Source organism: Fundulus heteroclitus, chromosome 13 (assembly GCF_011125445.2).
Source record: "Fundulus heteroclitus isolate FHET01 chromosome 13, MU-UCD_Fhet_4.1, whole genome shotgun sequence".
NCBI classification, from domain to species: Eukaryota; Metazoa; Chordata; class Actinopteri; order Cyprinodontiformes; family Fundulidae; genus Fundulus; species Fundulus heteroclitus.
The window spans coordinates 1105919-1178007 of record NC_046373.1 but is presented as its reverse complement, the minus strand read 5'-3'; the positions used below and the strand labels follow the sequence as shown (position 1 = coordinate 1178007).

The 72089-nt window shown below is 40.5% G+C and overlaps 1 protein-coding gene across 1 annotated transcript; it reads right to left on the bottom strand.

Annotated features, from left to right (window-relative positions):
* Positions 1–38441: 38441 nt before the first annotated feature.
* Positions 38442–65462, bottom strand: nt5c1aa (5'-nucleotidase, cytosolic IAa). The gene is made up of 7 exons (XM_012875756.3): positions 64813–65462; positions 57952–57996; positions 49861–50028; positions 49641–49770; positions 45344–45466; positions 40846–41030; positions 38442–40494 (listed from the first exon to the last, which is right to left on the bottom strand). The coding sequence occupies exons 1-7, from the start codon at positions 64957–64959 to the stop codon at positions 40138–40140; spliced, it is 1155 nt and encodes a 384-aa protein (XP_012731210.2). The 5' UTR covers positions 64960–65462; the 3' UTR covers positions 38442–40137.
* Positions 65463–72089: the final 6627 nt, after the last annotated feature.

The window sequence follows — 72089 nt, the reverse complement described above, 5'->3', positions numbered from 1 at the left end:
GTGCATTGATATGCCCCCAATATTATTTTTGGTCATTGTCTGCTTACTGTACCCTCTACATTCTACATTGAAGGGGAGCATGTCATGGTGCAGCTTTGCCTGCTGCACCCTGACATTTTCTGGCACCTTCCTCCTTCCATAGAATCCAGTTTTCCACTTCACCTCCAATTACCTGCACCTGCCGTCACTAATCTACTCAGACCACTGAGCTATATAATACACTGGAGTGCTGATTTTGCCGAAAAACTGAAGTCACTGGCCGCCATCTTGCTACTCCCTACTCTCACAGAATCCCATAGGATTTGGTTGCAACAACAAGCAGTTTTCTGGCTCAGTGAAAACGTTTCATAGGTAATTCTACAGTCAGTGGATGTACTAACAGTATCAACTACTAGGATATTAGGTGCTGAAATATTTTACATGTTATTCATATTAAATATATATATATGTATATATAAGTATGTGTATATGTATATATATATATATATATATATATATATATGTATACATATATGTAAATATATGTTTTTGTATATTGTTATTTATATATTTATAAATGTTATACATATATATTTAAATTAAAAAAATGCAAAATATTTCAGCACATGACTTTCTCATTACTTGATAGTTTTAGAACATAACATAAAAGTATATGGCATTTGACATTTTAAAAGTTTTAAGCCCCCCCCCCCCCCCCATTGAACAAGAGAAAATCCTCGTTATCTGATGCTGTAGCGCACATATTCCCTAGTTTTTTGGGGGAAATAGGGAGTACCAATATGGCGGCTGGTGGCTTCAAGGCGACTCGTTCTAACAGCGGGCGATTAGCACTCCAGTGTATAATATAGCTCAGTGACTCAGACTCATTCCACCTGTCCAACCTCCTTTATAAGTCTACCTCAGTCTGTCAGTTGCCGCCGGATCGTCATCTTTCCTACCATGTCATGCCTCACGTCTACCTGCCTGCATTCCCTGCCTTGGTTTCCTGGCTTCTCTCACGTCTGCCTGATCCAGCTCCAGCCATCTCCACCCTCTCTCGCCTGCTTCAGTCTGGTACTGTCTCTGGTTTCCATCTCCACAACTCACCATTTACAATAAAGACTCTGAAACGTGGCGTTGTGTGTGGCTGAATTCGGGCTCAACTTCCTACTGCATGACAAAGTGACTATAAACATGAATAAAGAGACGCGCTCGCGCTACTGTGCTATGGACACAGTGAACTGGCTGTTATCGCTCCACCTCTCTGAGTACACACATACTCCCTGAGAGGGAGACAAGACAAACAAACTAGCAGTCTCTGACGGGAGGACAGAGTACTTGCTGAAGTACACTGCCCTGTTTTTAACATAACAGTAAAATAAACGTCACTGTTATATTGAATTAACATACCTTTCCAGAAAAAAACTTGCAACCTCCTCATCCATTTTGAATCCCCGCTCCCTCATGAATTGTCTACAGTCCACCTGGTAATGACAGCTACGTCACCGTAGACTCTTGTTTTATCCTGGTTATTACTATTATTTTTCTTTCCTTGGTCGCTTTCTCTTCCCTCTTGCTGGGCAAAGAGTATGGATCGTCCTCCATTAAAATGAAAACGGCAAATAGAATGATCTACCGTCGTCTTTGCTTGTATTATACTCCTCCTCCACTAACAGCATGTCCTCATATAGAAACAGATAGGGAAAATGCTTGTGGCTGACAAGTTTGTCCCCTTTCAGCTACTGAAATCAGAAATAGAGACGCAACGTGGGATCTCCCAGTGGGTGCACCACCATCCATGTATTTATAAACAACTAATTCTAAGTTATGAGGACGCTTTCATTTTTGATGTGATGTTATTAGACAGAATATGTATTTATAAAAGCAACACTTGATTTTTGCTAATTAAAAGCCAAATTAGTTATACACTGTGTAGTGCCATTGAGCCATGATGAGAAAATAAAATTAGATTGGATTGGAAGCAAAATTAAGCTTTTCAGGCACCAAAGACCCGCCCCTTCAGCAGGGTTCTATCGGTGCTACAAAACCTTTGCTCCCACAGGACAACCCCTCAGTTTTCTTCACCACCTCCTGCCTGGGTCATCGGAAGGAGAGCATGGCTGGGGCCAGCTACCCACACCGGCCAGCCATGGATGGGACCACATGGGCCTCGAAAGACCCACAAGCTAGCACAGGGGAGAACTCTCTCTTCGTCAGGAGGACTTGACTGGGTTTGGAGATCTGCTGACTAGAATCAGAGCTAAGTTTGCGGTCTAACTTTTGCGCAAACAGCCGCTGAAGTAAAGAATGCCAAAACCAGCCTTCTTATTCTTCTCAGCTGCTGCAGGAAGCTGATTTCAAACAACGTGGAGCGGTCGAACACAAAGAGCTAACGGACGTAGCTCATGCTAGCATCCTGTATCAGGCCATTGCCGATATGATTTAAATGTGTTTTCGTTGTTCTAACAAATGTTATCGCCACAAGGGTTTCATACATTGATGGTATATTAATGTTTATGTTATCCGGCTCATTCATTATGACAAAAAATAAGGCAGAAGCTTTTAAAGTTGGCGCAGAAAATCCGCCAGCCAAAATGCAAAAAGGTGACTTCCTGATTCCGGATATTCAGTTACGGTCATTTCAAGCATAAGTTCGTTTCGCTCCGCCATCGTTCAATAGTGCTATGAGCATTATAACCTTATTAATATGGAATATTAATGTCGATCTAAAGGCGTTTTGTTTAACTTTAGGATTAGCCGATTTTAGCGACCGATCGCTACAGCGACCCCTAGCCGCCCGGAGGTATAATCACATTAATAAAACAAGTGCCCCTAAAGGTAATGATTTTACTGAGCAAATCATTCTTTAAAATGTTATTTCCTCAAATAATGTTTTGTGTAACTCGGGATTTGCATTGTGAATGGGTTAAACCACATGCCAAGTTTTAGTTAAGCTAATTTAATTCCATTCCATGTTCCTTAAGTTAGATCTACAGTGAACCAGGATTCACTGAATTATTCTGATGATGATCAACCACTTGTTTTGTCTTTGTGTTCTTTTGCATGTGTATAGTTCCTTAGCTTAGCTTCTTTTTATCTTAAATTTTACTTAGTAGTTTAGTTAAGATTCACTAGCCTAGTAGAGAGGCTAGTCGATTTATTGTTAATTCAGATAAACAGCATTCTATAGTGATGTTCACTGGATGTTCGTTTTATTTGTGTTAATAAATTCTTGAATTTGAAGGGAAGTTGTCATTCCGTATTCTATGTGTGTGCAGGTTTTGCTGTTAAAAGATCGCCAGTGCTCGAATCATCCCTTTCAATATTGTCCTGACATCAGCTTAAGAGCTGATATCCACCGGACAATACCTAACAGACAGAGTTATTTATTAAACATTAAATAACTTTTAACAGTGTATAACTGCACAACAACTGTCCCTTTAAGTTAACAATCAAAATCCTAATTCTCTTTCTGTAGAAATAATTACATTATTTTAAAAATCAAGTGTCCAAAGGGTTATTGATTTTTATTTAGCAAATCATTCTTTAAAATGTTATTTCCTCAAATAATGTTTTATCTAACTCAGAGTTGCATTGTGAATGGGTTGAACACAGACCAAATGCTGTTCTAAAATAGTTTAGCCAATTTTTAAGATGAAATTTGGGTTCCCCAACTTATACCTTCAGTGAGCTCTAAATTCACTGAATCATTTTTATGGTGATGATCTATTTTCAGTTGTCCTTTTGTGTTCTTTTGTACCTTAGTTTCTTGAATCTAAGGCTACGTTCACACTGCAGGTCTTAATGCTCAATTCCGATTTTTTTGTGAAATCAGATTTTTTTGCGTGTCCGTTCACATTTCCAAATATATGCGACTTGTATGTGATCTCCTGTATGATCTGAATTCATACGCCTAAGTGTCCCGCATGCGCAGTAGAAGACGCGATGACGTGATACATAGCAAGCGTGCTTATTGTTTGCGGAAGTAAACATGGATCGGAATGCTGCAGCGTATCTTCTTTACGTTATTCTCCAACCGGAGCACATTACCAACGCAATCTTTTTAAGAAGATCGAAAGAGAGCCGAATTTTAGTGATGTGAGCGGCTTTACTGATACGGACTTCATTCATAATTTTCGATTGACAAAGGCAACCTTTATGTGTCTCTGAACGGATCTCTTTAGCGCTCTCACGTAAAAACACACCTCTTCGGCGGCCATAGCAGCGAGTAAACGCGTTGCCGTGGGGCTGTATTGACTTGCAACAGGTGTTTGTTACCGCACAATAGCCAACCTCTTTGGCATAGCCAGGTTCACCGTTAGTGAGGTTTGTCAAGTATCGGTGACGTACAGGTCGGATAAATGCGACCTGGCCGTACAGACACAGGTCGCATTTGAAAAGATCAGATACGTATCGGATTCAGGACCACATATCCAAGTGGCCTGGGTCGCATTTGAAAAAATCAGATCTGTGTTGTTCAGACTGTCATAAAAAGATCAGATACAGGTCGAATATGGGCAAAAAAAATGGGAATTGGGTCACTTCAGCCTGCAGTGTGAACGTAGCCTAAATCTTTCTTAGTAGTTTTAGGTAAATTTCACTAGCCTACCAGAGAATATTATTTGATTGAAATATAGAGTTATTATAGCTCAAGAACATTCTATAATGGTGTTTCCTGGATGTGCATTTATCTCTGTTAATACATTATTATACTTGAAGATAAGCTGTCACGCATTTATTGCATATGTGTGCAGAGTTTGCTGTTCGACGAATGCCAGTGCTCAAATCATCCTTTCAACTATTTTTCTTATTTCTGCTGGTCGACCTGATAATACCTAACAGACCAAGAGTTACTTGATAAACACTAAATAACTTGAAAACAAGTGTAATTGTGCAGCATCCGTCAAACAGGAATATCATCATCTGTTTACATAATTTGTTAAGGCCTATATCAGAGTCTAAATTGGAAGTTCAGACTCTGACTGGGCATTTCTAACAGAACTATGGTTTGAACTAAATCTTTCAATTGCAGCACTGGCTGAATATTTAGAGTCGATGCCCTGATAGAATTTCAACCCTACTTTAAATTTCTCCACAACGGACTCCCTGCTTGATGGTCTTCTTGATGCTGTTCATTCACCAACCTCCAACAAACCTCTGAGGTCTTCCCAGAACAATTCTATTTACACAGAGAATAAATTAGGTGACTTCTGAAGAGAATGAGAGTAAAGGAGGCTAATATAAATTACCTCATATATCCTTGTTGTTCCACTACACAAATCGTAATAAAACAATCAAGTTTATAGTTGCAATATGACAGTATTATAAATACTTTTTATCAAGGCAATGTAAAAGTTATTAAGTTTTCAATTAAAAAAATAAATAACTTAATCACATGAAAGTGCACCGAAATGGACCAAAGCTAAATCCCACCTTAAATCTGAAAGATGTTATTTGGGGGGTATGCTGTAACCAGAGAGAGATGCACCAAAAAAAAAACAATGCAGACTCTGGTAGGAGGTGAAGGAAGAGTGATGGTAGAGAGATGTCTCAGTGAGTCAAACCAAACATGACAGGATGGAGTCCGGGGCTACAACCAGAATGCCTGACTGGACTTTGACATCTTACGCCCTTTAATTAAAACAGATCAGTGATGGAGCAGGGGGGTGGAGTTAACGGAGAGGGCTGTGAGTATAGAGACAAAGAGGGGGCAAACTTAGAGTTTTAGATATCAAATAGAGCATTTACAAACAGGATTTATCACACAAAAAAATATTTTATGACCCTTAACTCTTAATGAGATCTACTGCACGTTTTTACGGACAGTGTCTATCTGTGCTTGACTGTGTCTGTTTACAAGTTTCCAACTGTTGCAATCACAGCTCTGTGAACCTTTGAGTCTATACTCAGTTGTCTAAACGCAAACCCTGTGAGAAATATGTGTGTTACTGTAATTTGGCAGCTGACGCAGACAGCCGTGGTGTCTAGCTGAGGCTTCTCGCCCCCCGTGGAGCCTTGAAGTGAGGTTGGGACTAGTTCATCACTCTCACAGGATGGGGGTGATTACTTGGCGACTGTATTCTGGGTACTGGATCTAAATATAGCAGCGCTGTTTCAGGGGGGGGCAGGGCCGGGCTGCCGGGGAGGATGGTAATGAAGGCATGTGGTCATTGATTTAGCCGGATTAACATTTATATGGAGAATGGATCGCAGTCAGAGTTGAAAAGAGGCAATATCCACAGATGAGTAAATTACAGTTTTCTGTCAATGACTAAGAAGCTTGATTTAAACATTATTAAAGGAGGCCAATCATATTCCGTTAAACGCAATGACTAAAACTGTGTGAAATATGATTGTGATACATCATGATAACTAGATAACCACAAAAGTCCAGCTCACAACGTGAAAACTAGAACGTGTGTTAGGTTAATCAAAGAGAGAAAATTTCATGTAACACAAATTGTGTTTTGCAATTAGTGCTGGTCATTCCAGACCATGTTTTTGGACTGGTCCATTAAATCCATTTTTAGTGTTATTCTAATTTTAAGGTAGTGGTACTCATGTTTGTTTCTGGCCCTTATAAGAATACTTTAGACGTAGGTTACTTCACCCGAGGACGTTACATGCTGACAGCAGCTTGATAGCGTGTTGCTAAAACAGTCTGTGTATACTCAGCCCAAAAACCCAATGAAATGTTTGTTTAGTTGGGTTTTTTCTTCTCTGTGTTGTGGCAATGCTTCTCGGTCATATTTCTTATACAGTTAGGAATTCTGTTCCTTTGCATTTCAATCGTGGCGAAATTGTAAGGAAAATGCATTTGTGGGTTGAGCAAATTTGCCAACTCCTGTCTGTCAATGTTGTCTGTCACATTTGTTGGATCGGGTCGGGACGCTGTTGCCAGAGCGACCAACACAACCAATTTGGCTGACTTAGAAAAATAAAATGCTGCATGGTGGATGGGATACTATCTCACAGCAGCCTGAGGAGGAAGAAGTGTCAGGCTGCCGTGGTTGTGTATGATTCTCTCCTACACTATCAAGCACCTGGTAATGAGATTGGTAACTTGTTAAGTTGGCAATATGTCTTTTCTCTTCAAATGTAAATCATCCAATCCAAAAATCAACACAAAACGAGAGTCAGTAGCAGAATAAGCGAGGTGGTTATGGGAGAGAGGATCTCTAAAGTTTTTCCTGGCCGTAACCCACACAGCCAACTCTGCGGGTGAACTCACAAATGTAATTTCTTAACAAAATGGGGCACCATTTACAGGAAATCAGACCGTCAATCTGTATAAGCTTTATTGTGAAAAGATCAGGCAGCAGAGAAACTTTGCAGAAACAAGGGTTCAAATTTGTCTTTCCGCATGGAGCTTTCATGTTCTCCCTGTGCATGTGTGGGTTCTCTCCAGGTACTCCAGCTTCCTCCCACAGTCCAAAAACATGACTGGTCTGTCTAAAATAGTCTTAGGTGTGTGTGTGTGTGTGTGTGTGTGTGTGTGTGTGTGTGTGTGTGTGTGTGTGTGTGTGTGTGTGTGTGTGTGTGTGTGTGTGTGTGTGTGTGTGTGTTGCAACAACTGTTACCAACTTAAAGATCAATCTCATAGTTTAGTTTTGTGAAACTCCTAACAGCTGGAAATTAACTATGTGGTACAAATTGATAAATTGACATTAAAGGAAGTTGAGTCTAAGATTTCATTCTCTGATTTAGTAGCAATAATAAAAGGTTCAAATCACCAGTATTTATTTGTATGTCAGAAATGCCACGATCCTGGTTTAAAAAGAGACACTAAGGAAGACTTGACTGGAAAAGCTCCACGACCTCTTTGGTAAGTTTCTAAAACAGCTCTCATAGGTCTTCAAACCTAAAAAGTTTTATCTTTTATCTAAATGTATGGTGATGTTTTATTTTTACTGCAAACTGAGCAACATTTCCATCCATCGGCTGGAGCCACCTCCGCATCTGCTTCCCAGGCGGCTTAGTGAGATGCGCCATCTGGCACATCGGCTTTTAGGTTGTAGGCAGACCTAAAATGTTAATAATAATAATAATAATAATAATAATAATAATAATAATCAGCACTTTTACATAGAAGAAACAATTGTTTGATTTCTGGCTTTTGTCAAATGGGACACATTGGTGGGGACATCCATTTGCTTTAAGACGTTTGGCAAATAATTTAACATCAACAGTAAAGTTCAAATGCTGAGGAAGGCATCAATCAAGAGTATGATGGAAAAAACTTGAAACCATCCAGTACAAATAAATCAATTCTCATTGTTAACACGTAAATTTAGAGATGAGCTTAAACTGACAGGGTCACAGGGATTATGTGTTACTCTGTCTTCAAATAGGCAAAGACTGCAATTTTTGTAAGAGAGCTAGTATAAATTTAGTTTGTTAGGTTTGGTTTCAGAGGGGCACCTTATTTTAATATTTTAAATCCTCTTTCCAAAAGTAGCAGTCGTTCTGTACCCACTCTGTGCATACAATATGACAAATATAGTTGTCTAAGTCTAAGTCTAGCTCGCCCATCAGTGTGTGCTTCCTGTTCTAAGATCGACGATTTGTTCAGAGTGCCATTTCTGCACGTGCTACTGTTAGAAAAACTGTCTCTGCCAAGGGAAAAGCAAAAAACCCTGAGCTGTTCAAATGCTCGTGGTTTGGACTGGGCTGTGGTTAAGATATGCATAAAAAGATCTACAATGTATCTTGACAACTCCTGCATGGGCATTCTGGCCAATTTGCAAAGCTGTTCTGCTAAAACATGCTCCCATCCGACAACAGTTTCTATGTCCACGGTTTCTGTGTTCTGGCATTTGTTTGTGGATTGTGAGAGCACAGAACTCTTATCCCTCATATCATTAGGATGTTTTTCTGTCAAACCAGACTTATTTTTAAGCTCTAAAGAATCACTCTGTGGTTATTTGTGATCAGGACAATTCCCTCCATTCATTCTCAGAGGTAAACTCTGAAAATAGAGGTTTTAATCTGGACTGGACTGATCCCAAAATCTTTCTTCAGGCTGTGTATCGTTTCAAACCTTTGTCTCTCTTACATGTTGCTGCCATTGAGTAATTACATCTGCAATGTAAGCAACTGGCAAATTAAACACCAAGTATATGAGCAGTCTGAACTACGAGCGCAGAAAATAAATGATGTAAGAATACATTAAAGTCTGACAGCTACTGAACAGGATCAGAACATTTCTTCCTAACTGAGATGGGTCTAAAAAGGTGCATATGTTTGAGAAAGAACTAAAGAGGAACGAACACCTTTACTGTTTTTTCTGCATACACAGAATGCCTTATAAAATGCCTTATAAAAATAACCTCCTTATTCCTGTCATCTAAACTAAACTCTTATCTTTAGTTAGTTTGCCCAGTTAGTGTTGATGACTTAGATGACTTGGGAGGTAACACACAGGAAGGAAATCTGCGAAAAATAAAATATACTTTTAATAAATACAATAAATGTAACATTTGCCATAGCCAAATGCTAAAATTTCAACTTTGAATTTGTATACCATTACGGTCATCCCCCATAATTTTGATACCTGCAAAATCTAATGTAACCAACTGCCTTCAGATGGCTCATAATTAGTAGAATCGACTTAAGTGTCTTTAGAATCACAATCCTACATTCAAACACACCATCTCCATCAGGAAACATGGTGGAGGTAGCATGATGCTGTGGGGTCGCCTTTTGTCAGCAGGATCAGGGAGGCTGATTAGAGCTGGCCAAGGTTGTGGTGAAGTATAAAACAAAACACATGAGTTATGTTACAATTAATCCAGGAGAACTCATCCAAACTGGCTTAAAAACAACAACAACAAATAAATAACCAACAACTGTGCTGAAGAGTAAACACAACACCCCCGGCGATAAGGATTTTACTTGCTAGAGGAGCAGACGACACAGCTATTTTCAGTTACTGATGGTGCGGCTCGTCAATTAATGATTAGCAGCAGCGGCAGCTCTGTCAGGCGGCTGAGAGAACCACTCTCGCTTCTGAAGAGCGGATGAAAAAAAAAAAACTCTGCTGAGAGAGTTTCCCACCGAGGTTTGTGTGATCCGTTGCTACAGTGCCGCTGCAGCTGGGAGCAGAGGAAGCTGGATGGTCCGGGCTGTTGCCAGGTGGCTTTGGAACAACATGTCTGGTATGTTCTCCTCTGGGGCCGTCAGTGTGTCTTGTGGGAGCGAGGCTCCGCAAACTGAACTGCCTCAGCGACAGCTCTGCATGATCACTAGTCAATTCGTTTTTTTTTTTTTTTTCCCCAACTTCACTTTTTCCTCTCACTGCTTAGACTTTCAAATCTTCTAGCCTGCTTTGATCACAATATCCTGGGTGTGTAAGCTCAAGCGGTTCAAAAGGTCACAAAGCTTCTTCTGGTGGGTCCTACGTGAACATCGGAGTGCCCAAATCATGCTCAGATCATACATCAAATCTCTTACCTTTCATCTAACGGTTGGGACATAAACGGCTATAGTGGGCTAGAAATGATATTTGTTTGCACAAAAAAAAGACTGATTAAAAAAAGTCAGTACAGTATAAATGTAAAAAGATAATTATGATTTCATCATATTTGTAGTGGGCGCCAATATAATACCTTTCCAAGCAGCCTCTTAAGACAGTGTGCCAAGATTTTGATTTATTCTCTTATGGATTCACTTTGAGCTAAACAATGAGTAGAGAGAACTCTTTGTTTGGTGGACACAAGCAAAATGCATAAGAAATCAAACATTTGAAAGGGTAGATTTTTTTGTTATTGTTGTTTTGTATGTTTTTAACCAGGGTTCCATGAGGCGCTGTTGAGGGGACAGTATCTTACCTGCAGTAGACAGCTAAACATCGTTTGGTAGTATCGTGATGAAACATCAAGATCAAGAGATGAGAAGGGGTTCTAATGATACTTCTTAGATAAATGAGCATCCTGTTTTGTGTTTCCTCAATACAGTAAAGGTTTGGTTTGTCTTTGTATTTCAGTTCTTATGTTTCTAAAATTCTTAAATGCTCCCATTTGTGTTTTCACAAACAGCATGAAAACAGGATTAAGTTTAACTTAATTTTCAATCATCTCTGTTCAGTGTATATTTCTTCCAGTCACATTTGGTCAGGGTTAATTAGGTCAGTATTTTAGATATGGAACTGATGCTCAAAGTCCTGACTCAGGACTAAATAATAAAATACCCATCTTAGCCCATCGTTTGAGGTTTTTGGGGAACTTGTTATTCAGTGGTGGTATTTGTTCTTTGGTATGGTTACAAGTTGTCTGTAAATGGACTGAATTTATATAGCGCTTTTCCAGTTATACTGACCACTCAAAGTGCTGTACACTAGAGCCACATTCGCCCAATCACACTCTCTAGCATGCACACATATATACACCAATATGCAACTCACTAGGCAACTTGGGGTTAAGTGTATTTCCCAGGGGCACACTGGCATGTGACAAGGGGAAGCTGGAATCAAACCCACAACCGTCCGATTGTAAGATGACTACTCAACTCATAAAGCCAACCATTCATTAACCAATCAATTTAGTCTATTTGTATAGCCTCAATTCACAACACCTCATCTCAAGGCAAGTTCCATCAAATCATAAAGGCAGAATGGTCAAAAAGGTTTTCTATCTGGTCATGATTGTTAGGTGTGTGTGTTTTGATTTACCTGTTTTCTGGATAATGCTTTCATTAGTTTATTTTCCTTCAGTGTTTTCATATTGGTTCTTGCCTTTGTGGGCCGTTTAGAGATCTGTAGTTTATAAGGTTCTAGATTCTGTCTTATTTGATCGGTTAGATTTCTTCCTGTGTGTCCTCCCTGTCTATTATTCTCCATCTCCCTCAGCTCTCTGCCTTCATTCTCCTCAGCTGTTGATCATTTTCTCATCTAATTACTTCTACATGTCTTCTCACCGATCTTGCCTCTACTTATATACTTCCTGTTTCTCTCTGCTCTCCACCAGTTTGTCTGCTTTCCTTTTCTGGTTTTATACCTCGTGCCATCCTGTTTTTTTGTGCCAGCTTTATTCAGTTTCAAATGATCCACTGCACAGATATGCTTCGCACCTCACCCACCCCTACAATGGAAGTCCTACAATGGAAATCAGCACTTTTATTTGACCTGTTTCCCTTTCATAAACTGAAAACTGAACTGAACTGAAGTTTGGCACAGTTCTGGCACAGTTGGCTAAATTGTTCCAAACTCCTAGGTCTACCTGGCACGCTTTGTGAAACAAATATACTTTAGTTGATTCAGTTCAGATTTGCTGCAGTTATGGTCAATATGTGATCATACAAAGTCTGGGGCTTCTCCTATATTTTCAAGAAGGCTTTCAAGCTTTTAACTAAGTTTTGCGGTATTTATTTTCAAAAATAAACACGAGGCTCAGAAGCTTTGATTTTTACTTAGTTTAATGACCAATAAATCAGACATAATGGTATTTGCAACAGTGATTTCACTTGAAAAATATTATTAGCTTTACAAAACTACTAAAATCTACATTTACTCTTTGTATCATTGGAGCTGTACTTGATTTATATCAGATGGACGGAAATTGCTTCCGAAACCATCTGGGCTTAATTAAAGTTTAAACATACAGATGAAAAATACTCTTAAATGAAAAAAAAAGATTATTTGTATAATAAAAACAAGTAATTCTGGTAATTTCAGTTAAGTTGCAGTTTTAAGGGTTTAACACAATCAAACTTTATGGGTCTTTTTAAAAAAAAAAAAAGTATACATTTTTATCTCAAATTTTAAATTTGTCGTTATGCAGTCCAGTCCAAAAATCTTGTAATTATCTGCTAAGGGTAGACATAATAATCACAATACCTTTTAGGACATATTGTTTTTTTTTTACTATAAAGTCAACATTGAAAGTTATTCTTAAACCTGCAAACAACTTTACATCGAAACAAATAAATGCTTCAAACTCTCAACATGAGTATTAAGGAAAATATACTGAGCACTTTGAATTTGAGAAATCCATGTGCAGGATCCATTCTATTTAACCAGATTGTTGTGAACTCCAAGTATTTTTAAAATATAAGTAGTGACCTCAGTTTTACTGGGAAATACCTAGCTGCATTCAAAAGTAGCCAAGCTTTTAACTCAAAACTATATGATTACGGCACAGATGTTTGAAAATGGTCTTGCATTGGTTTGGTTTTGGACTGGCCTCCATTAAGCCCTTGACTCAGTCTTAAATTAGGGTGTTGTTATGCTACATAACAAGCAACTATGTACCTATCAATCTGTTTGCATTAGGTTGCTGTCTGTTGTCATGACTTTTTGTGTTGCTCCATCGTTGATGCAAATCCAGCGGACCAGAGTGCTTCAAGAGCAGGCAACCGGAAAACAGAACAACTACAGGTCAGCGGTGCCGCTGGATCAAACCTTTAAAAACTTTTCTGAAGCTCAGCACCTTTGCCCTAAAACCTTCCAGAGCACCACGTGGTACCAAAACAACACCTAGATCCAAAAATAGAACCAAAGTGGCAGGGATATGTGCTGACCTTTTCCGAACCAGCACAGTCAGGATGGTGCCATGTTTGATATGATTGCCACTGTCATGCCTTTGGCCAAGAAAAAAAAAAAAATCATCAGCATGTTACCGAAAACCTAAAGTAATACTGGCATGGTTGAAGTAGATGTCCTGAAGAGTGATATGTTGTCTAAATTGTACTGGCAGCAGTTTTCCCAAAAAGCCTGCCACCAGCTACAAGACTGATATTTGAAGAAGCTGATGAAATCTGTTGTTGAATAGGAGAAAACATGTCTCTGTCAGGTAGACAAAAAAAAATAGACAAAAGGGAGAAATATGCACACAGGCAAATAAAAGGGATAGACTATCAAGACAGCTATCTATGAAAAATTAAAATAAAAACTTTTAAAGGGCTACAAATGTCCAAAATAGTATTGATTTAAGTAATTCTGGATATTTTGAGTGTGTTTAAATACTGAGAGACGGGAATTCAAGCGTACACTTGTGTCTGTGTGTAAAACAGTGTAACACAAATTGTGCTTTAAAACACACATACACACACACACATACACACCTGCTTTGTCACTTCAATGAATGTGTGACAGAACCTCAGGGATAAGAAGAGGATAGAAGAAAATGGTTAAAGTGATTAGAGAGGGAAGATTGTTGGGAGAGGGTTTCAGTGAGCAGACAGCCGCTTACTTCACAGAGGCCACATGACAGGGATGGATTTGGCTTCTAATGGAGCTCATGAGCAGAGATCAACTTAATCAAGCTGGTTTCAGCCAAGTGTGACTATATTATGTTAAACTACAGTCTGTCTCAAGAACTGGCTCTAAAAGTTTTGCAGTGTTTCTAACATTGTTTTAGAAAGGAAGATTTATTTAACACACACACACACACACACACACACACTATATATATATATATATATATATATATATATATATATATATATATATATATATATATATATAAGGTCAAAAAGTTCAAAATAACAAAGCTGCTACAACCAGCTTGCCCTTAAATTTGAAGTAGGGAGTACTGCAGACACACTTTACAGGTACCTCTCCCTTGCTCTTCTGCGACCTCCCTACACAACTCCTCCCCCACAGTAAAGCCTGTTCTGTTGCTCCAGTGTTTACCTGTCTTTGTTTTCTGAGCAGGTGCCATCTCAGAAATTGTCAGTTTTCCTGTAAACAAGGTTGTTTCCCACCATTTCTCCACACAGATGCAGCCCACTGGCAATCTTGAGCTTGACAGATGGTAGTGTTCTGTGGGGGGGGGGGGGTGTACACAAGAGTGACTGACACTGTTAACAACCAATCAGAGCCAGACATTCATCCTGGCTCTCAGTGGTTGTTTCTGACTGGGAGCAGTGTATTTCTGCAAATGGCAGTAATACCACAGGGCGGAGCCAGAGGAGCTTGATTTCTTCCCCCACATATTAGCTGTCTCGTGTTTTACTGTCAGGACATAGTAATGGTTTTCAAATATATGTAGAAAATACATTTATACAAAAGGTACCTACTACAGCTTTGAGGTCTTGATTAAATGTCAGCATACAGTCATCTTTCCGAAGACTATTGCAGACTGAAGTTGTTAAAGTTTCTAAATATCACTCAGACTTTTTAGATTATTTTACTCTGACTAGGCCATTATTTTCTAATAAGGTCATTTATTTAGTCAGTTTGGATGTATGTTTGGACATAAAAACTAAATTAATCTTGAGTTGTCCTGCAGACTCCCGTAGATTCTGGGTCAAAAGCAGCCAACACTTTGCTCAGTGTTAGTTTTCTGTAATGGTCTTTTCGGGTGATAGTCCAAAGTTAAAGTTTGTTTTTATCAGATCCTAAAACATCTTCTCATAATGTTTCAGACAGCTTTAAAGCAGCACTAAGTCATTTTCAAGTAGTGCTCCCTCTATGGGACCTTTTAAAAATAGCACCATTATAGCTTTTGTGTATAGTTGTTTGTTTTGGAGGGGGTCTCTATATAGCAGACTTGGCAACGCTGCTATTGATGCCAATGGCCTTACATTGGGCTGCCGTAAAGCTGTTCATCTTATCACGAGAACAAGAAAAAATCCGCGAGACTGCCAACGGGTCGCGGCATAGAAAGTTGCAAGTGTGTTGTTTTTTTTTGGCCAGAAACAGTAGGGGGAGATGTCAGACCCCTCAGTTGTCTCATACACACTTAATTACTGTCACAGGGACTTAGAAGATAATATATACCGGTAAAAATGTTACTTAGTGCTCCTTTAACGAGTGGTGGATGTTTTCCTTGAAATGGAATGTTTTATACTCTTACCCTTTTTGTCTCTAGGCAATGAGAAATGGCAGATCTTTCTCAGGTGAAGAGCATAAACCAGTACTAATTCCTGCAACTACCTCATTGTTGTTGTTGACTCCTTGGCAGCCTCCCTGACAAGTTTGAGTCTTGTTTTTTCTTTTTCAATAATTTTGGAGAAACCTCTAGTATTTGTACTGCCAGCATGTTCCTATTTTTTCCCCCAACATTGATTACTATCCTAAGCGTCTCCTGACGAACAACTTTGTACCATGATCTTATTTTGAGTCTTTACAACCTCTACAAAATATGACTTCGACAGAGATGTAAAATAGCAAAGTTTAGGAAAATCATAAATGGTACAGATGAACTTTATTGATGATGAACCAATTTTACTGTAGTTGGGGGTAGATAGTATTCTCTCTATTATTAACTGACAAAAGGATGGCAGCAGTCCATGCAAATATTTCCAAAGTTGTGGATAGCCAGGATTTTTAATCTGAGTATAACCATCGTCATAGCGGTATCGTCTGTAAACTTTATAAAGGTTTTTGAAAAATGGGATGAGGTGCAGTCACAGCCATAGGTTGTGTACAGGGCAGAGAGGAGTGGACTCAACGCAGCCTTGAGGTAGACCAATGCTAATCGTATGGGAAATTGCTTTGGGGATTGAGATACTAAGAGGGTATTTTTTTTCCAGTCTGGATTAGTTGCTATGATCACACAGCAACCAAGAAAATATTTTAACTTTTGGGTTAAAAGGATGAACATCCATGAATTTAAATATTTTTTCAGCATCCAAATGTTACTCTAGATGAGTAAGGTCTTTACTTACTGATGAATGTATCTTACCCCTTGGTAACTGCAATTGTGTCGAAACCTACCACATTGCACCAAATAGCTTAAAATGTCCATCAAATCCATTTAAAAACACAATAATTTGAGTATTTGAAGACAAGGTACCACTTTCTGCTTGTGCTTTGGATGCACAGACAAGGAGCACTCTCACCACTCTACCTGTAATGGTAATGAGATCTGCATGCATATACACAAAGAACAAAATCAACACAGATAAGTACTTTTTTGTGTTCGAAAAGTGTCAAGTTAGGTCAATGTGATGATTAACAAAAGTTTTAGTGCGTGTAGGCAGAAACCACTAACCTTAAGCATCTCTCCTTGTAATTAAACAGGCAACGGTTTTCAGTTTATTGCTTTGTTCCTCTGTGAGTCTCATACGTCACACTAAGCAAATGGACTCGCAGGTCTGAGTTCACAGCATATTCCAATGAGCAAAAATTCAAAAAAGCATATCCTTTGAAAATGTCAAACTCTTTTTCAAAATTTCAAAACCAAAGGGCAGAGCATAGCATTAAACAGAGAAAGATTAAAATATTACAATAACACTTATTTTGGCATTTTGATGTAGAGCTGTGTTTTTTTCTGATATGCAAGGAAACCAAAAGCTACAACCAGGGAGCAAAAGAAGAAACATGTTCTTTGCTGAACTGTGGATAATGATTTATCTTTCTGAAATTAGTACATGCAGAAAGAAAATGAAATCACAGAGGTGACACAAGGTAACTGGGTCTGTAAAAAGAAGTCGTCTGTCAAAGTTGCTGTGTTGAATATTGTCCACACACAAACTGCTGGGTTTTTTTAATGCTGGGTTTATGCTGTTGGAACTAAAATCTAAGTCTCACGGCCCCACCCACCATCTAGTGAGACTAGATGGAGCCTGATCATTCCTCACAGACAGACATTTTTTATCCATACTGTAGCCTCATCAGACTTCCCTGAATCTCTTTCACAGGATGAAATGAGAAGTGGTAAAATGTTAAAATAATGCTGTGTAATAAAGTCAGTGGCTTGTGTCAATGCCTTCAGCTCACTTAAGATAACGTTGGCTTTCTACCTGCTAAGTAATTTAATTGAATTAAATTTTATTTATATAGCGCCAAATCATGAAACATGTCATCTCAAAGCACTTTACAAAGTCAAATTTAATCATATTATACAGATTGGGTCAGATTATACAGATTGGTCAAACATGTCCTATATAAGGAAACCAGTTGATTGCATCAAAGTCCCGACAAGCAGCATTCACTCCTGGAGAAGCGTAGAGCTACAGGGAGAGTCGTCTGCATTGTACATGGCTTTGCTGCAATCCCTCATACTAAGCAAGCATGAAGCGACAGTGGGAAGAAAAACAACCCATTAACGGGAAGGAAAACCTCCAGCAGAACCAGGCTCAGTATGAACGGTCATCTGCCTCGACCGACTGGGGTTACAGAAGACAGAGCAGAGACACAACAAGAGAGACAGAAAAGCACAGAAGCACACATTGATCTAGTAATCTGTTCTACATTAGAAGGTAATAGCGAGTGATCTGTCTTCCCTGGATGATGTCACAGTTAACAGAATGCCAGACCAGGTGTACCTTCTATGAAGAAAAAAGAGAGAGAACAGAAAGTTAAAAGCTGAAATGACAACAGTCATTTCAATGCAATGCAATGCAAAACTGGAGAACAGTAGAAATCAGTAGAGTGAGAAAAATAGGTCCTGATGTCCTCCAGTAGCCTAAGCCTATAGCAGCATAACTATAGAGATAGCTCAGGGTAACATGAGCCACTCTAGTTATAAGCTTTGTCAAAAAGGAAAGTTTTAAGATTAGTCTTAAAAGTAGACAGGGTGTCTGCCTCATGGACCAAAACTAACGAAGTAACCAGAGCAAACCAACACTGACAATGACATGAACACATTTTGTTTCTCTCTTACGGTTTTATTTGAATTTACCAGGGTTTTTTTTACACTGAAATGTTTCAACTCATCAAATGGATTTTTAATATCAGATCAAGTCTGACTACAGACTACAAAGCAGTTTCAGATGATGATTTCATCTAATAAGGGGGAGAGGGGAGCTATCTAAACCAACCTGGCCCTATCTGAAAATATAACTGCAGAACTATTACTAATATTTTGTACAGTTAAATTCATTTATTTGGCATATATTCTTTCATCCAATTCCAGCTGTTTAAAAAAGTTCTTATTAAAGTATGAGGCTGTTGGTAACACTTTACAATAAGGTACACAGAATTTGATTAACTACTAGAGAATGCATTGAGAACTAATCAGGAACTAATAGTCTTTCTTTTTTCTTGTTAATTTCTGGTCCAGGCTGAACTAGAAATAACAGCACCTGTTCTCTCTGTGGTGCTGCAGCAAGAACATTCTGAGTTAGAATCCCTGCTAGGGCCTTTCTCTGTGGACTTTATTCTCCTCATGCTTATGCTCAGGGTACTTCGCTGTCTCAAACCACCAAGATGCAAATCAGGTCAACTGGCCGTTCCAAATTGTGTCTCTGCATGGGTATTAAACTAGCAACCTGTTCTAGTTGTACCGCACCTCTCTCCCATCGAGTTCTGAAAAGAGGCACTAGGTCCTGCAATCCACTCTACACTCTGAATAAGACTACATAGAAAACAGATTGTATCGACTTCATTAAATTCAATGTTCACACAACTGGTTACATAAAAAAGGTTCCTTTTTGCTTGAAGTCAGACAAATCGGAGATATTCAACATGTTTGGATTGTCTTCCCCCGATATCCTAGCCTGTGGGGTGTTCCCTGAATAAAGATGAGCACACAGCACACGAAAACAATCGACCCCGGCTCACCTCCATATCATAGTGCTGCAAACGTAGAGCTTAAATTCTTGTCCAATTGAATTGGACAAGAAGTTCCACAATCAAACTGATTTGATGCATAGATGGGCAGAAATCAAGAGTACATTCAGTGCAACTGTCTGATTGGTTAGAGGCCCACCAGAGGGTGGACTGTGTGAACTATTCTCTGTTTTCCATCTCAGGCTGCACAGGCTCTCCAAGCAACATTGCAGAGAAAAATCAAACGGAATAGAACATGTGAGGAGCTCTGCTCACATGTTCTATTCCAGCAGAGCCCCCACCAGAGCAGAGATTTACAGATTGCAGTCAAAGCCAATGCTCTCAGTTCTGGCTTCTTCATTGAGTCAATGAGGGTTTGTGAAAGCAAGAGAACTGCACTCCATAGACAGCTCGATATTTTAATACCAGTTCTCCTCTGAACATCATTTTCTACAGTAAGGTAGAGATATTAGACCATAAACAGGCTGTTAGCATTCACCTGTGACAGCAATTAGCCCCACAGACACAGGCTGGGTAATCGTAGACAACAGGAGTAACCACAGACTGCAGGGCTGAAATGAACTACAGTGCCTTGTAAAAGTATTCAAACCCTTTGTGTCTTCAGTAAGACATAGTTTCATAGTGTTTGCAAATACAAATATGAAATGTTTTGCTTCATAGATTCATAGATTGATGCTCCCGTGCAATTAAAGCTGCTAATCTATTTGGAGATTATCTGCTTGCACATGTTAAGATTTAGGTTGTTTTTGCACATTCTTGTTTCCAAAATAGCTAGACAGTTGCCTGGAGAGTGTCTGTTAAAAGCAGCTTTTATCTCTGGCCAGAGTGGGATCCAGGTGTGACCTTATATTAAGCCTTCCTGACACATTAATATACTCCATTACTTCCTTCCATTGTAGCTCCGGCTGCCTGTGCAGTACAGTTTTCCTTCTTGAAGGTGAACCTATCCCACAGACTTAAGCCTTTTACAGCCTCTAATAGGTTTTCTCCCTAAACTGCTTTTATTGGTTATTTTGTCACCTCAGCATACATCTGTGGATATGTATATGATCAAAATGAAATGTGGAACTGTTGTTTGCATATTATCACAAGAATTACAATGTTGATCTTTGGTTTGAGACTGGTTCACATGCTTAGTTTTCTTCAGGTATTGTTATTCTTATTTCTTTATTTTTCCTTTTCGGAAATCTTATTTACAACAGACATCAGAGAAGTTATTATTATTATTTTTTATTTTATTTTTTTGTGAGTGAGTGAATGTGATAATCTACTGTGTGACCATTGAACCATATTTAATTCTGAAGACATGTTCATTTACTAATAATAATACATTTTTGTCGCAATAACACCTGTTGTCTTAGAATTCAGTTGGACAGAATTGGCAGAATCTTGTGCCTCATGTGAAGAGAAAACTGTCAACTTGAAAACTGGAGATAACGAAAGCAAAAAAAAAAAAAAAAAAAACTGATGCAGCATTCTGTGTTTGATGCCATGTATGAGCTTCTGGTTTGAAACAAATGTGAAAGACAACTTGAATTAGTATGGAGTCAATTAACACCTTTTAACTGAGAAAAAAGAGAAATATACCATCTGGTGTTGTCTACTGCGACGTTGATGTATAACTCTAGCCAATTATTTGCTTTGCTTTTCAACATGGGTGTGAGTTTTGGACAGCACTGACTTTCTCTCCTCCCTTGCTGCTGTCACTTAAATGGGGATTTTGCTTCAGTGCTGCTGGAATGGGTTGGCTGCCCATCGGTGATTTAAAGCACTCTGAATTTTCAAAAAAAAGGTGTCGCAGCAGCTTGGGTGGGCTACTAGAGGCACTGCATATGAAAAAAGATAACATTTCCAGTAATAGCCTTTAATGTACACACATTAGCCACATTAATCTCTGTGTGTGACTTGATCTGAGGAGACTGATATAATGGATTTCCCGTTTGACCCTCGAGGAACAGTCGGTCAGCGCTATCTGACTGATGTACACACTCAGCACTCACACATTCACTGTTGTTCGACACCTGTGAGGTCCAGCCATGATTAGATCAGGATCCTTTATTTGTGCAAAAGCTGCAATTAATAGCCTGCAATCTTGGCACATGGTTGGACTACATTCTGCACTATTTATTTTTAGATTTTGCCAACATTGTCATTACTTTATTTTCTATCAGTTACAAATGATTTAGTGCTATGTAGAGATAGCATACTTAGATTGTTCATGGTATACTGTAAGTAAAACCTGTTAAGAATTAACTACTCTGTGATAATAAAGGCAAACTAGTGGTTAGCTTTTGCGGACTGCTATGTCTCAACAATTATTCCACTGTTGGTTTGTAGACATACAACTAAACACAGTGATTGTGTACTGTTATCCAGCTGAGTTGCATTTAATAATCAGAATCATTTGCCAGTGATGTGTTTACATGAACAAGGAATATCATACTGGATTGTATAATGTTTACAATATGCTTACTTATACAATAATACAATAACACAATAGTGCAGTGATAAAAATCAAACAGTCTACAGTATAAAAACTCATGAACAGACTATAAACAAGCAGATGAATTGAGACAGTGGGTGTTGAATTGGCATGTGATTTTTGCAATGCATTGTGGGATGGGGTCGCCATTTTCTTGTGTTTACATTGCTAAGTCGGATGTCGTGCAGTGAGAGATAGAGGTGCAAAGTGCTTGAAAGATTGATTGTACTAAAGAGATAAGCAATGGACTGTAACCCTGTAACCCTCAGACTATTCTCCCTGCTGCCCTCTGGAAAGAGGTTCCGCAGCATCCGCTGCAGGTCCACCAGGTTCTGCAAAAGCTTTTTCCCTGCTGCCATCAGACTGTTGAACTGCTAAACTGCTGAAGTATAAAAACGGACTGTGTACCACACTCGACTCGCTGATTTGCACATTTGCACATTTGTATCGTATCCTGCAAAACTGCTGCTGCACCTTACCCAGAAACGTACTGCAAAACTGTTTACAATGCAACTGTCTACTTTTAAATCACTGCTGCACCTTACTGCATATTTGTTTACATTTGTTTTACATTGTTTACATTTTCATCTGCCTACTGTTCACTGCTGCACTTTATCCGGAAGTCAATTGAAACTTATCCTGTAAGTGACTGCGATTTATCACTGCACTTTATCCTGTACTGTAATTCACTGTCAGGTATTCTGTAGAGTTACTGCAATCTTTCTGAGCTGTGTGAAAACGAAATTTCGTTCTGTATGCACTCTGTGTATACAAAATGACAATAAAGAAAGTCTAAGTCTAAGTCTAAGTCTAACCAAGACAAGCTAGACCCTGTTCTGAAGATTCACTATCTCGAAAACGTCTCTAGGATCAGAGGGATTGATCCACATGAGCATGATAACTGGACAAAGGATTTACATGACCACTGCCTACTCAGAAGCGGAGCTTGTTTTCTATATCATCACTGGACTTAGTTTTATACCGGTGAATAATTGATAAATTTTACATCTTTAAGAGCTCATGGATAAAGCAACTTTGGGTGGGTCAAGGATCTCATTATTTTCCGTCTTAGAAAGAAAACTTGTCATTTTAGACGTACGTAAACAACACGCCTTCACCTCACAGTGCTCCTCCTTCACTAAATTTATCTGCCAGACAATTTTAATTGGATGTACACACATTAGCCACGTCCATAAATGGATTTGGTGTACAGTATATACAATATTACAATAGAAATATACAACACCTTTTTTGGCAGAGTTAGAGTAATGGCCTGTGTGAAAAAGTTGTTCCAAAGTCTAATGGTTTGGCGTACAGTGTTCTGTAGCGTCGACCAGAGGGGAGAAATTGGAACATGTTGTGGCCAGGGTCATATGAATCTGCAGTGATGTTTCTTGCCAGTTTCCTGACTTCAGAAATGTACAAGTCCTAAATGGAGGGCAGGCTGGCACTGATGATCTTTGCAGTCCTTACCTCCATTGGGACTACAATGCTGTTCTTAGCAATTCCTATCGATCTTGGTTGTGTGTGTTTTTAGCGAGTTCTTAAGTTGTAATGTTCCCCTGTAGACAAACTGCCTGTTCCTTAGATACAGTATATGCTTCATCAGTCCACAGGAAATGTGTCCAAAGTTTAATGTATTTGTCCCTAAATACACTGGCAAAAGGAAACCTGGTTTAGATGTTGCTATTGGGTCAGTGGCTCCTTCTTCACTGAGTTGTCGTTCAGTAAAAGGACTTGTTTCACTGTGTGTAATGACACTTGTACCAGTATAAGCCACAACCTTCACGAGGTCATTTGGTTTTGTTTTGGACACACACCAACACATTTTTTGTCTTCAAGACACAGTCTCTGAACAATGTGGTAGCTGGACATCCCATGTTGCTAAGACCTGGAACTAATTGTTTGGACAGATAAACATGGCATCTTCAGGCATCTGGAAACTATGCTGAAAGGAGGTCCACAGATATCATTCCTGATTTCCCTGGATTTCTTGGGTAGACAGATGACTGAGGCTGCTGCCACAACGCACTGCCTTTTTGCAGAATAGAGAAATTAATACATTGGGATGATTGAGGGGGGTGCATTTCTCGCACGGTCTCTCAACAAGGGACAGTATGAGGATGCAAGAAATACCCTCAGCACATACAGACAACATCATGAAGCATAACAGGTGTGGATAGGTGGTGGGTTTCAGGTCACAGGTGTCATGGAAGAGCAGGTGGCGAGGGCAGAGCGTCTCCTTTACATAACAACCAGGAGAGTTTGAGATTTCCAGCCTTCAAGGCCGGCATCGGATGACCCAGTTCAGATAGCGACAAATTATTTTGCCGCAGGCTGACTGTGGAATTTACAGTCTGCCTTAAAGTCTTTCTAGCATGTCTCAGTGGCAAGTCCTATACATCCAAATATGTTGTCCTTTTGACCAAGCCAAGGTCAGAACTCCTCCAAGATCTATTCTTGGAGGAAACGGTGGCGCAGGAGTTAGGGAGTTTGTCCAGCAATTGGCAGTTTGCCGGTTCGGTCCCGGTCGTTGTGTCCTTGGGCAAAACACTTCCCCCGAATTGCCTGCTGGTGGTGGTAAGCCGATATATGGCAGCCTCGCCTCTGTCAGTCCCCCCCCCAGGCCAGCTGTGGCTACAAACATCGCTCACCACCGTCAGGGTGTTAATGTGTGAATGACTGATTGTAGTGTAAAGTACTTTGGGGTCGTCGGACTGGTTAAAAGCGCTATATAAGTAAAAGCCATTTACCATATTCCATCACCATTGAGTTCAGACTACTGCCTGCGATACTATGCAAGGTTTTGCTCACAAAACATTTGTGTCTGGGCATTCACAGCCCAGCTTAACCCCTCACACATTCCCGGCAGCCTCACCAGAACAGCTGCAGAGATTTTCCAAATTATTATATACGCCCCAGGTAACTGTTAGGATATTTTTCTGGGATGAACCCGGACACAGCACGCACACACAGAGTCAGTTTATTATGAGTGAGTTTTATTGAATGGTGTGGAAGATGGATGATGAGACCAGAGTCTTTCAACAGACGGAGGTGTAGGGTGTAGAAGCTGGCCGGCAGGAGGCGTGTGGAGAGACTGACCGGGAGGAACTCTGGAGCCGTGGACTTGAGAGCAGAACCTCTGAGCCGAACACTGGAGAGCAGAGCATCCGAGCCGAGCACTAGGGAGCAGAACGTCTGAACCGTGCAGTGGAGAGCTGAACATCAGAGCCGTGCAGTGGAGAGCAGAACGTCTGAACCGTGTACTGGAAAGCAGAACGTCTGAGCCGTGCAGTGGAGAGCTGAACATCAGAGCCGTGCACTGGAGAGCAGGACATCAGAGCCGTGCACTGGAGAGCAGAACGTCTGAGCCGTGCACTGGAGAGCTGAACATCAGAGCCGTGTACTGGAGAAAACAAACTGACGGAAAGTCTATGGGCTGACTGTAACAAAAACCAGGTTAAAAGGAGTCTTCAGGCTGACGGTAACAAAAACGGAGCTGACAGGAATACTGGCAGAGACTGAGCGGGAGTGAACGCTATGGACCGGCGACGGGAACAGAAAGAGGTGAGTCTTATAAAGCGGTGGAAACAGGTGATGGCAGATCAGGGTTAATTGCTGCCTGACAGGTGACGGGGAGTTAAGGCTAATTAGTGTCTGGAGCAGAGCGAGGGAGGGCTGAGTGAATAGCACACTAAAGGCAGACAAAACCTAAACCATGACAGTAACCACCAGCTCAAAGAAGCAGAAATCCTTTTATCATAAATCCAATTATGTCTTCGATGTCCTTGATGGACAAAATACACAGACACATTTCTCCACTGCTGCCAGAAGCCAAGAGAGTATCCAGCTGCATATGTCCCTTCTAGACATGATGGCTGTCCTTTGACATGTCTTCTTTTTTGAATGATTTGAATGTAAATGATTTTAATCAAACTATAAACTTTTAATTTTTTGAGCCATAAATGGAGCATTTTTACTGCTCAACATTTTATGCAGAAAATCTTCCTGGATGTTTGAAACTGTGTTTATTTTTGGAAGAAATAAAGCCTGAGTGTGCTGAAACACATATGTTTCCACAGCATGCTGTGCAGAGACCGGGGTGAAAACATAGCCAGGTGTTATCTGAAAGCCTTTGACAACTCCTTCTGCTTTGCTTAGTAACAAGAAAAGTTCAGTTGTTGAACTCACCTGAATGTCTAGTCCATTACCATCACCTAGCCTATCAGAAGAAAGGCTTCCTTTCTCAATAGATCAACCGTTTTCACTTGTGTCTCTATTTTATGTCTACATTCAGACATGAATACCTTCTTCTGTCTCACACGGCACTACTTTTTGTGATTTTAGTGCTACTAGGATTTCAAGAAGGTTTGCAAGAATTCAAGCATTTGAGGAAAGACCACAGAAAATGTTCCAACTTGGATTGCATATAAAATTGCAGATTAGAGCAGATAGATCATAGAAACTCATATTTTAAGAATGTAGCCGTGAATTTTTGAACAACTCTTCAATTCTGGACATAAAGATAACAAGAACCTTACTCTCCAGTCATGAAGTAAACAAGCCCATTCTTCTCATGTTACAATTATAATGAAAGCCACTTGTATCTATAAAACTGTAAGAACACACACACACACACACACACACACACACACACACACACACACTAGAATCAGTCATTAAACAGCTGGTGAGCACACAGATGATATACAATTCAAAAACAATGTAAGTGGGAGCTCACAGGGGTGTTTCTACAGAAAATTCAGCAGAAAAGAAACTAGGCTTTTTAAATTTAGAAATACATCCTATAATATATATTAACGTAATGTAAACAGCCTTAAGTTAATACTTTGTTGAACCAACTTTCATTTCAGATTCAGCTTTCTGGCATTCGCACACAGCAAGAAGAGTGAATGTGATTAACCTGATGTCTATCCTGAGTGTTTTGGTTCATTCACAACATAGTTCAGTTATTTATTGTCCTATAAAAGGAACATTTGGTGCACAGCAGCAGTCAAAGACATTCTAAGCATAACCCACACATGTCAAAACAATCACCACAATTAACATAAATGAGTTAAAAATAAAAACTTTAAACATTCTTAAATGTAGCAAGCTTGATTAAGAGCTTTAATTGCACTTGGGACAAAAACAAAATGTTTATACCGATTGCATCTTATACATGTCAATCTGTTCCTTCAACCTGAGGAAAAAAGTACAAATTCCTCTAAAGGGACGATTCTTGCCTTTTTCTCTGTCTGTTCCAGATATCAGTTAGGGGGCGCTGTTGACTGCCAATTTTGCAGGCAAATTTGGAACTGAATGAACAGAATTTATGATAGAAAAACTATTTACCATACCAAGCAATAAAACCCAATGTTAAAAACTGACTCAAAAGAACAAAAGAATAAAACCAGTGTTTTATAAATGCTGAAACAAACAAAAAAAAAAACACACTACAAATAACAATTAAGTCTCCAGAGGGGATCATCAGGATTGACCTTCCCTCTATCCACTTCTACAGGTCTAGGGTCAGGAATTAGACTGCTAAAAAATTGTACAGAACCCACACATCCTGGACATAAACAGTTTACCTACCTTCAGGTTGGCCGCCACAGAAACCTGTAACTCTCTCTCTCTCTCTCAAGTCTCTGTGCAATTATAAATACATCAACACACTAGTTATATTTACATGCAAAAAATTTCACGATCGGATAAAAATGTTTTCAGATTAGCTAATCAGATTGTACTGTTTATATTGGCACACATTCATAATGTGCGTGTATATGCACCTGCCTTTATTCAGAATATAACCATTCTGGCATGTAGAGTTATCAAATTCCCCTAAAAAACACAGAAGATGAAGTACTTTCATCTTTGCTAAATACAAAAATAGTAAACCAAGCAGTATTTTAAGAGTTTGTTTGTCTTCCGAGCGGCCAGGCTGGACTTGTTCAATGTTCTAATTACGGTTGAAACATCACTGAGTAAGCAACAATTTCAAGCTCTTTTATTTTTTTCGAACAATTTTTTTTTTCCCAAAGCCTTTATTTTGAACATCAGTATCCAAGTATCCACCCAAAAACAGGGCAACAATATTAATACAGAGAATCAATTGAGTTACACAGGTTGAGGTATATATGTTCAAAGTACATAAAAAGAGAGCTAGAAGAAAGGACATAAAAGGCATAACACAAACACAGAGGTCTATAGCAAATCAAGTTTGTCAATCAAAGTACAGACTTGCTGAGCAAGGTTTCTTTTAACCTAATTTAGATACTAATTTCTCTTTTAGAATAATGTTTACCATAGTGTGTTTCACTAATTATTGTTAAGATCCCTTCTTTTAATCTTGCAACAACAACTCCAGAGAGGATTTTATAATCTGTGTTCAACAAAGTAATTGGCCTAAGATTGCTTGTTAATTCATTTGGAAATTAAACCTTCTCCTTTCATAGTAGGAGTCAACATCTTACTCATTATACATGTATTTATGGCTCTAAATAGAAGATTTGCAATAAAAAAATGACAATAATGAGTTGTCAGACCTTCACTACCTGGTGATCTATCTAAGTGCATTTTAATGACCACTGTCTCTAGTTCCTCTGGTCTGACTCACACAGATTTTTAAAGGATTCATCAATTTGCGGAATCTCGTTTTGGATTTTCTCAAAGAGATAATTGGAGTTGTCAGTTGAAAAGTGAGTGGAGTAGCCATAGAAATAAATAAATAAAAAGCTCCTTATACATAGACCCTTGCCTGTTGCCTGACTCTGCCTCTCAGCCTAGCCCGCCTGTACTTCTGTCTGTCACACAACTGGATGTTTGGACCTGGAATTAGACTCTGGACACACCCTGCTGGATTTACCCACCTGTCACTCTGCCTGTCCAATTTCCACACATCGCCGGACCACTTCTGGAGGGAACATTCCTTATTGGATTCAGCGTCCGTTACAGCTCCAATTAGGGTTAGTGGCTTCATGGAAGTACTCTCCTGGTTAATCTATCAGCCACTAACCTGTCTCTGTCCCCCGCAGTGCTGCCAGTCCCATTTCCAGAAGTTTCCCACTCCAGCTACACCTACTTCCTCAATAAACGTTTTAAACGTTCATTCTGTGTTGTGTGAATTACCGGGTACAATTCCAGATTCCACCCTTTGCAAATATAAAGCACTTACTTTAGCTTTTAGTTCAGTTAATATTGGGAAAATTGCATCAGAAGAATTACAAATTTGATAAATTCCTCTAAACAAATCACTCGTACTGTTTTTCTTTGCTGAAATATATAGCATGCAATCATATTTTATATATTTTTTAAAAATTCTATTTATATCATCTACAATTGAGCTATTAGCTTCAACTTCCATTTTTTTATCCTATAACAATTTTCCTCATTGTCTAATAAGCTGGCATTAAATTTGCAATAGCTTTTGTGTGTTTATACTAGGTCCCATTAGGTTTACATAGCAGTGGTCGGACACTGGTGTTTAGAGATTGCAGATTTTTAGGTAATCTCTTATTAACCAATAGTCTGATCTAGACCTGCCTTGGGTTTTATCATTTGCACTAAATATTCAGTGCAAACTGGGTTCGTTCTTCTCCAAACATCACTGAGGTCATCTGTCATGAAAGTATTTATCAAAGATTTATATTGTTTTCCTAATCTTGGAGGCCACCTGTCCAGCCATACATTCCAAGTCATATTCCAGTCCTCTCCCAGAATAACATGGTCTGTGAAGTACCATGTTTTAAATGACTTAAAACATGGTACTTAAATGATTTAATTTGAGCTAACTCCTCCAGTAGAGATTGGTCTGTTTTTTTTTTCTTTTAAACCCCATCTGAGCAGATGTTGCGACCAGCTGCCACTCCAGGAATGACCACTTCAATGAGCATCCATCATTTTTTTGCACACCCACACACATACTACGGAGCACCCCTCGCTCCATCATCGCACCATGCTCCTTCCTCGAGAGTCACCCGGTAATAAAGGCGCTTTGCCCCCAGCAGACCAGGGACCCGATCTTGACTGATGGGCTGTCACACGCATGCCGACAACCTCCGCAAACGAGCAGATGCATGGTGCTGTGCTGGGAGCGCACGCAAACATACTCGCCCCTTGGCTTACTGAGGTCAGTGGGGTCCTGACTGAATGTGTTTGAACGCTCAGGTGGAAATGCTCTGCACGACTGAACTGGGCCTCAGGTTTTACTGGAAGATCTGCATCTTCTGCTTCACACAGGGCGTCTTTCTGTGCTCCGCGTCACATCTCGGTTTACTTGCTGCCTGCTTGATGAATTACTAAAACTGCGTTATGCTGTAAACAAGGAAAGCTGCAGTGCGTTTTTACTTTACTGTCGTGACACAAACTCTTTTTGCTGTTATGAATTTTATGTCTCACTGCTTATTGCCGAGCAAACCTTTGGCTTTATCATTATGAGCAGAACAGCCTCACCGAGAGCTTTTACTAAGCTTTTTAATTGGGATGTATTCATTAGGGAGTATCCATGTACAGGACCATCTCGATAATTTAGAACATCATCAAAAGGGTAATTAATTACATTAATTTAATGAAAAAAAAAAATGGACATTATGTTGATTTTTTATACACAAGATTTGAAAAGTGTTAGGGTCGAGAAAAGGGCAGCTAACATCTCTGCAGACCCCACACATCCTGCACACATACTGTTTAGGTGCTATGGAGCACTGTTTGCAAAAAACCGACACGGTTTCTTCTCCCAGGTTGTCACTCCAATGAACAAAATGACCGCCTTACAGCCTGAGTAGTCAGCTACTCGGCTGCAAAACAGACCAAGTCTTTAGCACAATCACACAAAAAGCTCTGTACTTACACACATGGACATACTGTTGTTTTTATCCTTTGTTTTATTTTCCCTGAAGTTTATATATTAATACCTAATGCTTGCATGCTGTCAGCACTTGAAACTTGAAAGTCACATTCCTTGTTTGTAACAAAGTATCTTGACCAAAAATTCGATTTTTTTTTTTTTTTTTTTTTTTGCAGACCGCCTAGCTAAAGTGCTAACATAGCACTAACACGTTTTACTAGCCTTCGTGTAACTTTGAAATTTTGAGTCTGGTTCTATCAAAACTCACTCAAGAGGTTCCTGTGTCACGTATACTCTGGGCATTGCTTTGAACATCATAACATTTAAGAACGAGCGTTCCAGCTGCTCTCTCCAAGGATAGCTGAGAATATATGAACCAAGCGGGGCACATATCGCTGTTAAGATCATGATAAAAGGTACAAATAAATAACATTTAGATTGTTAGGGACAAGCTAGATTTATCAGATCAGAAACTAATTTGCATGGGACACATTACAGTTTTGCAGTCTATGCACATGAACGTAAAACATGATTGTTAGAAATTGGCTACACATAATGCATTGGCACAGCTTGTTGGGGGTTAGAGCTAACACAACAAACAGGTGGTAGACCGGCACCAGCTATCTGGTGTTGGGTTTCATTTTATGTCAGCTAGTCCACTCTGAAGTTTTTTTGTTTTTTTTCCCTCCATCTTAGCCAGATGGGTGGGGCGCGGGGGGTAAGTGGGGTTGCACTGGGTGTTTTGAGGTCTGATTCCTCGGCTGTGTAGTCTGAATGAGTGTGGAGTGCATCTTGCCAGGGGATGTTTGGGGTTCTAGCAGACTGTGTTAATAGAGCCTGGCATGGTTACAATGTTTGGATGGCTGGGGGAGTCAATACGGACAGAAGTGCCCCAGCTGAGCAGCTTTGTCGGATCTATGGGGCTACCAGGTCTGGGAGACCCCCTTGCATCGTGTTTCAACCTGGCTTGGGTCTAGTGATGTGTTCGCAGATAGAGTGCTAGTTCGATTGAAGTAGGGGGGTTTGTTTACATAGTTTTTTTTACATAGTTTTTACATATAAAATATTACTTTTTCTTATCAGAGAGTATTTTTTTTGTCATTTGGCTGTTGTGAGTGTTTACTAGCGAAGTAAACACAACACAGTCTAATGACTAAGTTAAATTATGCCCAATGAAACCACACTGGTTTCATTACACAAAAAGTTGAATTCTCCATGGGAAGCTGAAGCGTATTGTTAAGTTTTCTGTAGCTTTTTTTAAACTTAAGCTCTAATTGCGTTGCTTTCCCTTTCAGAAGGCAGGTGTCTTGTGCACACTACCAGCCCGACATCTAACCGCACACAGGCAGCAACAGGAATCAGCTGGTGCATAAAGCGGACACACAGTGGAGCATTCAGCAGTTAATTGGCTGCTAATTACTGCGAGGAGATTGTTGTGCTTTGTTTCAGTGAAAGTCTGGCCGAGAAGGCAAAAACCACCAGCTGGACCTTACCTCCCAGCTAGTTCAAATGGAATAATAAAATTAATGTTTGTTGTCAGGACCGGACCGACTACTGCGTAGCCTGGTTTACACGGTGTCCACTACAGGAAGGAGAGAGCGCAGATCAGCTCCGGTCTACGCTGCTCTAATGTGTGAGGAAACAAGCGGACACCTAACCTTCAGACCGGGATGCATTGCAGGTTTAGACGGTGAACAAAAACAAAAATCTGCCTTTAGAGACATAAAAACGAGAGCTGACCAAGTATCATTATAAAACATCGTGTGCCCCGAGGCTTTACTATCGAACTCGTCTCCTGGCAAGAAAAGGGAATCCATGTTTATGTTTGATCTCTCGATCCGGGTGGCTGTACGCTTCAGTAATCACCGCTACACACTCAGGGCAAATCAGGGTAAACACATTGATCTGCAGGAGTATTCTCCAGTTAGACCTATTTAGAACAGAGGCTTAAAGCGTCCACGTGAACATCATAAATAAGAATCTGTCACGTGGTATGATACAGTTTACCTCTAAGAAATATGGGAACTTTGACATCTGTACCTGCCATTGTTCACATAGGACTTACTTATGACATGGTTTAAATGCGGCAAGTATGACTCCACCAGGCAGGCTGAAATGTTTATTTTCTTCTCCTATGAAAAAAAAGCTCCAGCTCAGTTTGAACAGAAATTGCCAGAAAGGTCCTGCCACAGACCCTCAACTAGATACAGGTCTAGACTTTGACTAGGCCATTCTAACTGACCAATTTGTTGTGATCTAAACCCCTGTGGCCATTCCCTGGTACCTCTGGCGGCATGTTTAGGTGTGTCGTCATGCAGGAAGCTGGACCTCAGTCTCTGCTCTGTGTTTAGCTCCATCCGTCTTCCTGTTATCTCTGGCCAGCTTCTTTCTCTGCGCTGAAGAAAATCAACCAAAGCCGTTACCACCATTTTTCACAGTGGTAGGATCTCATCTGACCTCAGATGTTCACTATTCTCCTACGTGGGGCGTGGCAAACCTGTGAATGAGGCTTCTGTGGCTTTCTTTGAGCCGCTGTTCCATTAAGCCCGGGTTTGTTGAGCAACTTCTCCTACCCGAGCTGTTTATCTCTGCAGCTCCTCCAGAGTTTCCACTGCGCCCATTGATTACTGCTCTCCTCCCTCTGCCTGCTAGTTTAGTGGGATTGCCATGTCTTAGAAAGTTTGTAGGTGTGCAACACTTTCTATTTTTGAATGAGGGACTGAAACATGTCCTGTGAGACGTATAAAGTTCGTGACATTGTCATCTGACCTAACCCCGCTTCAAATGTTTCTTATAACTGTATGCCTGCTTTGTCTGCTGTGTTCCTTGGTCTTCATGAGGCTCTTTCTTCCTTAATGTTCTCTAATAAACCCCTGGAGCCCACACAGAACAGCTGGATGTATTCTGAGACTCAACAACACAGGGATGAGCTGTATTTAATAAGCGGTTGGCTTGCGAATTTGGACGAGTGGGTCCGTCGCATAAAATCCAAGTGAAATATATCTTAGCCTGTGGTGACAACTTGACAAAATGTGGAAGAAGAAAAAAAACTTTAAAGGGGGAAAAAAACATTTCACAATGCAGTGTGTTTGCTTGTCGCTGTGGACCATGGCTTCACCAAAAGCGCTTGCCGTTGTTATTTCTCTTGCACAGCGTGCAGGTGGGGACCCGTGAAGGACAGGCAGGTAAGAAAAGAAATCTTAGCTTAACTGAAAAACAGAATTACAAAACAACCTCCAATGTGCTCCAGGCAGGAGTTGGCAGGCAGTCCAAGTAATACACCGTATGAGTCCAATTGGCTGGCAGCATGGCATGCTGGAGTGAGACAATAATCTGGCGAGGTGGACAGGCAAGCAGCCGGTGGCCATTCACATGGAGACAATGACTAACACAGAGCAGCTGCAAGGCAACAAGAAATGGAATCAGGGCTGTAAAGCGAGACTGCTCTTTGGGGAACAAATAAAAACCCTAACAAAAACTATCACCAGGAACCAAAGATCACCACGCTATCAGTTTAAGGCTGGAAAATGAAAACATGTGATGGCAGTCAGTGTATTGAGACGATATGCTGTTAAATAATGCATGTATGCAAACGTAGAAAAATTAACCTGGACGCAGAAGTTCTGCAGGGTTTTAAACAGTGTTAAGTCTTTACATTAGAATTTTAGGCCTTAAATTTATGCATTTTCTCATACGCTGCTTCTGTCAATTTCTGGAACTTCAGTGCTTTGGTCTTAACTCCTCGTTATTTTTGTCCCAAAGAGCCTATTTTTCCCCCCCTGTTCTGACATGTGTCTGAGAGCCACTCATTTTGCTGCAGTCTCTTTAACTCTATAGGAGCCACTTGGTAAACTAAAGGTCCATGACCTTGTTTAGCATCTCAGCTGCAAATATGATGTAATTGTTCAAATAACATAATAACAGAGAACAGAGCAAACTGACTACGTAGAGAAATATGACCCATAAAAAAACATAAAGATATCTATGCAGCCCCTGACAGACTACATTCAGATTGTTCTGCTCTCCTAGAGACTCTAAGTACACAAGAAAATGATTTAAGGGCTAAAAAAGTGCATTTTGCATGATGTGTCCCATTTAGGAGTAGACTTTTATACTAGGGGTGTTAACTAAATGAACACTTTTAGTGCTGCGGTAGTAGCTGATGGACCCCAAGTTAAATTCTGCTTTGGGCCAAACTGACAGTCCAATAAGCCTTCCAGCTTCTAAATACTTAACTATGTAGATAGTCCCAAATTTCAAAGCATAAATGAATGAATACCTATGAGTGTTGGAAGAGAAAAAATCTTCAGACCTGCTTTGAGTTCTGCTGCCTTCAGACTCTGCAGCGCTGCCTGATTTCTGTGTGTATGAACTGTGAGGAGAGAGATGTGTGCTGGAACCAATCGGACAGCTGTCTGTTGTGGACTGGTCCCCTACTGCCCAGTCCCTGCGAGACAGACTATTCTGCGCTTGGCCAGAGTGAGTCACCCATCCTTTCCCTCCACAGGTGGCGCTCTGCAGAAGGAAACCAACACTCTCCGTATCTGCTTTCCTGTCCCTTTGTCTCTCTTCGCTCTGATCATCTCTCTCTCTCTCCCTCACACACACACACACACACACACACACACACACACAGTTGTTCTTTGATGCGTTGTTATTCGGCCCTGATGAAGGCTGACTGCACCCCCCCCCCACCCATATCCGCCCCAGTGTAGGCCACATCTGGCTGCAAGACAGCTTATATTTGGGCTTATGGTCCATTATGTTCCACATCTGGCCCCTCATTGGAACATCATTAAAAAAACAGCAGCCTTTTTTTTTTTTTTTTTATTCCGATCATTTCTCTCCTGACATGCATTAACATCCTTCCTATCATGACTCCAAGCTCTTCAGTTTCTGCTCTGCTGAGCAGCTCAGCTTGAAATATGCCCCCAGCAAATTCTCCTCCGTCTTCACATAGGCGCTGTTCAGCAGTGATGAACTAAGTTGTAATTTCTTTCCCTGGGCATGCTCAGGTCTGCGCTATCCATTTCCCTGCTTCTAGTTTTTAGCCTCTTCATGGACTCTACTGGCAGGCCGAACGTGCCACTCTGAACCGAGCACAGGCTCTGCAGAGTTCACCGGCTGGCCATATCTTATCTGTCTGCCGCTGTTCTCTGCGGTGGGTTAGCAGCAACGTCATGAGGCTGCTATTTCAGTCCATGAAATCCTCCAAATCAGCGTCAGGTCCGTTAGCCCCCAGTGGCCGTTGTTGGGCCACTGTTGGTAAAATGGAGCCAGGTACACCAGTGCTGGATGTTGGGTTTAAATATCAGTTTATCGTGTAAATTAGTGTTTAAGCAGTGACAACCCTTAAAAGTGTACACTTAACAGAAAAAGATTGAAACCAGGATAGGGTGAGAATATTGTAAATAGATTTAAAAAAGCCCATATTTCTCCAAATGTATAATATTCTTGGCTTTTTACTCTATGCAAAGTGTGGATCCCCCCCCCCCCTCTCATTGTCTTTATTGAGTGTGAGTTGTAGTTGGTGCAGCATTTAGTTCTTAGTCATTCCAATGCTGCCACTCCATGGTGAACTGATGAAGTACAAAAACATCTCTTACTGCTTCCTCTGCACGTCTTTCATCTTTCCTCATGGAAATCATTAATCCTGTTCAGCATTTATTTGGTAAGAAATGAAAACACTAAACAGCCTTTAATGCTATCAGTTCATAAAGTTCTTGGTTATGGTGCCTTGCTTGAAAGTTTTCACATTTTCACAAATTTCAGTATAGTTTATATTGAGTTTATGCGATCAAGAATGATTGTTAAACATTTTTACAATTGAATAACCTGAAACGTGTGTTGTGCATGCATTGAAAGACAAATTTCTTTTAAAATACACTATATGAGAACAGTTGTTTTCTCTCAATAGCTGACATTATATCCAACTAAAGTTTTCCTGTTTCAGGTCAATCAGGATTTCCAAAATGATTTTAATGTGCTACAGGCCAGAACGATGAAGTCTCCCTGAGGTGTAGCGAGAGACATCCACGTCTTTGAGAGGGTGTCCCCAGATCCGAATCCTGTGTGCACCGGGGAGAGCATACGCCGGAACAAAAAGTCTCGGTCCAAGATGTCATGACCTGCTGTGGCAACTCCTGACTAAGGGACACAATCACAGAAGATGGAGAGGACCTTTCATACGGACCAGGTGCCTCTAAGACAGGGCTGCCAAAGTCCAGTCATCAGCCTGTGGCCACTTTTAGATGCATTCCTTCTGCAACACACCTGAATCATTACCACGCTGACGAGGGATTTCAGCCATTTGAGTCAGATGTGTTGGACAAGGGATGGTAGCTCTAGAGGAGTGGAGTCGCGCACCCCAGCTAAATAGTCATATTGAAAGAAAGAACATTGCTTCTACCATGATAGTAAAATACTTTATCTTCAACATTTATTGAAATGCAACAAAACACATTAAGATCTTTTGTACATTTGAAAACAACATTTAAGTCCTTCCTCATACTTGCCCGTGTAATGCTGCGGGAAGTTTGATCCCCTTCAGCGTTTACACTGACCCACAGTATGCTCAGGGGCAAAATCAGCATGGTAGTTTCTATTCACCATGAAAAGTGAATAAAAACGTTCTGTTAACTGTGACATCATCCAGAGAAGACGGATCACCCACTTTTACCATTTAATGTAGAACAGATTACTGGATCAATGTGTGCTTCTGTGCTTTTTCGTCTCTCTTGTTGTGTCTCTGTTCTGTCTTCTGTAACCCCAGTCGGTCGAGGCAGATGACCGTTCATACTGAGCCCGGTTCTGCTGGAGGTTTTCCTTCCCGTTAATGGGAAGTTTTTCTTTCCACTGTCGCTTCATGCTTGCTCAGTATGAGGGATTGCTGCAAAGCCATGTACAATGCAGACGACTCTTCCTGTAGCTCTACACTTCTTCAGGAGTGAATGCTGCTTGTGAAGACTTTGAAGCAATCCACTGGTTCCCTTTTATATAGAAAATTTTTTTGACCAATCTGTATAATCTGACCAATCTGTATAATCTGATTGATTCTGACTTTGTAAAGTGGAACGAGATGACATGTTTCATGAATTGGCGCTATATAAATAAAATTGAATTGAAAAAAAAAAAAGTCAGAGCTCAGATCAGGGAATGCCAATACACCTAGTTTAACCGTATCATTGTTAAAGCAGGAAATCCAGTGGATAATGCTAGTGGTGTGGCTTCTTTCTTTGACTGTAACCATCAGACCTGTGGTTGAACTTCATGCACCCATCAGACAAACAGATTTCTCAGGTCAGTGTGAAAACTTCTCAAAATGTCCTGATCTAAGATTCTGGGGGGATAAAAATTCAGACTTCCAGTAAGAAAAGAAAAAACCATCCGCCTGTCCGGACGTTGGCTGATGACACAATCACGACAAACAGCTCTGCTCACAGAATTCAGGCTGATCACGATAACACTGACTGTTCATCTTCAGGTGTATCTGAGCCCCATCTTGGCTTTAAAAAAAAAAGCATGAAAAAGGGATGCATGGTAAGCATTAGCATGCTAATGGTTGGAGTGTGTTTACGTCTTGAGAAATGATACAAAAGGAATTTAAGTCTAGGTGGAAAAACATTCAACGAAGCTAAAGGCACTGAGAGAAGGAACGATTCAAATGAGAAATCTTTCGGGAAATCTTGACATTCTTAATGGTGTTTATGGTCTTTAGCCAAGGCTAAAGCTATGGGCCTACCAATCATTTTTGCAGAGCCCCTTAAAAAAAACCCAGACATCATAATATTTGCAGTGCATTTCAGAGCAGTCCATTATATTACAGTGTCTTCCAGCAGCAATCATAGCCTTCAAACATCCTCGCATTTTGTGACATTTCAACCACATACCAAAGGGAGGAAAGGCTCTGGGGGGCAAAAATATGTACTCAGCCTGCAAGAATCAATACTTGTAAAGCCGTCTCTCATTTAAATTAAAGCTGCAGGTCTGTCTGACTGTCTTTAAAAGCTTTATGTCTTTAATGTGACTTATTCTACTCTGGCCTTATCTTTAGATTAGTTGTTCTGTTGGAAGGTCGTCACCCACTCCTGTCTCAGGTATTCTGCAGCCTTCACCAGGTCGCCTACTGTGATTGGCCGAGCACCATTCACGGTGCACCAACCGTTCAACACAGCATGATGCTGCCACCACCGTGTTTCACAGAGGAGATATTCTACTCAGCGGCAGTGTTAGTTTTCCTTCACGCATAGCATTTAAAGTCAGACTTAAAGTACATATTTGGTTCATCTGACCACACTTTATTTTTTAAAATTCTCCCGTTGTCTTCTATGTGGCTTTAGAGGTTTTTTTATGGCTTTCTCACTCTTCTGTAAATGCAAGCTATGCGGAGCCTATGACTACTAGTTGATAGATTCTCTAAATTGAGCAGTGAATCTCTGCAGCTCCTCCAGAGTTGCAATAGGGCTCTTAGCTGGGCCTCTGATGAACGCTCTCTATGCCCCGCCTGTCAGATTAAGGATTAAGTAGACATCATATGTTGGTATTTATGTCTCACTCTTTCCACATTAGGATTATAAATTGAACATTATTGCTGCATGAGAAATCCAAAGCCAGGGATTGGTGTTTTATATTCTCATTCATTGATAATTGGCTGTAGACTCATTGATGATGGCTGTAATGTGACAAAATGTGAAAAGGTTCAAGGGTCAGAAGTACTTTTACAAGGCACTGTATCATTTGTTAGCATAAATAAAATGGTTAAAACTGTACTTTTTTTGTCTGAAACAGGGGAGGTTAATAAACTGCCACTCTTAAGGCAACCTCTGAAACGTATGGCAATCTCATTGTTTTGGTATTCAGTTCACAGCTTTTTTTCACATTTTTCTGAATTCAAAATTATATAACGATTTACATAACTGTTATAACTCTTTTGCTACAATAAATCTCCATTATATGTTTAGCCTGTATATAATATCTATGTGCTTATTGCTGAACAACATTCAATATAGGGGTTTACTTGAGCAGGAATCAGTGACGTATTGCATCTCTGTAGAGGTGTTTTTTTTTTCTTTTTACGAAAACAAGAAGGAGTGTGAAAAAATAGTGCATTTATAGTGGCGGTTAAACATTGGCTTTTCTACGCAGGGCAACGCTTCCTAAAACTCACCAGCAAGCATTACTCTAAGGCTTTGCATCTTATAGGGGACAGTCATGTTGGCTTGCAGGTCACCGCAGGTTCCAGACCTCTCCTTGACCTTAGTGCGTTTGCAAACGTTTAACAGTACAAGTCAAGTTTCTCCTCTGCTTGAAGATGTTTCACCGCTTCTTGTCTTTCGCCGTCATCTGAACACCTACATTTTTCTTTGTTGCTTTTTACTTGCCTCCGCTCGGCGTCTGAGGGCTGTTGTGTTTCTGTGCAATCCCATAAGGAACGTGGGCAGCGACGGTGCCCATCTCTGCTGCTCCCTCAATGTGAAACATCTGATCGTCAAAGTAGATGTGCGGCCGGATCTTTTCCAGCATGGGGCCCTTGGGGGCTCCCGCCAGGAACAGCGCCTCGTCGATCTCCAGCCCCCAGGCCCTGAGCGTCTTCAGCGCACGGATCCCTGAGCTGGCCGCGCTCCGGGCTGTGACCAGGTACGTGCGGATGGGGCAGTTCAGGCGTTGGCCTTTGGCATAAAACTTCTTCTGGAGCTTCCCCAGAGCCTCCAGGAAGCCCTTCAGGGGACCCTGCAGAGTAATAGAAGAGGTGATAATGTGTTTCATGTTAGGCATTCATTTCTATTGTTCTTTGATGCACACTCCACTCAGACACATTGATTACATAGCAGCACGGTATGATATCTGAACAATTAATGGCTAATCTCTGTAATTACTGTCTGTCTTTTAAACAGATACAACTGATGGCTTCAGTCTTATTGTCCCCTCAAACTATTTATTGCATTGTTCTTTCACAAAGCATTCATTGATGAATACATTGATCAAATGGATTTTTGATAGAAGGTAATTTCCAGATGAGTAGACATGCGTTGAGTCTGGTTAGAAGTTAGAGACGGAAAATGCAAACAAAGTTCTACAAACGTGGTCCAGCAGTATGTCCTCGTTTTCCCTCTCATGTTCGAAGAACTTGTCCAGCCCGTGGGTTTTGAAAATGCGCTCAGACTCATCGGAGAACAGGACGGCATCCCCATCAAACGCCACCCTCAGCTGAGACTCCGACACCTCCGACACCTTCTCCATCATGAACATGGTTGCTGCTGCGATGCCTGCGCTCAGAGACAGAAAGACACGGGCGAGTTAACAGGTCTGGCTTACCGCTAGTACAGAGGAGATGTCAAAATGTCAGTGGCCCTGCCAGACAGGAATACGGTACTTGTTTGCCCTCTTTTTATTCCACAATGTACCTTTTGCAAGATGTGGGCTATAAAATTGTATCCTTTATGAATAAACAAAAACAGTAACCCTAATAAACTAATAATAGTTTTCCCAATAGAACAGGTTTCAAAATTAAAATAAATCAGAGCTCATGTTTAATGGGTACAACACACCGTATGTTTGGGTATTACATTATTTCAGGTGGTAAATCCCGGGAATTGACATTTTTAAATAATTTTCCCTGGCTAACTTAACTCCTGAGAATTGTAGAAGTTGTGCTGTCTTTGTCCGTTGCACCCCCAGTGAGCAATTAGGTTGCTATGTGAGCATCTCATTTTTACATGTTTATTTGCGTGTGTGTGTGTGTGTGTGTGTGTGTGTGTTTATGCCCTAAGTATGCATTATTTTGTTGCTCTATCAAATCTTGGTTTTCCTTTGGTCATTCTTTACCATTTGGCCAGATTTAGTTCCAGACCAGGAAGCAGAGCCGTAGTTTAACACACATCTCTGTAGCTTATGTACTGTTACCAACCCATTACCCCATTTAGATGGTGTCTTTCCCATGGCCAAAACTAAACAGATTAAAAACGGATCAAAAAGGAACAAATGATAAAAATCAATACAACTTAACTTGAACCAAAAAATAAAACAATTGAATGTGGTTTATTAAATATAAGGTCTCTCCCTCCAAAGAGTGTTAAATAATTAATTGATTTCTGGTAAAATGTATTTATTTTGTCTCACAGAAACCTGGCTGCAAGAGGACTACGTTAGTATAAATGAGTCAACTCCCTCTAATTATTTAAAGTTCCACATTCCCAGAACTACGGGACGACGACGGGGGAGAAGCAATCATCTTTCAGTCTGATTTATTAATTAGTCCCAGGCCAATTAATAACTACAATTCTTTTGAACATTTAACCCTTGGTTTCCCTCATCCAAACTGCAAAGCAATAAAACCTCTTCTGTTTGTTGATTTGTATCGTCCACCAGGCCTTTACTCTCAGTTTTTAGATCAGTTCTCAGACTTCTTATCAAATAATGGTGTATCAAACTCTGTTTGTCCTCCTTTAAATTTCCTTAGCATCACAGAAATGCCCAGCAGATGGCATCAATGTTGTTTCTTCCCATTCATAAATTGATGCTTTTGTTGATGGTGTCACCTCCTCGTTGTGTTTTGCATTAGACAATTGAAAAATAAGGTGATTGTTCACAGGAGGCTGGCTCCCTGGTTTAATTTAGAGCTGTGTTCTTTGAAGCACAACGTTAGAAAATTGGGTAGAAAATGGCGCTCTACACATCTAGAGGAATCCTACCTAATCTGGAAAAACAGTCTACTGTTGAATAAAAAGACCCTTCACAGAGTTAGACCAGAAATCCCAAACATTATTACCTTGTCCTCAGTAAGTGAGACAACAACTTTATTTAAGGAAGGATTTGTGCTGCAGTCGATACAGTTGATCACAACTTGAACATTACTGTAGGGATTAAGGGGAAAGCATTAGGCTGGTTTAAATTTTATCTGTCTGACAGATAATAATAAATCATCTTCAAACTCTAGGGTCACCTGTGGCGTACCACATACACCCAACCCTCATACTCTTGAGCAGGTGGATTCTCCATTTCCCGAGCTCAGGTCCTCTAACAGAGGTCTGGGAGCTCGAGGATACTTCTTAGGATCTTAGTTGTTCCTAAGATTGTGCTCTTCTGGACTGAGGTATCTCATGTTTCTCCAGGTATCTGTTGGAGCCACTTCTCCAGAGTGGGGGTTACTGCTCCAAGTGCTCCAATGACCACGGGCATTACTGTTGTCTTCACCTTCCAGGCTCTTTCTAGTTCTTCCCTGAGCCTTTGGTATTTCTCAACTTTTTCGTGCTCTTTTTTTTCATGATGTTTCCATCATTCGGGATGGCCACATCAATCACAACGGCTGTCCTCTGCTGCTTAATGATCTTTATCTGGAAGTCCCAAAGGATCTTAGCTCTGTTGTTCTCCACCACCTTGGGAGGTGACTCCCATTTTGACCTCGGGGCTCCAGTTGGTGTTCTGCACAGATGTTTCTGTACACTATATATATATATATATATATATATATATATATATATATATATATATATATATATATATATATATATATATATATATATAGTGTTGGCATGACCTGCTGTGGCGACTCCTGACTAATATACCTCCAATTGGCAAAATTATCAAACAGCATGGATTATGTCAATACCTGGGATTATTTTCCATTGTTATGCTGATGACACTCAGCTATATTTATCCACAAATCCTGAAGAATCAATTACTTTGACTACATGCATATCTTGATGACATCAAAACCTGGATGACTTTAGATTTCCTGCTTTTAAGTCAGGAGTTGAAATCTTTGGACCAGAGTCTTCTTAATCAATCAATCAATCAATCTGGATGGCATTAACTTGTCCTCTGGTAATAAAGTAAAAAAACCTTGGTGTTATTTTTGACCAAGTCATGTCATGGCCATGTCATTTAAATCCCATATTGAACAGGTTTCCTTTTATCACCTCCAGAATATCGCCAAAATTATAAATATTTTGTCCAGGAGTGACGATGAAAAACTGGTCCATGCATTACTTAATTAATTAATTCTTTACTATCAGGGTATCCACAAAATGCAGTTTAATGGCTTCAGAAGAGTTCTGATGAAAATCAACAAGAGGGATCATATTTCTCCAATTTTAGCTTCCCTTCATTGGATTCCTGTTAAATCAAGAATATAATTTAAAATTCTCCTTCTCACATTTAAAGCCCTTAATTATCAAGCTCCATCATATATCAGAGCTCTGATTACCCCGTATGTTCCTAACAGAGCACTTCGCTCTCAGACTGCAAGTCTGCTGGTGGTTCCTAGAGTCTCTAAAAGTAGAATGGGAGGCAGATCCTTTAGCTATCAGGCTCCTCTCCTGTGGAACCAACTCCCAGTTTTGGTCCATGAGGCAGACACCCTCATGGACCAAACACTACTTTGGTCCATGACACCACTACAGACACTACTTTTAAGAGTAGGCTTATAAGTTTCCCAAAACTGGAGGAAAAGGGCATCAGTGTTCAACAAAGCACCAAAGTTCTAGTGGACCGAAACCGAACTGGTTCAAGAACAAGAGTTCTGCCTAAGGAAAAGGCCTGCCTGTGGTGCCCAGGAAGCATTATGGAGTCAAGGGTCTTTCTCAGGGACCTAGACTGGCTGTGTGTGGGATTCAAACCAGGGAACTTACAGCCTCTCCACCATGCACACACCATTAGTGATCCAACCACTAGACCACCACTCCCTCAAACTTCTGCTGATTTTAATTAAGATCCAGGCTCAAACAGAAAGTTGAAGAATTGTAATTATTCAGGAAGAAAACAATTTGGTCAAGAATTTGTTTGTTTGCAGTCAAGCCCTAAATTAGCCGTACCCCTGGTGTGTTTTGTTGCTTTTACATTTTTAACCTTTTTTAATGTTTCTGAGATACTAAAGAGAGAGAAAAAAAAACCATCAGTTACAGTATAAAGACTATTATTTGCAAATACACCAATTTTTTTGTGAAAACAGGATTTACAGTGTTGACCCTTCTTTCTTATGATCTTTGCAGATCCTCCATGCTGGTTATCTGTATCCATACCGATGATGACCCATTCAATGTCTTATTGGAGCTGGGAGTTAATCCTAATTTCTGTGCTTTTGTTTATCTACTGTCTTCTTGAAAGCAGAAAACAGGTTCTCAGTGAGGTCAAGATCTACTTACTTCTCTGACCACAGGCATCTGTCACTTTGGCCCTGTGAGCCAATTCCCTCTCAGAGAAATACTCAGAAAACTAGACCTTGTGTTGGTCTATAAAATAAAATCTCAATAGAATGGCTTGAGGCTTGTGGTTGTAACATGACAAAATAGGATAAAGTTTTGATAAGGTTTAAGCAATATGAAGCTATTGGAAAGGCATTGAATTAGCTCACTAAGCCAAGCAGAATATAGATGCACCGTATATTTCGATAAAACCAAAGAGATTTCCTACAACCACCTGCTTAGTTAAAAAAATGGAAAACTTTTTAAATGATTTTCCGCTGTTGTCTTTTATTCTGGAAGATAATATTGAACATGTTGCTTATAAACATCATAGCATTAACCTCATAGATTGTACGGGCTGTCAGAACCTTAGTGGGCGGGCGTTTTTTTGTGCTCACCTTCGGCCAGCGCCTCCCTGACCTTCTCAGCGTCTGCAGACAGGTAGAGGTTGGTATGCCAGGCCTTCAGGTAGCCAATCGGACTGCTTCCTCCGGTCATACAAAACCTCTCGATAAATAGGTCTGCGAACGAAACCAACAGACGGCAACAAGATCTTTAATTTCAGAGCATTGAGTGGTGTTACATTGTAGGCATTCCCTAAACGAGCAGCTTACAAATACAATTGCATTATAATTGCAATGTCATGGTCATGGGTTATTAAGACGTAACACAGCTAAGAAACATGGCTGTAATGACTGAGTAACTATCAGGGTTTGGGGTAGGAGTTGAGGCTTTGGCTCTTTCACGGAAAGAATCGTAAATCATGTCAGGAGTCATGGAAGTAGACGGGGTAAATTTACAAGTTCCTAAAATATGGACTGGGTTCAAAGGAGGATTAAGACGCAGGGGAGAGTTTCTGTTTGCACTCTTTCGTTGCTGCAGGGGCTCTCAATTCGCTGCCGGGCCACGATCGAAAGAGCAGAGCAGGCCCAGCACGTGGAGAGCGACTGAACACTGATAGGAGGTAATTAGATCCAAGATTACAGATCCTATCTGCTTCCCCACGTGGAATGGGTTGATATTTATGAGAGAGGAGAGCAGGAAGGAAGGCTAGAAAGGTCAGGACTCAGGAGTAATGTTTTAGAATAACGTTGAGTGAAAGTAAGTAGAGCTGAATGCTGAGAAAGAAATATAATGAAGCTGAGATCCAAGAAATATTGTGTGATGAAAAGGAAGGTTAATGGAGGTAAGATATTTAACGGGATACTTTAATAGTCTCATTGCACTTCAGTACCATTCATATCCATTGACTTCATAATCTAAACCAGGGGTGTCCAAAATGTGGCTTGGGGACCATTTGGGACCTGTGGAATGATCTTCTGCGGTCCATGGATGACAATTTGAGAATGACACAATCTAGTTCACCAGATCAGGGGATGGATGCAGATGCACTTTAAACAAAGATTAGGATGAATTTTTCACTGAGGCCAGGTCTCAGTAAACAATAAAAAATAAATAAATAATAAAAATAAAAAGCAGATAAATAAAATATTCCTAGAGTGGAAAATAGAAGCTAAAAATGTTGCTTGATACTAAATAAGACTCCAAACAGTGACTTTTGCACCATTTGCTAAACTAGGCTAAATGAAGCAAGAGATCTGGAAGAGATACGCTCATATTCTGTTCCAATAACTAACAATACATAAAGGCCTACACAAAAAATTTAGACAAAGCAAACAAAAAGGGACATTTATCTTTTTTTAAAATAATGATTAAACATGTGAGACCGTTTTTATGTTTCAGATTCTGATTGATTAACAGATCCCTGTACTACAGAAATCACACTAACTTGGTTGTTGAAATATTACGCATGTAATTTTTTGATGGAAAGGTAAATATGTTACGATAAAACATTTTTTTAAGCATTTTTTTTAAAACTGAAATAGCTACTTTGCGTCATCCCCCTTTACCCACCCAACCTAGTGCATCATAGACCTTTCTGTGAATCTGTGTGCAGCCATCGGTGCACATTCATTGACCCAGCATCTTTAGACTGCTGTTACTTAAGCTTGTCCTTTCAGATGTCAGGCCATGTTTCTACAGTGGTCCACGCTGTTCTGTTCACACACCTAAGCTCAGCTTTAACGCTTTCTGGAATTAAAGGCACATATTAGCCCTCGTCCCTCTTGACTTTCCTTAACAGAAGAGTGAGATCAGCAGAAAATGTCTTTGATAATGGAGTGTGGGTAAGGCTGCAGTCTGTGCTGTGCTGCCCGCTATTAATGCCCTATACATATACATACACATACACTGGCACTCTGAATCAAAGTGTGCTTCAGATTTAAAGCTGACATCTGGGATGTGTCCATCTATCCAAGATTCCTTGTCCTGTTCCTTTTACACGTTCTTAAAAAGCTTCCCGCTGAGCATGCAATTGCTGTTCTGCTTCGGAGTTTCACAAAAATCACCAAACAGGGTCGCGTATGGTTCTGCTTCTTTTGTTTGTTTTTATGTTTGTTCTTTCCTGTCTGCATTAATGTTTGAAATCATTTATCTTGGATTTATCTGCTGACTCAGAGGATCTAAAACGTTGCTGTATCAAAGCAGGAAATCAGCAGGACAGCAAAGACGCCTGTTCTCTCAACAAAGACCAGCTTTAGGATGTTTATGTTCATTTCTCACAGGAACTGTTCCGCGCATCCACATTAAGGTTCTCATTGGAAACGCTACCACAAGTCTAACATGTGCGTTCTTTTAAATGACATTAAGTGGTGACTGCATGCAGAGCGTGCTACTGAGCTTGCGTTTTATTCTTCATCTAGATGCTTCAATGTATGATGATAAGCAAGTTCTCACTAAAGAAAGTGCTAACATTTATTTCAAGATTAGGAGAACAAATGTGTGTGGATTCTCTCCACTTCCAATTGTTCAATAGTGTCCATGTAATCCAATTAATACCGATAATTCTGAAGGAAGGTCAGCGGTCAGAACACTGTTTGCATGCATGCGGTCCTTCATAAAGAGAGCCACCAAAGACATCAAACATAAAAGCATCTGCGTCGCTTTCTGTCGTCTTCGCTTAGTTCTGTTTGTCTTGCGGGCCTCTTGGATTATTGGTCCGTCCCGGGGGAGATAATCCTGAAGTCAGCCCGGCCTGAAGGTCCGCGGATCCGAAAACATTAGAGGAGCTTAACAGGAAGCGGTCTGTGCGCAGAATGTCACCAGAGGGTCTGAGATTTTCCCTGGGAAGGATCCATTCACTCAGCTGTTCATACACTCCGCTGTTTGTCTGTGAGCAGAGCTGGCATCGGCTTCAGTCCACAATCCTGGGATCGTCTCATTACGTTTACAACTTTAAAATACTGCACCTAGAATTTATGGCCTGTTCAGTCACATTTATATTTCAAGGATTTTATGTTTATGTTGGGTTTGCATTAAGTTCCTCTAGTTTGGTCCCACAGTCCAGAAAAATGTAAGTCAGAGTTCTTGTGGACTCCTAATGGAAACTGTGTGCCCAATGCTGGGTTTTGGCATTTGCGTCCGAGGCTGCACAGTAGTACAGTTGGTAGTGCTGCAGCTTACATGTTCTAAATTATCCTTAATAATTAGTCTGCGAGTACTTGGCTGCATGACGTGTGTGTCTATATGATGTCGTGTCATGGACTAGTAGCCTATCCAGGGTCCATCCCACCTCTCTCCCAAAGATTGCTGGAGTTTGGTACCAGCTCCCCCACAATCCTGCAAGGAAAGGTATAGGCAATGGATGGATGGATGGATGGATGGATGGATGGATGGATGGATGGATGGATGGATGGATGGATGGATGGATGGATGGATGGATGGATGGATGGATGGATGGATGGATGGATGGATGGATGGATTCATCCTCACCTTCTCGGGCACCCACCACTAGCAGCCGTTTGTCCAGTTTGTCCAGTTTGCATAAGAGATTCACCCAGAGCAGCAACCATGTGAGAAACATACCACTGTGTGCGCGCCTTTGTGTCTGTGCTGGTGGTACGATGGACTTGGGTAAAAACATTTGCTGGAAACATGTGACTGTGTGCCATTACTTTTGGAATACTGTGTCACACCATTAGCAACACACGCAAACAGAGTGAAAACGCTCAGGACTCATGATCTGCATAGAACCTGTGCATGTGTCCTACTCCAACAGGTGATGGATTTATTGCCCTGCAGATTTCCTTTCCTGCTCTCAGCTTTGTATTTTTGGGCTGTTGTCTCTGCTGCTTTTTTTTTTTTTTTTGGCAAACAGAATGTGTTTGTTGTTCTTCATCCATAGCCTCCTTTGTGCTAACCTGCTTTTGGGCCCTTTCCATGCTCCCAATGTGACAGCATTTCCTGTTATCTAGACTCTGGAAGTGTAACACACTCCCCGCAGTTCACAGGGAAGACAAGAGGACCCTTTTTCATCTCCATGATATTGAAATTCAACCTGGCTTGGAACCAATGAACCTTTTTGGCAATGGCAGAAGCAGTTTGTGGGCTTAAGAAAGGAATCTTTTATTCTCAAGAAAGAAGTGCATGTATAATGGGGCATCCCATTGACACCTGCTACTTTGATGACTGAAATTCGGGAAATTAGACAATTTCTTTTTTAGTATTTAAAACAAAGGATTAAACATGCAATGAGCTGATTAGCTAATTGTTTGACTGTACTACGGCCCTGATTGTTGTAATCATACCAATATGGTTAGAAATGTTGAAACTCTCGTTAATCTTTGAGGAACCTACTGTGGTGATTGATGGTGTTGATGAGCCGGATCCCGACATGAGCGTGGTTGTACGTCACCAAGACGATGTCAAACAGTTCCTCGCTCTGGGGGTACAGCTCCCTCAGACGAGCGTTGACCGCCTCCAGGGCCTGTCGGGCGTTAGAAACCGTCACTTTGGCACACGTTCACCACAAACACCATCACACCCAAAAATCCGTGCCGATGCGTGCGAGTTTAACCTTGACGAAGGGAAAAGCGGGGCCGGGAGCGAAGGGCTCGTTCTCGTGCTCAATTTGGTATCTCAGATATTCCTCCACGCCTTTCTGCTCAAACACCTTCTGCTCCCGCTCGGTCCGAAACAAGACCCGGGAGGACACGGCTACCGTCACTGCGTTCTCCGGCTTCGGCTGAAGGGGAAACAAAGATCAGGTTGAGAGTGGAGTAAATATTTTGGTATCAACTAAAATGAAGATACAGCAGGGGAAAAAAATCAGTTGATAACACATGGCAGAGGGCATTAAGGGGGTTAGAAAGAAAAAGGTGAACCCTATTTTTACACACCATAAACCCTTCAAAGGCCACACTCTGCATTTGATTCTTCAGACATTTCCTGCTGAAGCAGCAGAACCTCAGGTAGTTGAAGGTGATTACATCTTACATTGTGATTGTTTCCCCGTTTTAGTCCTGCCCTCTGAGAGTTGGCACAGAGGTGTGCAGCATGCACCGCTGTGAGCTGCAGGCGGCTTTTTGGACCTTCCGCAATGAGTCTTAATAACCTTGGCTAAAAATGATAAAGAACTGGCAAGTGTTAAATATGATTAAAATAGCAAAAGTCCCATACAATAAAATAAATTCACCCGTCGGAAGGTTTTGTTTTTGTTTATTCTAAAACCTAAAAATAGACATTGTCGTGTGTTGTCGGATCAAAGCGCAAACAAAAGCTCGGGGGTTGCATGCTGAGAGGTGCTGATTTATTAAATATTGAAACACGCTTTAGAGTGACAGGGAAACGGAGATCAGGAACACGGACACAATTGGTAAAGGCTTTACCCAGCCTTTATATATACATATATACATATATACACAGATACATATATATGTATATATGTGTATATATATAAATATACACACTTACATACACACACGTATGTATATATATATATATATATATATATATATATATATACACTCATCGGCCACTTTATTAGGTACCCCATGCTAGTAACGGGTTGGACCCCCTTTTGCCTTCAGAACTGCCTCAATTCTTTGTGGCATAGATTCAACAAGGTGCTGGAAGCATTCCTCAGGGAGTTTGGTCCATATTGACATGATGGCATCACACAGTTGCCGCAGATTTGTCGGCTGCACATCCATGATGCGAATCTCCCGTTCCACCACATCCCAAAGATGCTCTATTGGATTGAGATCTGGTGACTGTGGAGGCCATTTGAGTACAGCGAACTCATTGTCATGTTCAAGAAACCAGTCTGAGATGATTCCAGCTTTATGACATGGCGCATTATCCTGCTGAAAGTAGCCATCATGGGTTGGGTACATTGTGGTCATAAAGGGATGGACATGGTCAGCAACAATACTCAGGCAGGCTGTGGCGTTGCAACGATGCTCAATTGGTACCAAGGGGCCCAAAGAGTGCCAAGAAAATATTCCCCACACCATGACACCACCACCACCAGCCTGAACCGTTGATACAAGGCAGGATGGATCCATGCTTTCATGTTGTAGACGCCAAATTCTGACCCTACCATCCGACTGTCGCAGCAGAAATCGAGACTCATCAGACCAGGCAACGTTTTTCCAATCTTCTATTGTCCAATTTCGATGAGCTTGTGCAAATTGTAGCCTCAGTTTCCTGTTCTTAGCTGAAAGGAGTGGCACCCGATGTGGTCTTCTGCTGCTGTAGCCCATCTGCCTCAAAGTTCGACTTACTGTGTGTTCAGAGATGCTCTTCTGCCCACCTTGGTTGTAACGGGTGGTTATTTGAGTCACTGTTGCCCTTCTATCAGCTCGAACCAGTCTGGCCATTCTCCTCTGACCTCTGGCATCAACAAGGCATTTCCTCCCACAGAACTGCCGCTCACTGGATGTTTTTTCTTTTTCGGACCATTCTCTGTAAACCCTAGAGATGGTTGAGCGTGAAAATCCCAGTAGATTAGCAGTTTCTGAAATACTCAGACCAGCCCTTCTGGCACCAGCAATCATGCCACGTTTAAAGTCACTCAAATCACCTTTTTTCCCCGTACTGATGCTCGGTTTGAACTGCAGGAGATTCTCTTGACCATGTCTACATGCCTAAATGCACTGAGTTGCCGCCATGTGATTGGTTGCTTAGAAATTAAGTGTTAACGAGCAGTTGGACAGGTGTACCTAATAAAGTGGCCGGTGAGTGTATATTTGAACTGGATCTGACATGGAAGCATGTGAGTGACCAGATCTGAACGGAAAAAAACTAAACTAAGGAAGACCAGAACTACAAACAATGAAGAACTGAACCTGACAAAAACAGGAACCTAATAATCAAAAAAATACATAATAAACATACATGCTAAAGAGAAAACTAAACCAGTTATTAAAAACAGGATCTAAGGATGAACAATACAAAAGTGCAAAAACATAAACAGGCTACAGGATCCCCAGGAGCTGCAATAAGTAATCAAAGCCCTGGGAATCCTGACAGAAATAAACTGTTTGTTGTTTAAAAATGACAGCATGTGTCATTACATATTTATCAAAAAACATAAGTTGTCTTTTCTTTCAAAACAACAGCTTTAAATGAGTTTTAATTAACTGGACTGAGGGGAAATGTTTTTTTTAGACTGTAAGGGCCACAGATCCCTACATCAGACACTTCTCTCCCTCCCCTCCACACTGTCTGTTGCTTTGGATGGTGGCTGACTCCAGGTACATAAACCAGCTCACCTCCACTCCCTGTCCCATCTGTCTGAGAGTTAGCACATACGTGTTCAGCTCGGTCGAAGGATGCTGAGTGCAGAGCTCTTACGCTAACGTTCCATTGTGAAATCTGCTGTGTTTTGGATTGATTATCACCTTTTTTCCTTCAAGAACCATTTTGTCAGACTTTAATTCAGAGCCTCGAATCACAATTAAGTCATCCCCATGATTAATAATGTGAGACATAAAACCTCAATCAATAGAAATGCTCACAGATAAATGTATATTGTTTGAAAGAATTTTTAGTTGTCTGTGTGTCATTTCTACACCATTTGCTAACTAAATGGGAAGGGTTTAAGCCCAGTGTTCTGAACTCTAGGGCATGTAACATGAGTGCTGTGTCACAACTGGTGTATTGTGATGATGGGTTTTACCGTGCTTACTCCAGGAAAAATAAACGCGAGACAACATTTTGAGAATTTGATTGGTTTCCAAATAGTTATATGTCTTAAAGCTGTAGGTGGGCTGGTAAATAACCGTATGAAGGTTCTATGTGCTTGATTAGCTATTTTTGTGTTAAATTTTTGTGTCACCTTTCTTTGAATTATTTTATAATTTACGTCAGATGATACATTTATCCTTGTTGAGGGTAACTTGAAGAAAGGAGGAGGAATTAGGTAAGAAGTTAGGAGCTTACAGGAAATTTCTCACTTTGTTCTGTCTGGTGGGCATCATAGGGGATTTAGAGAAACTGCTGGATTACAGCTCATTATATAAGGGAAAACCTCTTTTACATGCCTGGTTTGTCATGATAATGAAGTAGAGACATCATGGTGGGGCAAGCACCACGACTTTTATGGGTGTTATAAAGACGACAGACTGAAAATCAAGAACATCTCTGCACAGATGAAAAGTTCTATAGTTTCTGCACATTTTGTGCCGTCGCTAGAGAAGAATACTGTGAACATAATTGTAAATGGAGCAGCAACTAATCTTTCTCTGTTACTAGATTATAAATTACTCAGAAAGCTATCATACTGACTATGTGCTAAAACAGAATGTTGGTGTCATCTTCGACCATGACGTGGAAATCCCATATCTAACATATCAGGTCTCTAGGACTTCTTCCTTTTACTTCCTCAATAATGCCAAAATTAGTCAAAATTAAATGCACTTGTCCTAGGGTGATGCAGAAAAATAAATTAGTTGCTGCATTTCTTACTGCAAGGCAAGGCTGGAATATTTTACTAATTTTGTATCAGGAAGTAAAATAAATGCAGAAAACCTTTGTTGTTGATCTAAAATGCTGCAGCAAGAGGAAAAATAATGTGATATTATTGCTCCACTTTTACCTTCTCTTTATTATTTGTTAAATCAAGAATAGAATTACAAATTTTCCTTCTCACATGTAAAGCCTTTAATAATCAAGCTCCATCATATATCAGAGCTCTGATTACCCCGTATGTTCCTAACAGAGCACTTCGCTCTCAGACTGCAGGTCTGCTGGTGGTTCCTAGAGTCTCTAAAAGTAGAATGGGAGGCAGATCCTTTAGCTATCAGGCTCCTCTCCTGTGGAACCAACTCCCAGTTTTGGTCCATGAGGCAGACACCCTGTCTACTTTTAAGACTAATCTTAAAACTTTCCCAAAACTGGTGGAAAAGGGCATCAGTGTTCAACAAAGCAGCAACGTTCTAGAGGACCCACACAGGTCCTGTCAAGGACAGTCAGGCTGATGTGGGAAAATGACGATTTAAAAATGTCACATATGAAGGCAGCATAACGCTACATGCCTTAAAATACAAACTAGCTCATCTTGCACCAGCTCCCATTTAAAATCTTCCTTCTTCTCAATTCTAAGGTCCAGCTTGAACTTTAGCAAGTGGTCTTCACCACATCTTAACTAAACTCTTCTCTGGCTTCCTACACAGAGGGAAATCACAAATGTTCAGTTAACTAAAAGAACAGCGTCTATTTAAAATCAGTTGTGTCACAATCCAGCTCTATATTTCTGCATGTTTTTAGATTTAGATTTACATACAATCGCCACCAGATCAGCATTTCAGCTGTTTGTCTTAAATATTCTTTTTATTTATTTATTACCCTTCCTTCATGGACTCAGGGGGGATGATTTAGGCCACATGATGTCCTCATGTTACCTGATGTGTATGTTTACGCTGCTGTTTGGAGGGTGAGGGCAACATTCCTGCCAGGGCAGCAGGCATTAGGAGCAACAGCACTCAGCTGCACTCAGATGATGAACACTGGCCGGCTGTGCTTGTTTGACTTTTCCATAAAGTGTGTGAATGTGCCGTCCATGGCTCCAGTGTACCACCCGGGACATCAGAAGAAATGAGTGCTATCTTTTATTTCATTTGCAAAAGCTGCTAAACAGCAGACTGTCACGTGAGCTACCACCATGTAAATAGACATAAACTTTTTTCACAATTAAAGTCCAGTGAAAAATGTCATCACAGTAAATATAAACTGCTATCACTGTATATACCTGATGCACCCTGTCCTACCTTTGGCACCTTCCTCTGACTACTGATTATGTGACATGTGAATTTCTCCAACGTGAGATCAATAAAGCCTATCTTATCTTATTTTCTAATGATGATTTTATTTATTAAGGGTAAAATCCTATCAAAGCTAACCTGGTCCTACATGAACAAGCAATCCCCCTTTTCATAAAGGAATCAAATAAAGAACCCTTTCCATCAGTCATGAAAGGGTTCCTGAGGCGTTGGGATTCACAGCGGGAGCCTTTTTCACAAATGAGAAGAAAACATGCAATAGAGCTGAATCTTACCAGGAATGACCAGCATAGCTAAATTACTCCAGTATTGTGCCAACAACTCATCCAGTGGGAAACAAAAGAACTGAAGGTCTGTAGGCCACTCTTGCTAGTTAGTGCTCTTGATTCAACAAAAAGAAAGACACAGGACCAAAAGTCAAAGCTGACCATAACCTACATAAAGGCTTCTCTCACATATGACAAAAAACATCCAAATTATCTCCCAAGACTTTTAGGGAACTATATTGTGGACAGATGAGAATAAAGTGGATCTTTGTCTCAAGTTTTGGAAGGTATATGTCCTTTTACATCTGGTAAAAAAAAACTAACTAAAACTAACAGCTGGTTTCATGTTCTGTCTGTCTGTCTGTCTGTCTGTCTGTCTGTCTGCTGCCGCTCTCCTCTGGCAGTGGAGCCATCACCTCCAGCTCTTCAACCCCAGGCTCCTCAGCATTCTCCCCCTCAGGTTTTCTTTCCTGCACCAATTCTTTGTTCCCTCCTTATCAACAGACCTTTTAAGCACGATACCGTGTCTGGGTACACTAGTTATGGTATCATGAACTCCACTCTCTACCAACAAGATCCTGAAGGAGAATGTTCAGCCATCAGTTTGTGACCTTGAGTTCAAGCACACTTGGTGCATGTACACGTAACACACCAACAAGTACACATCTGAATAGCTAAAGTAATAATAATAATATTAATAATATTAATAATAACATTATTATTATTATTATTATTATTATTATTATTATTATTATTATTATTATTATTATTAATAATAATAATAATAATAATAATAATAATTTTTGATTGGCCTAGTCCAAGTCTGAACTAAAATTTGAATGAGATGTCATGACATGACTTTAAATAGGCTCTCCATGCTAGAAAACCCACCATGTAGCTGGATTAAGCCGATCCTGCAGTTGTCATACATGTTTGATAGCAGCTGTTACTGCAAAGCGTGGCTCAAATGGTTATCAGGGTTAAAGGGCGTTTACTTTTGTACGTCGGGTCAGGTTGGTCTGAAAAGCTAGTTTTCCTCAATAAACGAAATCCCCCTTTAAACACCTGCTGCCTGTATTTACTCTGATTGTCTTTGATATTACAATGTGCATGAAGAGCTGAAACATTAAGGTGCAACAAAGAAGCAAACGCAAGACAACTGTAAGGGTAACAAAGAAGAGAATCCTTAAAGAAAATAAAGGCAATCCATTTCATTTTAAAATTATACTTGTTACCAAGATTTAATGTCACTCAATTTGATTATTACGTGTGTTTCATGCAAAGAGGACAGAAACCCATATAGTTGTTGTTGTTATGCAGTGAGGGAGGGATTCTGTGTATGGAGACATCTGCATGCTTGCGTTTTAGCGTGACTGTGAAAAGCAGGCCGCCGGCTGGGGAGACCACCGAGCTACTGCTCCTGCATTCGGCTGTTTCCATCAACGCACGGCTGCCCGCTGACATATTACCCACTTACCTGGTAACACACACACACACACACACACACACACACACACACACACACACATTGTGCACGAATATAAACATGCGCTGCATTAGCCTGAGAGAAGAGCCCTCAGCTTCAGTTGAGATTATCATGCCTTGGAGGTCTGTAATTTCACCGTAGGCCCGTGAAGCCAAGCATCCAGTGTAGTGAGTGAAAATGCAGAACCGGTATTTAATTTAGACTAACATCGTTTCCATATGTTTTGCTTTCAACAGGACTTTTTTTATGTTAGCAAAGCTGAGGCATAGAATCTCTCCAAACGAAGCCCAGAAAATGTGTCATAGTGAGATTTTTCATAACCAAATGGATGTAGCACAGCAGTAAAGGCGTTTTCCTCTACAAACATGGCATTTTGCACGTAAGCGTGTTCTTTGTCTCATCTGACCAGAGCACCTTCTTCCACGTGTTGGCGGTGCGCCTTACAGGAACCGAAGCGAACTGCAGACCGGACTTCTCATGGCTTTCTTTCGACAACGGCTTTCTTCTGACCCCTTTCTCATATGGGCCAAATATGTGGCGTTGCATGGCCGATGGTTGCCATGTTTCTTGGTCCTTGTGATGTTTTCCGTTTGCAAATGTCCTCTAACGAACCGCTAAGACCACCACAGAACACCTAGGATTTTACCCACAGGTAGACCATATTTATTGATCAGGTCATTTTGAAGGCAACTAATTACACTTTTTAATAACGGTTATCATTTATTTATTTTTTAAGGGTGGTTGGATACAAACACATGCCACACTTTTGTTTATCTGTAACATTACCTAAATAATCTGTGCTTTCCTTCAGATGCAGAAAGCGTTTTTCTCGTGCGTGTGCTCTCTCTGTGTCATTTTGACGCTCGTCCACCCGTTAGTCGTAGGTACACACATTAAGGGCATCGGCTGCTGGGTCATTAGCTCAGTGACGTCCAGAAGAGCGTGAATCAGCACATACACACACACACACATGATTATGGGTCGGGTCAAGCGGCTCGTTAGTAACGCGGGGGTTACGCGTGTGATCATGCAGGAGCAACATCAGAGGAGGTTAAACACGCGGGGTGAAAGGTCAGCACTGACGCTCGCTCAGACACAACGTTCACCCTGACGTGGAAACGGGACATACTTACGAAGAACATGGCTCCCTCCACCTTCCGGGCCCGTCTGCCTGTCACCTTGGCAAAATGACAGTTTGGTTTTTATTTAGCAGAAGGAATATAAACACAATTATTATTGCTACTGTTGTCATCAGAGGCTTTCATTTTGCTGTTTCCTCACAGATAACTCAGACGTACAGAGGATTTTATCCAAGGCGGATAACAGTACACAAGGCGAAACGACCCTAAAAGTTGCACGTTTGCGGCGGACGCTGTGCTCTGTGACAGATTTGCAGATGAAGCCTTTGGTGCAGTTTATCCATTAGGGTCGGTTTACTCTATGAATAACATGTCACACAGTCAGGGAGCCATCCCAGGGCCAGCGTCCAGTCACTTCGCTGTGATTTGATACTGGAAGTGTTAACGGCCTGCCCTGGCCCCCCAGAGGGGCTCCTACCTGGTGGGAATGTGTCAGTCGTGAGACTTCAGTGGGAACTCACTGTGACCGCAACGCTAACTTAGAGTCGCCGTGTGATGGTTACAGTGTGCGTGAAAAGAAAAAAAGCTGTATGTTTTTGTGTGTTTATTCCGAAAGTTAAAGTCAACCATCTATAATCATCCTCCCTGAACTTAGCCAGATCAGTGTTGCTGGCATTGGTGTATAACCCCCTCATCGATGACTCATCTTCTTTTTTTTTTACATACCAAACATCTGCAGACATGAAAAGAAGGGGCAATAGGAGAGATTACCAGGGGAACGAGTGGGGAAAACTAAAGAGGAAAGAGTGTGAGCAGAAAGAAGCGCGGTGAGTGCAGACTGCGGTTATTTATAGATAAGGTAAAGGCCAGCGATGATGCAGTCCGTCCGAGGCTTGGCAGACATGCTAACGCTGCGGTGTGACTGCACACGCTGCCACTAACAGCAATGTTGTTCTGAAATCTGACCCGAGTTGTTCTCTGAAGAAGAAAAAAAAAAAAGCCATGTTAACCAGGGATTGATAGAACCCCCACAGATGTGTGATTCCAGTAAACAGTGATGGACCGCTGGTAAATATTGGATCTAAACTGGGACATCTGGCACTGTGATCTTTATACTTATTATAGAGTAAGTCGCTCTGAATGTGTTTTATTCATAGCCAAGGGTAACGTGATTCTGTTCCCAAAATGAACGCAGTTATAATAAAGGAAAACTATTGTGGAAGATAACAACAGCAAGCCGCACTGCTTCCGTTGATGTGGCTCGCGTGGAGCACAAATCCCAGAAAGAGTTTAAAATCAGAGACAAAAAGGCCCCGAAGCAACAGATAAACAGCTGGATATTAAAAAGCTAACACTGCGCTTGGAAGCTTAAATCAAATCATTGAAAAAAAGGAAGTAAACAACAAGTTGTGGACGACAGTGGATAGAAATTACACCATTTTCTGTGCACGGAAAATACTTTAAGGTCACAACAATTATTTGCATACTGGTGGTGTACACCTATGAGGCACAACATTATGACCGGCTGTTTCATGTGTAATGGTATCTCTGGGCATGGATAAAACCTGACCTCTTAATGTGCGCGGTGATGTCTGGCATGGCAACGTCAGGTCCAGATGCTTTAAGTCCTGTAAAGAGAGACTGGACCTCCACGGACTTGTTTGTCCAGCACTTCCCACAGACGCTCAATTTGATTAAGATGTGAGGAATTTGTGGACCAAGTCAACTCTTCAAACTCAGTTTTTGCTCTTCCAGAACCCTTTTTGCATGGTGGCAGGAAGCATTATCCTGCTGAAAAGGTCCAAGGTTTACAAGCTGAGTATTTCTCTCACAGCTTGTGCTCTGGCCATTAGGCCGCCTGGTATACGTGTTCCCAGGGTGAGTTGCCAGCCATCCACATTCAGCATGGAAACCCTGACTCTGCAGCTAATACAGTAATGATACGCAAAACAACTGATGCTCTTCTGTTAGAATCAGAAATAGAGTTTTTAGCCGTTTCAGCTTGAGAAGCTCTTGATAGACTGAAACCATAGTTGTCTAGCTATCACTACCTGGCCTTTGTCAAGCTCGCTGAAATCTTCACATTAGCCAATCTTTTTTTAGTTTTTTGCTCCTAACTCATCAACTTTCAGGATGGAAAATGAGGGAGATTGCTTGCTCATATGCTTTTGGATACAGAACATCCTTTACCCTGACACCAGTAGCTGATCTGACATTTAAAGCAGGATTATTTTGAGAACTAGCCAAACCAAAAGGCAGCTTGCATTGTTTTGCCTCCTAAACTGATCTCAGCAGAGCAGAGATTTTTGAGCTGTGCTTAAAGGTATAGTGGACGATCTTTTTTCGGCTTCGAATTCCAGGGGGGATCACCTTATCTATTGGTTGTCCCACATGCCAATCATTGTGAAACACTCACATAACACCAATGTCTGTGCACCTTCCTTGTTAGTTTCCACTTGCTGACTGCGCATGAGCACTTGTAGTGTTTATATATCCAGTTAGCTTCGATATTAGCCGATCATTGTAGCTCCGCTGCTCCCATCATATACTTTGAAAATGGCTGAGAGTCATAAGAAGCAAACTTTTTTATTCACGCGATTCCCCCAGAGGAGAGGAAAACCAGGTAGGACGGTCTTGCGCATGCATGTTAATCAGAAAGGGACTAGGGTGTTTCTTACCTATATTTCCAGGAGAATCCTCCACTCTACCTTTAATTTACAAGTGCTTCCTTAAATTTTAATTAGAATTATTTAATTTATTTGTTTGTTTATCACTTTTGTGGTATTTTGCACAGTACAGCAATAGTGCTACCCCTTTTGTTACCTACAACTTCAAAAAGCAGTTTGAATCGTTCCACTCAGTAAAACTTTTTAACTGAGTAAGAGTTTTGACGTACTCGCTGATAAATGGACAGGCTAACTCCTTTCAGCTAGCAACTAGCTTTTCAAGACACATACAAAACTAAACATTTTTCTTTTATTCAACTTATCTTCAGTTTATTAATGGCATTAGTAAGGAGTGAATACGTAAAGGCTGTGTATGTTATTGCAACGGTGGGGCAGGAGGAAAGGAGTTTGTCCTGAAACTGGGGGGGTTGCCAGTTTGATTCCCCACTCCGACCATCTTAGTCGTTGGGTCCTTGGGAAAGACACTTCACCCACGCAACCTGCTGGCAGTAGTCAGAGGGCCCTGTGGTGCCGATGTACAGTATGGCAGCCTCACCTCTGTCAGTCTGCCCTCAGGCAGCTGTGGCGACTGACATAGCTCACCACCGCCAGGGTGTGAATGTGTAAATGACACCGTAGTGTAAAGCGCTTTGGGGTCGTTGGACTTGATGAAGCGCTATACAAGTACAAGCCATTTGCCATTTATATTCGATACTGTTATTATAGTATCAAAAAAGTCATAGCATTGCTTTTATAGCTAACTACTTTTTAACTTTGAGCCTGTCTCAAACTATATTTAAAATAACAGCACTTTGTGTTTATCTGTAGGACCGTGATATAGGAGGAGAAACATTTAAAAGTGTACCTAAAGCTGATTCAACCTATTGGTTGTGCTACATGCTTCTTTTCAAGCTAGCGCTGCAGTACAGCTGGTTGTCAAAGATTATAGAAAAATACCTGTTAAGAAGTTTTTCATTAAACCATGGCTTCAAAAGGTTGTTGAATTTCGGGCCTCAGATGTTCTAGGAAGTCGGGACTTTGTTAGAAGTGCTAAATTTTAGATATAGGCATAGGAGCCTGTTGGCAACACAACGGGCGCATTTTAAGTAATTATCTCTGAATGTTCCCACAGTACTAACACCAACATTTTATTGTGATGCCATTAAATTACATATAAAAAGATAATGTAACAAAATACTACACTCCATGTGATGTAGTTGAACTGCTCTATTAGTTCAATTGTATAGTTTTGTTTTGTTGTGTTTTGTTCTGCTAAGTAGCACAAATTCTTGTGTGCAAGACAGTTTAGGTGAGTAGATAAAAGTAGCCATTTTTAAAATTTAGGATATGTCTTTTGATATAAATGTTTTAAAACATTCCTTCACTATTTTACATTTAATTTTTTTTGTATTCTATTGTATTTCTGCGCTCAGAAGAACTACATCTAAAAAGAAGGGTTTCACTATCACAACCTGAAAATATAGCTTTTGAAAAAATGTCCTTTAGATAATTTTTTGTTTCTGTTATTTATTTATTATTTTATTGAGGGAGGGGGGGGGGTCATAACATGTAATATTCACTGTAATGTACCATTCACCATTTTTTGATGAATAATCTCCCTTTCCCCTCTAATACTGTTACGTGTACACTGTATCATAGGAGGGAAGAAATATATCGGGGGTAATGAGCATTTGAAATTTATGTAATACGATTTTTTTTTTCTCAGGCTAAACCATCTGTACATGTTCTCAGTCAGAAAATACACCACTGGGTACAAATTCTCACCCAGCAGAGATCACTCAGCTTTCAGCTACTTCTAGCATCACAGCACTTTGCAGGTTGTAGTCTACACTCATTATTCATCTGCTTTCATGATCTGCTGCGTACATATAAAACTAGCAAAGACGCAGTGGGAACCAATGTTAGAGTCACAGAAAGATGACTCAGAGGCTAATTCCCCAGGTCTACCGAACTGCTACAGTACGTCCTGTTCAGTATGTGGAAGTCTTTAGAAGCCAAAAACAGCTCTAAGCTGTTGGCTGTGAGAGTTCAGCTCATACCCGGGCTAACCTGTGGGTAGTTTCACTTCCCGGCAGGTTCTCAGAACTGACTGATGGAGTCAAACTTCAGCCCTTCAAGCTGTGGCTTAGAAAAAGAGTTAGCTTCTACCAAAGCTTTAGATTTTTTTTTTATCTCTCTTGAATGCTATAATGAAAATAAAATACTGTAACCTGTGTTCATTGCCTGTTTGTTTGTTTGTTTGTTGATTTGTTTGCTTGTCTTTCTTATGTGTACTCTTAGCCTGAGGGCCAACAATAAATTTTACTACAGTAACACGCAATGTCAATAAAGAATCTTTGAAGCAAGGAAAGAAACGCTTCTCACATTCTTTGACCATATAGCATTAAAAAATAATTGTGGTTGTATTTCTGTGGTGAAAAACAGACTTTGCCATGCAGGCCATCATATCCTTCACTCTCATTTAAGGTTAAAATGAAATTAAATGGATACATAGCCCAGAGAGAAAACTTTAAAAAAGTTTGGTTGTTATTATGCCCCAGTGATGTTTTATTAAAGTCCAGACCCCAATTTGGATCTAGACTGAATGGTGAGTTGATTCACACCAACTCCATACCCTATTTGTTTTAGGCACTGAGGCTCAGCTGAGCGGGGTGTGGGAGAGGTCTGAGCACAGTCCATCTGCTTTAACTAGTCATAATAATTACAACGTTGAAAGTAAAGTGCTGGGTTTAGGGAACAGGAGAACAAATTGCTCTCTTAGTTTGGTCCACACACCAGAATCTCAAAGGAAAACATGTCACGGGTCAAAGTAAGTCCTGTCTAAATAGAGAGGATGTAAGCTAATGTTAGCCTAGCATCTCAGCAAACATCTTTTGTAGCCATAGGTGCTGAGTGAGACACTCAGCTCAGAAATTAATGAAGGGACTGCTCTTTTTCTTGTCTGTTGTTAGAACAGTATAACAGCTTTGCAAAACCCCTGATTTGAAGCCCAGGGTTAGCTGGGTTATCTAGGAAACAAACCTGATAAAAGAAATTAGTTAGAACTCAATCATAACACTTCAGCAGACCATTTAATACCGCCGAATAAAGTGACAATTTTAAGTTTATATCTGCAGAGAGTTTTTCCTGTCAAAAAAATCACTGCTTCCTTCCTTTCTTATCAAACCTTGAGTGATTCCAAAATCACTGATAGACTACAGATAGGTAGTTGTCTCAGAGATTTGCAAAAACAACAAAATCATTACAATACTCCAATTAAACAGCAGACATTTACATTGTATGAATTAGCTGTTCGGTTTGAAAATGTGTTTCCTTTGTAAATTGACAGAATTTATATGGTGTTTCTCTTGTCATACTGATTATTCACAGCACTTTACAATAGAGACAGCAAAAAGCTGGAATCATACCAACAACTTTTATACTTCCAGACATCTTCTCCTCCCACTGAGCCACAATTGCCCCAAAAACATGAAAATCTGAAACTAAAAATTGGGGGAAAAAAGACTTGGGGGTAAAAAAAACAAAATAAATATAGAGCTCTAGGTTTAACCAGTTAATTGAAGGATGAAGGTGCCATTTTCCACCCAAGGTTGCAACATATTCCATTCGTCTCTGGGTATTTGTAGGTTTTACCTCAGTTATACTTCGCAATAATTTATTTAATTCTTGAATGACAGGCATTTTATTTTTTGATGCATAAGAAGTAATTTAAGTTTAACTTTCTTAGTGTTCATTACTCTTTCCCATCCAAAATTACATCTGATTAGATCACAAAAAATATTTTAGTTGTACATTGGAATCAAAGTGTATTAAAAATAATTAGCTTGTAACTACTTTTTTCTGGATTAGCATAAACCTTTGAACACACGTATCGTTTTAGAAACCCTGGTATAGTCACTGGCACTTGAATGACTAGTCATATGTTAATGTAAATCTTTGGATGTGCCCATCTGAAATTCCACTTGGAGCAAGATTGTAATACAGTATGAGGCCGTCGCTAATGTCTACAGATTCTGTGATACACAATGTTCCTGACCTTGCCTGGTTCCCAACCTCGACATTTAACAACTACACTTTAAGAAGGACATGGGAGACAGGTTGTCTTAGAACACCTATCTGCAGAAAGGGGGTCAGAGCAGGAGAGGCGCATGTTTTGGGGTAAACTCCAGACCAACAGGTGTCACAACAAAATGCAATTTGAACTTTAAGGGCACTTTATGACACTTACCGGCTTTGATTTGGTGGTCAGGTCCAGCTGGTTTGGGTCAAACTCCTCTTTCTCTTCCCAGGATCCTCTGGTGTCTCCATTGGATGAAGGGGAAACTTTCAGCTCCTTGACCTGTCCGCTCATCACCTGAATAGGGTCCAGACTCATCTTCAACCATAAAGAGTCCCTCTGCCTGCGCTTCCAGAGCTGTCAAGCCCAACTCCACTTATGGAAGAGGACACTGTGTTCCTCTCAGATGGGGGAAGAAAAAAAAGAGACAAACAGGAAGAAGGTGCAACTAAATAAACAAAATGTCCGTCTTCTGTCTCTCACATTTGTCAGGATCAAAAGTTCATGTATAGATGATACTGCTTGCACCTGCCCTCGCACCACTCAGAAAGTCTGAACAGCAGAAGAGTTCACTCTTCCTCCTTGTGTTCTCTATCCTGTAGCCAGCTTTTTCCCCCCTCCCAAGAGGATTACTGCTCTCAGCATCCAATCCAGAGGACATGAAAGACGCTCCCCGCTTTACAGTTATTATCCCACACTCAGTCCCTTCTGTGTTACAGTTTGACTGCATGTACGCACGCAGTGGCACATTCTGCCTGTCTGGGTTTCAGGCTGCGCAGCGGTCCATCTGCTGCCACCTCTCTGGCTCTCTCTTTCCCCACTCTCAGTGCCCCCCCCCCCCCCAACTCATTCATGCCAACCCCTCCCCATCTTGTAACTCTGTCCCATTCAATCACTTTCTCTCAACCCCCTCTGGTTTGATTTGTTCCCCCTGCCGTCGACCAATCAGAGGCTCGCTTCCTTATTCAGTCCGGCTCCACCTCCACTGTCCTCATGTTGACGGTGCAGTTTAGCAAAGAGGCTCATGGGAAGTTCAATAAAAATAGCCACAGTGACGATGAAGAGGCAAATAAATTATTACTTTTACTTTTACTATTTTAATACTTTATAGGTTGTTGTTTTTTTCTTGTTTTTTGGCATGGCTCATCCAGTTCTCGACGATTGTACTCGTGTTGTTGTTTTATCTTGGAATGTAGTGCTTAAGGTAAGTTTGACATATTACTATAATATCTAAACTCCTGCAGTTCTGGTCAACATTTTACTGGCACTCATATAATCACAAACCTTCTTAAAACTACAAAGTTGGATTTTATGGTGCATATTTCTCTAATCCACAAAATAATACACTCAGGCTCAATGGCCAGTTTATTATTAGACATATCTGTTTAGTTGTTTGTTAACACAAAGCAACCAATCACATGTAAGCACCTCTGATCATTTAGGTGAAGATGACTTCCTGAAGTTCAAACTGAGCATCAGAATAGGGAAGAAAGGGAATTTAAATGAGTTTGAACATGGATTAGTTATTAAAGCTAAAATTAAACCTTTAAATCTGATTGCATTGAGTCATAGACTTGCAGCATTCACTCCTCCTAGATGAGCACACAGTGACGGCGAACAGTCACCTGCATTGTGTCATTGGCTTTGCAGCAATCCTTCTTACCAAGCATGCATGTAGCAGCAGTGCAGAGGAAAACTGCCCTTTAATAGGAAGAAACTTCTGGCAGACATAGTCTCAGTATGAACAGCCATCTGCGGGTTTGAGTAGACAAAACAAAGATACAAAAAGAGCAGAAAAGCACTGATCCAGGAGTGCGTTCTATGTGAAATACAAATAAAAATGTAGTGGCAGTACTAGCTGTTTTAGTCGCTCCATCTTGGAAAGAAACCCTGAGCCAGCTTTCAAAATTAGATGATAGAGAGCACATACAGTTAGCTCAGCCAATAACTATATTTACAAGAGAAACAGGGCTAAGCAGTGAAATACAGAGCCAACTGTATCATCTATGAAATGATATCATGACAGCAGTAATATCATAACTTATGCTGCAGTGTTTTGAACGAGCTAAAGGATTTTAACTGCATTTTTCAGGACTTCCAGATAGTAAAGAGTTACAAAAATCCAGCCTCAAAGTAACAAAATGGACTAGTTTTTCACTAGTCTCCTGGAAAGAATATTTACAATTTTGGCGATATTCCAGAGGTGGAAAAAATGAAATTCTAAAACCTGTTCAATGTGGGATTTGAATGACATGTTCTGTACAAAAATAACACAAAGTTATTATTTTGTACTTTATTACCTGACGCCAATTAAAAACCATCCAGATTAAATGATCGACTAAGCAGTTTATTTTTCAAAGATTGTGTTCTACAGATGACAATCTCTGACTAATCTGAATTTAAAAGCAGGCAAGGTAAAGTCATCCAGGTTTTTATGTCTGTGATCCGTTTAGGTAATTACACTGATGAGGATTTATTGTTAAATATAACTGAGTATCATCAGCATAACAATGGAAATTTATCCCATGCTGTCGGATGATTTTACCAATTGGGGGCATATAGTAAAGATAATTGACCCTGTGAGATTTCACAAGTAACATTAGATTATAAATAAGATGTATTACTAAGATGAACAGACTGAGTAATGTTTTAGATAAATAAGATTTAAACCAGTCTAATGCTTTTCCCTTAATCCCTACAGCACGTTCAAGTCTCTTAGGAGAATGTTGTGCTCTTCTGAATTCAAATGCAGCACTGAGATCTAACAGGACAAGTGCAGACACAAGTCCATTATTTGAGGCCATGACAATATCATTAGTGACCTTCACCAGAGCTGTTTCAGTGCTATGATGAGCTCTGAAGCCTGACTGAAACTCTGCAAACAGGTAATTACTGTAGAAATGTTCACATACTTGATTAGCAACTGTTTTCTCAAAAGGTTTTACGCAAGAAAGGAAGATTAGATATAGGTATTAAGTCATCTTGATGAAGAGAAATGTTTTCTGTTCTTTTAATATCTCTCTTTGCAGGTGTAGAAGCAGACTCAGAGGATCTTATATTGCTCTCTCCTATTCCTCTCCTCTTTTTCTTTCACCTTTTCTCCCTTTTAGCATTTTTGTCTCACCTGTTTCTATCCCTTTTTCCTGTTTTACCTTCCAGCTTCAGTGTCCATTTAACATGAAATAGTCCCAGCATATAATCTAATGAAGCTTCTTGCATATATAAATCAAGTGGGGCATTATGGCGAAATACATTGCAAGACAGCACACACACCATAAAAAGACTTTTTCAAGTGCCTTGAGATGTCATGTGTTGTGAATTGTTGCTATAATTGAATTAAAACAGTTGGTTTGACCACAGCCGTATAACATGAATGTATTGAGGAGTCAAAGGAAGATTTTAACCTGAGGAAATTGTACAAACTGTCAAGCATGGTGGTGGCAGTGGTCCACCTCAATTCAGATCAAAACAGGCTTGAAACTTAGACTGATGGGTTTTCTAACAATACAACATTCTAAAAAACTGTTTTATCACAACCCACTCTTTTAAAGTTGATAAAGCATGCTAATATTAAGCTTATGGAATGTCCCCAAATTCAACCCTTTAGAAAACATAATTAGCTATGCTTAAAATAACAATTTTGTTGGCCATAAGAGGTCAGACATCTAGCGAGATGCGTGAAGATTGTTGGTGGTCTTAAACAGGCCTAGTTTATGTGAATGTTTGATCCTGTGTAGATTAGAAAGAAAAAAAAAACATCCACAAAAAATCTATCTCATGCAGCCAGTTCTTGTTGAATATCATCAAAATGTTTGTTATATGCTGTAATGCTCCATAATGTAAAAAGGAAAGTTCACATAAATAACTAAATGTATGTAATTAATTTGACATTCATACCCATGATGGGTGTATAGAAACGTTAACCATATAAGGAGAAAACTTCAATAACACAAGGCAAAACCTGGTTAAAACTGAGAAAAAGTTGTCCACATAATGACTTTTGGTGAGTGTCAGAGACAGTAAGGGAGGGGTAGATCAGGGATTGGGAATAAATTAGCCTAAAGGTGTCTGATAATGGATGTACCCTTCATTAAAAAAAGATGTTACTAAGAGCCATTAGTGTCTTTAGCCCTGCATGCTGAAAACCGCAACAGATGTGTGCCTCAGAGGTTTGTACCCATGTCTGACACAAACATGACTTTGCATTTGTCTCAGTGATTTGGTGAGACCTTTCCACTTAGTTAGATCTCATGTCTCCTTTACATACAGTGGGAAAGTCAGCCGTGTAATCAAAAAAAAAAAAAAATCTTTACTGAAATTATTATGATTTCTATTTTTATCTTTTTGGATATTTCTTTTTTGTTGACTGGGATCATTATGTCTTGTATGAAGAAGCTAACAGAATAAACAAGAAATTAACTGCACAAACATCTTATTTCTCAGTGGGTTGCGTCCATAATTATTAAATAACTAATCAATCCATGGAGGATGCAAACAATGCATAGTGGCACTGAGGTAGTAATGTTTTAAAAGTTTGCATGTTGGTTATCTAAGCAAAAATGTAAGCGTGACATTTAAAGATTTTTTTTACTTTACTTATAGAGTTGAATCTGTGTGGATATAACTATTGTGTATTTGCTAATCAGTGTTGAATATTGATGACATCTCGGTCAAAAATACTAGGATTTACAGAACATGGCTTGGACTAAATGGTGCCAGAGAACCATCTCCTCACATGTCAAACTCTGTTCTTCACGGTCCGAAAGGGATCATAGGCAAAGTTTCTGTAGCTTCAGCTTCCAGCTTTTATATTTTTATACACTAATTGAATTCAAAAAGCAATTCACTGAGTATGCAATACCTCAGTAAGTAGAGGTCTAATTGGCTGATGTATAAATAAACCCAATATACACTTTCTTTAGCATGAGCATGTCTAATTTAATTTAGTAGGTGTTATATTTGTTTTAACAGCAGTGGTGGCTGTTGCGCAGATTCTAGCTGCTTTAGGTCTAGGTTTTCATTTTTCTTTGTTGATTTGTTCCTCTGTTCAACACTCACTTGTCAGGTTTAGGTGTCTGGCACCCTTATACCTCTCTGTTATCTTACCTTGTTACATGAATATGAGACTGCCATGTGGGAACTAAACAACTGACCTTTAGATGGTCTTTTTTCAGCCCTTTGTGATTAAAATGTCATGCACGTTACGCAGGTGGACATGGAGGGGGGTGGGGTGGGGCACTGAGCATGCAGCTCCACCCTGTGGCCGCTGTGCACACTGCACCCTTTTTACTGCCTCGGTGGGTGCTTTCGTGGTGTTTGGTTTTCCACTGAGCTGAAAGGCCTGATGCGGCGAGGCTCAGAATAGATTTTTATTGATCCGTGACTGAGGGCTGGGGAATGTGCAATGGAAAAAAAAAAAAAGAGGAAAAAAATGGTGGGTTGGCGAGTTCCATGAAGGAGAAGCTGCAGTGAAAGTGTGATGGTGTTATTCAAACTAATGAACCCGTGTCGGATTTTCCAAAGTATGCTCATGTTTACACCTTTTTGACACCGTGATGCATTAAAATCAAAACTCAGTCCTGGCAGGCCACCTCTTCGTGTTTCATTACTTCTCCCTCGGTGTCTTGTTCATCAGTCAACGATCACCTCAGGGAAGATTACCTTCCACCCTCATCAAATCTTCCTCTTTCTGCTTCCACGCTGGTGCATAAATATGTGCAGCAAGTGACACACAGCAATCATGTTTTGTGTGGCTCACCTCCTTGCCTCGTGGCCTCAGCCTGGTTACCATGAGAACAGCGTTAGGAGTGACATCACTGCAGCAGCGTGGCATCATCACCGAGATGGATGACTCATCCTGTTGGGGTCGGCCGGCCGACTAGTGCGCACGCCCCGGAGCCCGATTCAGCCAGAGGAAACACACGCCACGCTTGACATTTATGTGTTTTATTCTATGTAACAAAAATAATTACAATGCTTTTTCTTCTAGGAGTCTAACAATATTTCCAAATGAACGTAAAAAGGACGCACAGACATTTACATGAACGTCATAAAGAGAGGTTGAAGAGTATAATTGTATTTGAACGACAGAGCACACATTGTTCCCTGTTAAGATGAAAGGTGTAAAGTGTATGTTCATATGCATGTCACAGAGGTCAAGGTGCATGTTTAGAGCTGGCCGACGTGCTGCGTCACATGTAACAAGTACATCAGCACCTCACATGATCTCCCATAATCAATCCCTTTCCATCGTTGGCACATAAAAGTTGGATTTTTTATTTTTTTTTTCCCCCATCGACATTTTGATCATGAAGGAAAAGGTGTGGATAAAATTGTGAAATGAAACAAAACCTCCGTATGATCTGCGAGCCTGGTGGCGAGGGGTAAAGGGATCAGCGCTAATTAGGACGGACGGAGTCTAATCAACACAACAGAGCAAAGACAGAAGCATTGTGAAGCCACTGTGTGAGCCAATCTGTTCCGATCAGAGCGTTTTACAGCAAAACGGCTCATGTGAAATTGGATGACTAATCCAGTCTGTGGCAATGATGTAGGGATTGGAAACAGCAAAAAAGGAGGCAGCAAGGCGGGGGGGTGGGGGCTCCGTGGACGCAACTGACAAGACCACCACTGATGTTGACTTCATCCTAATCTAAACAATGCATTTTGTTTGGTGTTGTCCCAAATAGCACAGGAAACCGACCGCCATAACCTTCCTTATAATTATTAAGGCAAACATAAATGTTGGATAAATGAATTAGCATAGCATTTCTATTATTCGAACAGCAGACAACATTTAAAGTAACAGTGATCTGATTCTTGAAGTGAGGTTTTGTTAAAAGGTTATAAGCAGTTAATAACCTACCAGAGGCCTTAAAAGGACACCCAAGTCAGATGGTTCTGGAGGCCGCAGCTAACGGCTAGTTTAGGATGGCTCAAGACCAAAGAGGATTTCTATTCTTTCTTATTGTAACTTCATTCTCAAAAACATCAACATGTTCAGTATGACTAGTAGTTTAAAGCCTGTTCATGTTTGTATTGACCATTTATGGTGATCTTCACCTTCTTTTGGCTTTCCCCATTCAGGGGACACCACAGCGAGTCATCTTTTGCATCTTCTTCTCTAACGCCAACTACCTTCATGTCCTCTTTCACTCCATCCCTAAATCTCCTTTCGGGTCTTCCTCTAAGCCTATTGCCTGGCAGATCCAGCCTCAACATCCTTCTTACTACGATTACTTAACAGGAAACGGAGGTAGAAGGTGATGCTCCACCAACAATCTTGCTGTGTGAACGACTTACTATAATTTTCAGACAAAATAGCTTTGCGATTTAAAAGTAAAGTAACATGAAGTTCAAAATATGAAAGTTGTTGTAGGTGACCCAGTTTTATTCATATTTATACTGTCTTTCTTTTCTGTTTGGTTGTTACTCTGACTTGAAAAATT

What these genes read in the sequence shown, in the direction of transcription:
- nt5c1aa (XM_012875756.3), bottom strand. Translation starts at nt 64,959, where the DNA reads ATGAGTCTGGACCCTATTCAGGTGATGAGCGGACAGGTCAAGGAGCTG. An exon ending in TGACCACCAAATCAAAGCCG is followed by an intron (nt 57,997 to 64,812) that starts GTAAGTGTCATA and finishes CATTTTGCCAAG; the next exon opens with GTGACAGGCAGACGGGCCCG. An exon ending in CAGGGAGGCGCTGGCCGAAG is followed by an intron (nt 41,031 to 45,343) that starts GTGAGCACAAAA and finishes CTCTGAGCGCAG; the next exon opens with GCATCGCAGCAGCAACCATG.